This window comes from Capsicum annuum, chromosome 6 (assembly GCF_002878395.1).
Source record: "Capsicum annuum cultivar UCD-10X-F1 chromosome 6, UCD10Xv1.1, whole genome shotgun sequence".
Lineage (NCBI taxonomy): Eukaryota > Viridiplantae > Streptophyta > Magnoliopsida > Solanales > Solanaceae > Capsicum > Capsicum annuum.
Window position 1 is genome coordinate 132,468,760 of NC_061116.1, and position 63,802 is coordinate 132,532,561.

Consider the following 63,802-nt stretch of genomic DNA (forward strand, 5'->3'; position numbering starts at 1 on the left):
CAACCACTCTTGCAATTAGAATTATTAATTGAGAATCCAAAATAGTTCACAACCCTAGCTGCTTAAACATCTTGGCAACCATAACACTAGTTTGACTTCTCTTATTGAATTACTATTAGTAATTTAACCTACAATTGGATTACTTTCTATGACAAACATTTGAATATAATTGATAAATCAAAATCCCCCTCCATTCTGGAACCTTCGATTAACAGTCTAGTAACAACCACAATTCTTAGTGAATACAATATTCCTTATGGGATTCGACACCCAACCCAGTTGAGCTCTATATTTGACGACTAGTTGCACTCTTTAATCAGAGCTGTAAGTTGGGTGTATCAATCGTGAAAAATATGTCCAAAGTACCCTCAACTTATAAGCTAGAAAAGTGTCGCCAGTGACTATAGGTCAAATCAAAATTCATACTAACACCTTAGGACTCGTCACCATATGTTGTAGTTACGACAGTGTCAGGGGGCAGCGATACTATTAACCCTATGACTCATATTATATGACTTGATCGTAACCCTGTGACTCGTAGGGTCCAAGTTGTATCCAAGATAGAATCACTGGGTCCTTACACTAGTCACCCTACGATTTGTACCAAATGACTCATAACGAGTCCTCACAACTCACAGTAAACCACTCATACTCAGAGCAAAATTTAGCCGCACATACTATTTAGGCTACGATTTGAGTCCAACAACTCATCATGGGTCTTTGCGACTCGTGTCCCCAAGTTGTACTCAGGCCAGCGACTTAAGAACTACAAACTGGACACCTTACAACTAGGCTCATATAACCCATCAAGATACCCTATGACTCGTAGGGCTCGTAGTCAGTCCAGTGAGGATAAATTTTATAAAAATTTTATGGACAAAAATTTAGGGCATTACATACTAACTACATATATCTCCTTATGGTTATGTTTTTCATAATGTAGGTTCTATTATTCATCTTTCATAGTATTAATAGCCATTATCACCAACGCCTACATCCAACCAATTTATGAGTCCTACTATTTTGAGGGCCAAGTTATGTTTGCTTTTGGGTGCTTATTATTTCTAATCTGGATGTTATACCTTTAGTTTGAGTTAGTTAGGGTCTGTCTCAGTGGCTCCTTAATTTTAGTAAGAGGCTTATCAAGATTAGTTAGATTATTGTTTTCTTTTGGTGCCTCATGAGTTCAGTTGATGTTAAGTTTACAGTGTTTGTTTAAGATTATTTATCCATTGAACCGGGTTTATAATCTCTTTATTTTTATTTTTTGCTCATATTTTAACATTGTTTTATTATTATTTAATGTTGAGTAGATATCATGGGTTAAATTGGAATGACTATTAGTCCTAAGCACTGTGTAATGTCCATCGTATTGCCTCGGGGTGTTACATTCAGGCTAGGCTAGTCATAGATAAATTCCATATGTATTATGGTCTTGACAAATTTAGTATTTGATGTTTATTAATTATGTGATTTAAGACCATTATATGATATCTATGTGATTAAGGAGTTTGTAGAAACTTTCAGAAGTTAAATTAGGTTAGTAGAACTCCCAAAATAGTGTTTGACGTAAAAGGGTTAGTTGAGTTGTCAAAACCTAGAAATGTGTTGCAAAATTGGCAAAAATTAAAGGCTATTGGACTTTATACCTTGCCAATACTTCTATATTGAGGGGTAGACCACACCTATGAGCCCGCTATAGTGGAAAGTTTACTGCTATAGCAGAAGTCAAAGTTAGCCAATTCTGCCATAACAAATAGATCCCGCTATAGCGAGGCTGCTATAACGCATATCGTATCACTCTAGTAGGATGGACACATTTGAATGAAATATTTAAAGTTAACACATATTTTTCATTCAACATTCATTCAATACTACGAGAGGGAAAATTAGGGCAAAAATATCAGTTTCCACCCAAATGCCTTTGTATAGGTAAGTTAATCCACCCATTTAACGAGTTTTTTTTTATAATTAATCCTTATAACCACTAAATTTGGATCATGATTTAGGAACTAACTTAATCAAGGATGATTTTATAGTATAAAGTAGTGAAAATAAGGTGAAATTCTTGGGTTTTGATTAAGGGTGGATGGGTTTAATTTGCATGGATAGAATTTATTCTCGCAAACATAAATTTGATAGAATTAAAGTGGAATAAGGGTATAATAACCCTAGCATAAAGAAATGATTATGAAAAAAACCTTTTGATTTTGGAATTAGGTTGTAATCCTTGAAATTAGTAGAGAATTGTTTGATTAGTGTGTTGTTTGTGGTGCAATATGCTAAGTTTTTTAGTGATGGATTGTAAATACCTACTTCAAATTTTGATTATGATCTTCATCGAACCAGATATATGTTACTCTTATGAAATTATGGTTTGAAAAAGGCAATGAATGGGTAAACTAATGACTACAAAACCCATCTAATTCCAAACATACATACAATCCATAAGATAATAAGAATTTGATAGATATTGATTAGTTTTTTTTTAATATTTTGCCTTCATTTGTTTTCTTTCTTTTTTTAGTTGTATAATTTAACTAGTGTCTTTCCAACGGTTACCTTTCAAGACAGAAATATGTCTTTTCAATTAATGATATATAGTTCTTTCTTTATTTTGGTCAATTTTATCAATCTGATTAATGCGTCAGAAATAAATATTAAGTATTCATATATAAGACATGTAATGAACATATGTATAAGTTTTATTTTGATACAAATATATATCTACAATTTTTTCAACATCTTTTTGGTAGATTTTTCAAATGTATTAAAATGATATGAAATATAAAAATCTATCAACAACACAAATGTTTCAGCTACATATTTGTCTAAGATATATGTATCAAACACAAGAATAAATATATATCTAAATTTCATTCAAGTAGGTTACTAGAAATATTTAAAATTTGTGTATTATACTTTCTTTCAAATTTATCACAATAATGAATATACATATTATTTTTTATTAAAATATATTCGTACAATATTTTTAAATATTTCACCAAACATCTTATCTACATTTAAACATTCCAATAAAGATGTTGAACATCTCTTTAAATATAAATTTCTATAACCAAAAAAATATTAATGCTTGATACATATTACTGTTAAATGTCATTAATATATTATATTGACACATACCATTGTTAGAATACTATTAACATTAATAAATGTTAATTGTTAAAACTCGACACATAGTATGAAGAGAATTAGGATGCAAAAAAGTTTAATATCTCAATGGTAAAATATGATGAGAAATGAGATGATGTCAGAGTAATAAAGTATGAAAATTATTAGAACTTTTAACCTAAGATTCAAAAAAAAATTCATATATGCCATGAGAAGTAGCTGCAGATGTGTCTACTAGGACCTTCACGTCTACACTTCCTTCAATAATTTGATCTTGATGAAAGTGTTTCACTCATTTTCTTTGGTCTTCCGAGTTGTATTTGGTATTTTGATGGCAAAACTAATTCTTCTAAAATCTCTTATGGTACATGTCAATACTCTTTCTCAGGCGTTAAGACAAATCAGGATTTCATATTTCTTGAAAAATATTTCTCGCTTGAATCAATCAGAATAGTACTTTATATCCATTATATATTTGCTTTTCAACATAGTAATTACATGTGCACATGAAATCCCATTAAGCTAAAATATCTCATAGCTGTATGTTATATAATCTAATGGGATAATATATCGTCTGTTATTGTCCTATACCTATAGATGTAAATTAATAATGCCCTAACATTGATATTTATCATGATTAACTTAAATTAAGTATCAAATCTAATGGTAATCAATATACGATAAAAATAATATGTATCTTGAAGACATTCTGTACAATTTAGTTCATACAAATATATCTTTCCTATATTATGTCCAGTTTTGTCTAATGTAACTATAGATTACTTTCAAAATATATACATATATGTCATAATTTATATTCTCTTCATGATACATATAAGAACTATTCACTCAACTATAATAATAATTTTATTGATTATTCAATCATTTTAACTATTTCTGAAACTCAAGTTAATAAATGAAACAATAAAAAATATTTTAAATTGAACTTACCATGATACACAATGATTTTTTCTCATTCAATATAAGAATTTCTTAAAACTTACATCCTGTTATAATTTTTGTATAACTTAATTTGTATCTATATGTGCAGTTTCATGAACCAAATAAGATTCATACATGTTTCAAAAATTCTAAAATTGACAATTCACGTGTCTCCACAAGATGAGAATTGACACAACTAGCTATATTAGAAGACATCATCCTACCCCGTAGAGCATAAACTCTTGCTCACTTTTTTATCTTATCTCAACAAGATATTCCTTTATTCTCTGGTCAATATTATCCACTTTTGACATAAGATCATTAAAATCATCTTGAATATATACTTTAGCCGTAGCATAATATACATCACTCAGTTTATCCATACTTTTCATATAATTTGTACACACACCATTAAAGAGATGCCAAATACAATAAAAATATAGTATTCTATAATACATAATACTAACACTTTTAATTATGCTCTCATTGCAATTTGAGATAATATATATCTTCTCAGGCTTACTAAAAACACATTTAAATTGCTAAATGACTATTTCTATGAAGTATTATTTACTGAATCTACTACTCCATATGCAAGTGGCAAAATATGTCCTAAAATTAAAAAAAAAACAACTATTACTTTTAATGTATATCCTTACAATCATATCAAAATATATATTAATATGATCAATATCTGCTCTATCTAGTGTGCTAACTGAAATAAATGTCCCCATATATTCTTCACCCAAGTGACTCTTATCTATTATGATAATTAGTCTACAATACTCAAACACTCTCATTAATGAATACAGTGTTATAAATAGATACAAGAACACATTCTTTTGTGACTTATGCATCTTTATGTAAGAATTAGGGTATACAATATTCAATATTTGTATGTATTATACTTTTTTTTGTATCCATTAGCCAAGCCACCTCACAATAACTCAATAGCATGTTCTTGAGCATTTCATGTCTCCGTCTAGTTTATATCTAAATCAACCTCAAGTTTTACATTGTAATAACCTTTTCCATTGTTACAATATAGTATAGCCTACAAAAATTTGGGTTATGTTTCTCCTAGATAAAGTGTTAGAAATTTCAGGCTAGACTAGTCTTGGATGAATTCTAAGTGTATTATGGTCTAGATAAATTCAATAATGGATAATTTTTTCATTATTTAATTTGAGACCATAATATGATATTTAAGTGATTAATGAGTTTGAAGAAACTTTTAAAAGTGAAATTGGGTTAGTAGAACTCTAAATATAGTGTTTGACGTAAAGGGGTTAGTTTAAGATGTCAAACTCTATGTGTGTTCCAAAATTGGCAAAATTAGGGGTTGTTGGGATTTATACCTTTCCAAAGAAGATATAGTGAGAGGAAGTCCACTAATATGAGCCTGCTAAAATGAGATGTTTACTACTATTATGGATATCAAAGTTGGTCAGTTCTGCTATAGTAGGTAGATTCCGCGATCTGGGGCTGAGATAGCGCGAATCGAGTCTTTATAGTGGGCCGCACATATTTAAATAATGTTCTTAGATTTCATACATATTTTTTGTTCTACATATATTCAATACCAAGAGACGGAAACTTAGGAAAAAAATCATCAGTTTCCTCCCAAATTTATTTGTTTAAGTAATCTAATCCAACCATTTAACTAATTAATTCTTAGAATCACTATATTGTTTTCATGGTGGGGGAATTAACTTGACCAAGGCTGATTTTCTGGTATAAAGTAGTGAAAATTAGGTGAAATCCTTTGATTTTTGTTAAAGGCAGATGGGTTTAATTTGCATGGTTAGAATTCATTCTTCCTAACATGAATTCGATAAAATTAAAGTGAAATAAAGGTATAATAATCCTAGAATAAGGAAATGATCATGATATCAAAATTTGAATTTTGAGATTAGGTTGTAATATTTGAAATTAGTAGAGCATTATTTGATTAGTGCATTATCTATGGCGGATATGCTGCGTTTTAAATCTATGTAGTATAAATACCTACTTTAAATTTTGATTTTGTTCTTCATCGAATAAAATATATGCCATTATTATGGAATTATGATTTGAACGAGGCAATAAATGAGTATACTAGTGACTACAATACCCACCTAATCTAAAGCATACATACAATCCATAAGATAATAAGAATTTGATAGATATTGAGTAGTTATTTTTTTTTCGTAGTTTGCCTTCATGTGTTTTTTTCTTTTTTGTTGGATAATTTAACATGTGTTTCCCAATTATTACCTTTCAAGACAAAAATATGTCTTTTCAATTAATGAGATATAGTACTTCCTTTATTTTAGTAAATTTTATTAGATTGATTAATGTGTTAGAAATAAATATCAAGTATACATATATCAAACATGTAATAAGCATATGTATAAGTATAATTTTGATACAAATATTTTCTAGAAATTTTTCAACATCTTTCTGGTAGATTTTTCAAATGTATCAGGATGATGTGAAATAAAAATTGTAGCAACAACAAAAATATTGCACCTACATACATATCTTAAGATATATGTATCAAACTTAGGCATAAATATATGTATTTGAATTTAATTCAAGTAGGTAACAAGAAATATTTTAACTTGTTTATTATACTTTTTTCAAATTTACCATAATATTGAATATAGAAAATGTCTTTGATTAAAATATGTTCATGAAATATTTTTAATATATTCCACCAAATATCTTATCTACGTGTAAACATCAAATATATGTCCATGAAATATGTTGAACATCTTTTTAAATAGAAAAATTAATACTTGATACATATTATCGATATATATCATTAATATATAATATTTATACATATCACTTATAGAATATTGTTAACATCAATAAATGTTATGGGTTAAAACTCAAACACATACTATGAAGAGGATTCAGGTGCAAACAAATTCAATATATTAATGGTATAATATTATTGTGAAATTTCATGTAGTCGGAGTAATAAAAACATGAAAAATCTTAAAACTTTCAACTTGATTAAAAAAATTCAGATTTGCCTTGAGAATTAGTTGTCGGTGCATCTATTATATCCGTCGCATCTACACTTCCCCAATAATTTAAGCTTGACGAAAGTGTTTCACTCATTTTCTTGTGTCTTTATTTCTTCGGTCTTCTGAGTTTACATTTGTATTTTGGTTGCAATAATAATTCTTCTAAAAATTTTTGTGGTGCATGTCGATTCTTTTTGTCAGACATCAAACATATCGGAATTTCATAAATCTTTACAAGTGTTTCTAGCTTATAACAATCAGAATAGTATAACTTTATATGTTGTATATGTTTGTTTTTAATACAGTAATAACAAGCGAACCTGGCATCTCATCAAAGTCGAATCTCCCTCAGTTACATGTTCTATTATCTAGATAGATAATGTATCATCTTCCAATATCACAGATACTATACATGTGGTTTGATAATTACATAACCTTGATATTTATAAATGGTTTAATGAAATTAATTATCCAAGCCTTCAACAATGAATGTACAAAAAAATAATATGCATCATGAAGTCATTGTGTACTATTCAGTTCATATAAATATCAGCACTATTTTATGTTCAAGATAATTATGACTTGTTCTTGCTTACTGTAACTAAAAATTTCTATTAGAAAATATGCATATATGTCATAATTTATATTATCTTCATGATATGTATTTGAGCAATTCACTTTAGTACAATAACAGTTTTGTTGATACTTTCAATCATCATAAATGTTTGAGAAGCTCAATATTAAAAATAAAACAACAAAATATACTTTAAATAGAACTTACTGCGAAACACAATAATTTTGCCTCATTCAGTTCATGAATTTCATAAAATTTACATCCCAACAAAGTATTGTATGGCTTAATATGTCTCTATTTTTATAGTTCTAAAAAACAAATAAGATATTACTTGTTTTAAAAATTCTAAAATTGGCAGTTCATATGCCTCCACAAAATGAGAGTCGATACATTCAACTATATTAGAAGTCATTATCCTTTCCCCTTAGCATAAACTCTTGCTCACTTTTTAATCCTATCTTAACAAGATATTCCTTCATTTGTGGTCAATCACATCCACTTTTAACATAAGATCATTAAAATTATCTTGAATGTATGTTTTATCCATAGCATAATATACATCACTGAGTTTGTCCTTACTTTTTATATAGTTTGTGCACACATTATTCCAGAGATGCCAAATCCAAGAAAAATATAGTATTATGAGATACACTATACTAACACTCTTGATTATTCTCATTTTGATCTGAGACAACATACATCTTCTCATGCTTACCAAAAGCACATCTAAACTGCTAAGAAACTATGTCCATAAAGAATTATTTATTGAATCTACTGCCTCATATGTAAGTAAGAATATAAGTACTAATAAATAAAAAGAAAAAACCTTTATTTGTAATGTTTATCTAACCTTTCAAATATATCAAAAGAAATATTAATATGACCCATATTTACTCCATCCAATATGCTAATTGAAATAAATGTTCCATTATATGCTCCACCCAAGTGACTCATGTCTACTTTGATAACTGTTCTATAATACTCAAACACTCTAACTAATGGATACAGTGATATAAATATATACAAGAACACATTCTCTGGTGACTTATGCATCCTTGTGTAAGAATTAGGGTACAAAGAATTTAACATATATATGCATTAACATTTGTTTGTATCCATCATTCGACCCACCTATCAATAAATCAATAGAACATTCTTTAGTGTGTCATGTAGTCTTGTAGTTTATGTCATCATAAAATTAGGTTAGTATAACTCCAAACATAGCATTAGACGTAATGGGATTAGTTTGAGATGTCAAGATCTAAAAGTATGTTGCAAAATTTGGAAAATATTAGGGGTTGTTGGACTATATTCCTTGCCAAGGCTACTATATTGGGAGCCAAAACACTACCATAGGCCTGTTGTAGTGAAACTTTTTCTGCTATAGTAGAAGGCAAAGTCGATCAGTCCCTCCATTATCGGTAGATCCCGCTTTAGCGAGGCTGTTATAACATGAATTGGGCCACTATGATGACCCACACATATTTGAATGAAGATTTTAGAGTTATAACATATTTTTTGCTACATTCATTCAAGACCAAAAAGGGCAATTTTGGGTGAAACTCATCAATTTTCACCAAATTCCTTTGTTGAGGTTAGATAATCTGCCTATTTAACTAGTGTTTTGATTATTAATCCTTAGAATCATTAATATTTCATCATGGTGAAGGAATTAACTTGAGCTAGGATAATTTTCTAGTGTAAGGTAGTGATAATAAGGTAAAATCCTTGGATTTTTGTTAAGGTTGGATGGGTTTAATTTGCATGGTTAGAATTCATTCTTGCAAATATGAATTATATAGAATGAAAGTGGAATAAAGGTAGAAGAATCCTACAATAACAAAATGATCATGACTCAACCTTAGGGTAATGGGTTTATCTTGTAATCCTTGAAATTAGTAGAGCTTTCTTGATTATTGTTAACATAATTGTTTTTAGACCACAATCAAGTCGAGGTTGCAAGAAAAATCAATCTCAAGTTTGTTGTAGCTCCGAAGGTCTTGGTTGAGGTAGGTGATGGTCAAATTTTAGTTGAATACACAATTTTTATGCGTGCATGTTAACTGCCTATTTGTCTACCTATGGCAAGAAATGTCATTGAATATTAATTCTTAGATAATTTTACAAGTTGTTTGATCACCTAAAATAAAATAATGTAAAGTGAGATTGTTTTAAAGTTCAAATAAATTTAAATTATCTCATATTTTGATTGTACATGTTATGACATGGGTTGGTATTGTGAGATGAACCAATAAAGGTCATCGTTATAGAATTGGTAGATCTTAGGGAGTATTAGGATGGAAAAGTTTGAATAAAGAAGGTCTAATACTTGATTTGGGATAAGGATGGTAGACACTAGTTATCTAGTTATTTGGTATATGGATTGAACTCATCCCCTATAGGTCATGGCTAGTGGAGAAATATAAAACCCATATTATATGTATACATGATATTAGTGAGCTTGACGGTTCTATGAAGGGACCAAGTTATATTATGACTATTTTCTTGGTTCCATGAGTGAACGGAATCGGGTTATATTATTGTTGTTAATTTGACTCATGAGTAGTTCCAATTTTTGATATACTTGAACTGGGTTGATATTGTAGAAGTTCAATAAAGAGGTAATTGTGACAACGTTGAGTTAACTATTATGAGTCATGGTATTTGACTTGGTAGAGTATTTCTAATTGTTTTATGATTGTCTGTTTTACTTGGTTAATTGTTGAGGAAAGTCTAGTAGCATGTTTGGAAAAGCTTAGTTTCCCCCAAGAGTATTTATTTTTCTCAAAAGTGCTTATTTTGAAAAATTGAGATGTTTGTCCAAGCTTATCAAAGAAAATAAATCAATTTGTTCCCTAAATTATTTTTAATTTCAATTGATATGAAAAGTAAATGCAGAAAACAAATACAAGTAACTCCCCAAAACCTAGACTGAACTGGTACAAGACACTAGAGAAGTAGGAAAATCCATGATGCAGCATCCACATAGGATAAAGTGGTAAGAGCTACTACTAAGTGATCTACGTTGCTACTATAAAATTCCAACTGGCCTGCACCATTTCTATGCATCCGAGTGGAGGTATAGTAAGTGCAGCATCAGTACAACAAAACTTACCGGTAAACATCATCAGCCAACTAGATTTAGAAACAAATAACATCAATAATAAGTTCGAAAAAAATCATAACATTAGTAATAAATATGAAAAAATCCTAACATCGAGTAAGGTTTTTGGTTCTAAACCCCTAATTGAAGAGTCCACTACTTATCATCTTAACATCTCTGTGACCTATCTATCATTTAACATTTTGGTATATCTTTGTGGTATTACTTAATATTTTGTATATCTTTGTCCTTTCCTATATAGTACAACCTTTGCATTTCTTCCTTCAGATAGTCCCGTTCTTATGCTACCTATAATTCTGTAAGTTACACCCATCCAAGTTCTCTCGGTATATATAATCACAAGACACACAATACCATACTCCATAATTATCATAAGTTCCCCAGTAGTATTATCCAATACCTAGTCCTCTTAAGGGTCATCAGATCTTGCCCCTAACCTAGTCTACATAAGGGACCTAATGTATATTTGTAAACCCTCTTTTATCATTTACCATGATAGAAAACATGTATAAGATCATATATAAGATAGAATCACATTAAAATAATGAATCAATGCATGTATGAAAGAAGAGAGCATTATCTCTTAGCCTTCTCAATTTTGTCATCATATTCATAACGTTGTGGTACCCGACCCATATTATAATCATACCAGCATTAATCATAACAACATGGTACCCAACCTATATATCAATAATCATATCCATACCAGTGTGGTAACTAACCCATATCACAAAACATCGACATAAATCAGATGAAATAGAATGTCATCAAGTCATACTAGAAGGCAATCAAAGATGTCAAATCCACAATCAAGCACAAGCCAAGAAAGTCTAAGTTCTACAATAATTGTCTAACTTTTTTTATAATATCCCTAATATCTACGTATATACGTATCCCCAACCATCACGTGATAAACATCCTTATAGACTACAGCAGCCCAATGTTAAGACCCAATTAGATGTGAGTGGCACCCACTCATTCCTCGGTGAGAGAAACAATAATCCCAGAAACAATAACCAAAACTTAGAAAAAATTAGAAAAAAACTATCCTATTCAAAGTTTTAAGATTATTCTGTCTAAAAACTTAGGAATTGTGGAAATAATAATGTAATACCCCGTACTTCTACCTAACTTAAATTCTTCCTTAAAATATCAAAGACTTGTTTCAAAGATGAATCCACTTTTATACATGTGGTATTTTAAAGATTTTTACTTTTTGTCATGTGGAAAATTCAATAAGCTTTTCATCAATACCAAATTCTCCCAAACCCGACATCCGGGTGAAGAGTTTGAGCCATTTTAGTAAGACAGTGTCCCACCTGAGCCATCAGCACGTCGCGGAGCAAGTCAAAATAATAATCTTCAAAATCCAGTGAGCCTCCACATTAGGGCGCGTCACGCCAGGGCTCAAATTCAGAATCATCCTTTTTCCAGTGTCTCAACACGATTTCACCGCATCACGTCATCAACCCAATTCCTAGTTGGCAATTTCCAGTGACACAATGAGATAGCGCCGCGTCGCGCCAACCTGCCAAATTGGGAAATTTTTTCAAAAATAAAATACACATCCAAGGATTAAAATGGTCAATTTCTCAACCCTATATAAACCCAATAACACATGATTCAGCCATATTTTATCCAAAATATAGGGTTTCCCATAAATTTTTCTCAAGAACAAGCTAGGGTTTTCAATTGGGGATTCAAATCCAAGACCCAAATTCAAGAATCTCTCCGTCAATCTTTGTAGAATCAAGAACTAAGGTATGCACAGAATTGATTCATGGACTCCTTTCGTCCATGAAGCTTAAGAATCCTATTTTAAACTATATGTCATGATGTTCTTGTTTTGAATTGATTATGTTCATGTTGTTATTGTTGTATGATTACCAAGATTGCATCCTTATCATGTTTTCATGAAACTATGTTAGTATAGGGTTGAAATTCATGCAATTGAGTTAAATTGTGGAACCATGTTGAATTAAATTGATGATCATACCTATGTCCTAAGTGTGCATGTAAGTTGTTTGATAATATTCCCCAATGAATGAATGATGATCAAGTACTTAGTTTCCATGTGTCAAGATCATGTCATGCCTCTTAAGTTATGCTATACCTACTTGATTAAGATGATTCTCATGCAAAACCTATGCATTGTGATTTCTTGATGAGAGATTAGAAGTACAAAATTATGCCATGTTTATATGCATTACTATCTATTTAAAACATTATGATGATCATGTGCTTCATGAAATCCCCAACTATGAAATTACGAATTATTGATATTGGTTATGTGATCAAAAGTGTCAAGCCTTATCAGTTTTATTCTATCGAGTCATGGGGGTACTTGTACCCAATAATTTAGATGTGTGCCCAGCCATGTCATGTTTTTACGATAATCTTAATCAAGCCATGATCAATAGAATTTAGTCAGTTTCATGACTCAAGAAAACTCTATAAATTCTGTATTAGTCCAGTCTTGCTCAGTAATCATAGTAATCTCAGTCAATTATCAAATTTCAGTAGTATTCCGTCAGTCAACGAAATTTAGTAAACTCAATTTAGCTTCTCTAAGCAATACCTTTAGTATCAGTTTATTTCAGTTAATTAGTTTAGTCCCTATTCAGTTGGGAGTAGGATTCAGCACCACATTAACCTAAGGATGGGGACTCACTTGTTATTCAGAGGAAGGTGTTATCCTTAGAAGCAATCCTTACATTCCAGAACTACGTAGCCATTGTAGTTTAAGATGTACCCCTATGCGTAGGGCTACTAATACATCTCGTTTAGGGTTATTCCTACAAGAGGGTTGATGGAAGAGCTTCCTATCAGAGAGGGTTAGCTCACAGTTTGTCTTTATCCATGGCATGGTACTGACACCCTTCCAGTTGGGGTTACAGGTTGGACCCCACCAGTCAGTTCCGGGGCATATCAGTTAGATGATTACTTCCCACAGTCTCAATTTCAATCTCAGTAATAGAACTCAGATAGTTCTACAGATTTCAGGACTGCCACATACAATCACTCAGTACAAAACTCAGCTAGTTCTATCAGAATTTATACTGTCTGATACAGTCGCTCAGTATTAGTATACTAGTTATACAAAACTCATGTTATCAGTGTTCAGACTCAGGACTGTTAGATATAGTCAATCAGATTAGTTGTTCATAATCAGAACTATCAGAAACAAATATTGAGATATCCATATCAGTAAACTTAGTTGCCAACTTACCAGTAATACAGTTAATCTGTATTCTAGTAATAGTAAACTTAGATATCAGTAAATTCCTACTATCAGTAGACTCAGTAGTCAGAACTCAGTATTCAGTCCTATCACGATCTCAGTTACAGTTATGTATTCATGCATGTATTCTCACATTCATATTATTCAGTCAGTTAGTATTGTTCATACATATGAACCCTTTGCATTCTGCCTACCTCACTTGCATACCAGTATATTCAATGTACTGACGTATTTGTGCTATGGTGTTTTATACCATAGGTTTAGAAGCACGAGCTCCCGAGCATCCTTAATAGATCAAACGTTCAGCAGCCAGACTAGCAGTGAGTCCTCATCATTCGAGGATAGCATGATTATTTTATTACATTATTATTTTAGTACTTCAGAGTTAGTTGGGGAAATGTCCCATCAACTACATAGTTTTCACACAGTTTAGAGGCTTTCAAACTACAACATATTTCAGACAGTTGATTTCAGTTTGGGGTATTGTTATACCTCATTATAGACATTGCTTTATATTCAGTAATAGTTCAGTTTTGAACCTTATGGCCTTATATATTTTACATATTCTGCATAATTTTAGTATATTATTCAGTGCTCAATTATAGATACCAGTCATGGGTTAGCTTATGGTCCTTCGGGGTCATAGGAACAATGTAGCATTTCGGGTACCAAATTTTGTAATGTCTTAAATCTAGAACCTGGAATGCGACACGGTGCCAATCACCCCAAAGGACCACAAGTTAACCCATGACTGATATCTATAGCTGACCACTGAATAATATACTGAAATTATGCAAAATACGTAAAAACTGTAAGGCCATAGGGTTCAAAACTGAACTAATACTGAATATAAAACAATGTCTATAATGAGGTATAACAATACCCAAAACTAAAATAAACTTTCTGAAATATATTGTAGTCTGAAAGCCTCTAAATTATGTGAAGATTATGGAGTTGATGGGACATGTCCCCAACAAACTCCGAAGTACTAAAATAATAAGGTAATAAAATAATTATGCTATCCTCGAATGATAAGGACTCATTACTAGTCTGGTTGTTGAACGTCTGATCTACTAAGGATGCTCGGGATCTTGTGCTTTTAAACCTATAGTATAAAACACCATAGCGGAAATGCATCAATACTTTGAATATACTAGTATGCAAGTGAGGTAGGCTAAATACAAAGGGTTCATATGTATGAACAATACTAACTAACTGTATAATATGAATGTGTGAATACATACATGAATACATAACTATAACTGAGATCATGATATAACTGAATACTGAGTTTGGACTACTGAGCCTACTGATAACAGGGATTTACTGATATCTGAGTTTACTATTACTAAAATAAAGATTAACTGTATTACTGGTAAGCTGACAACTGAGTTTACTGATATGGATATCTGAATATTTATTTTTGATTATTCTAATTATGCAAAACTGATCTGATTGACTATATCTGATAGTCCTGAGTCTGAATACTAATAACATGAGTTTTGTATAACTGGTATACTAACACTGAGCGACTGTATCTGATAGACTAAGTTCTGATGGAACTAGCTGAGTTCCATACTATACTAAGTAACTATATCTAACAGTTCAAAAATCTGTAGAACTATCTGAATTCTATTACTGAGACTAAAACTGAGACTGTGGGAGGTAATCGTCTAACCGACATGCCCTGGAACTGACTGGTGAGGTCCAACCTATAACCCTAGCTGGAAGAGTCTCAGTACCATGCCACGGGTAAAGATAAGCTATGAGGTAACCCTCTCTGATAGGAATCTCTTCCATCAACTCTCCTATTAGAAGAACCACAAATGAGATGTATTAGTAGCCCTCCGCATAGTGGTACATTTTAACCTACGTTGGCTATGTAGTTCTGGAATGCAAGGATTACTTCTAAGGATCACGTCCTCCTCTGAATAACAGGTGAGTCCCCATTCTTGGGTTCACTCGGTGCTAAATTCTACTCCCAACTGAATAGACACTGAACTGATTAACTGAACTGAACTGATACTAAAGGTATTGTTAGTGGAGCTAAATTGAGTTTACTAAATTTCGTTGACTGACGGAGTACTACTGAAATCTGATAACTAACTGAGATTACTTAGATTACTAAGATTACTGAGTAAGACTAGACTAATACTGAATTTATTGAGTTTTCCTGAGTCATGAGATTGACTAATTCTACTGATCATGGCTTGACTGAGATTATCATGAAAACATGACATGGTTCTATCCATACAGCTAAATTATTGGATACAAGTACCCCTAGGACTCGATAGAATGAAACTAACAAGGCTTGACACTTTTGATTACATAAACAATATCAACAATTCATAATTTCATAGTTAGGGATTTCATGAAGTGCATGATCATCATAATGTTGTACATGGATAGTAATATGTATAAACATGGCATAATTTCGTACTTCTAATCTTATGAATATCTCATCAAGCAATCACAATGTATAGGTTTTGCATGGTAATCATCTTAATTAAGTAGGTATAGCATAACTTAAGAGGCATGACTTGTCTTGACACATGGAAACTAAGTACTTAATCATCATTCATTCATTGGGGCATAGTATCAAACACCTTGCATGCACACTTAGGGCATAGGATGATCATCAATTTAATTCAACATGGTTCTACAATTTAACTCAATTGCATGAATTTCAACCCTATACTAACATAGTTTCATGAAAACATGATAAGGATGCAATCTTGGCAATCATACAACAATTACAACATGAACATAATTAATTCAAAACAAGAACATCATGAAATATAGTTTAAAATAGGGTTCTTGATCTTCATGGATGAAAAGAGTCCATGAATAAACACTGTGCATACCTTATTTCTTGATTCTACGAAGATTGAATGAGAGATTCTTGAATTTGGGTCTTGGATTTTAAACCCCAATTGAAAACCCTAGCTTATTCTTGAGAGAAACCCTATATTTTGGATAAAATATGGTTGAATCACATGTTATTAGGTTTATATATGATTGATAAATTAATCCTTTTAACCCTTGGATGTATATTTTATTTTTGACAAAATTTCCCAATTTGGCAGGCTAGCGCGATATGGCGCTATCACATCGTGTCACTGGAAATTGCCAACTGGGAACTGGGCTGACAGCAGATGCAGTGAAATCGCACTGAGATACTAAAAAATAATTCTAAAGTTGAGCCTTAGCGCGACACGCCATATTCGCAGAGACTCACTACAATTTGACGATTGCCATTTTGACCTACTCCGTGACGGAGTACTACACTGTCTTACTAAAATGGCTCTAACTCTTCACCCAGGTGTCGGGTTCGGGAAAATTTTGTATCGATGGAAAGCTTATTGAATTTCTCACATGAAAAAAAAGTGAAAATCTTAAAAATACCACATGTATAAATGTGGATTCATCTTTTAAACAAGTCTTTAATATTTTTGGGATGAATTTAAGCCAGGTAGATCGAAAAAAGCCTCTTTACTTCTCTGGAGGTAGAGGTATGGACTGCGTACACTCTACCCTCCCCAGGCCCCACTTGATGGGAATACACTGGGTTTGTTAGAAGTACGGGGTATTATAATATCTCCCACTTGGGAATATTCATCCTCGAATGAGACTGACTGAGATGAGAGAAATGATAAGCTGAAGTACATTCTGAACATGAACAACTAAAATATGACTACATGACTGACATTCTGAGATTTATACTGAGCATGCATATCTGATACATGATTTTATAATTGAGCCGATGCATGATTCCATGACTGGGATTACAAATAAACTGATCACGCATATCTAATGCATGAATACATGACTGAACCGACTCATGAACATACGACTGAACATGTAAGGGTAAAGATACCAAGTTTGAAATGAAACCTCAGCATCGAACTGAATACCATATTTGTAACTGAAATCTAAAATGAAACTGGATAAGCTTAAGAAAAGTTATTACCTTGGGCTAAGCTTGAGCTTAATTACTATATATGCATAAGAAGAAACATAAGAACGTAACTAGGTTTGGAACGTGATACATGAGCTGAATATCATGATCTGAACTGAGTACTTTAAACATATGGCATCCGATGAAGATTGGAGCTAGAAGGTCAACCTATGGGTACCCACTACTCCAACCTAGATTCGTTGTGTGAAGAAAGAATGGGATGTTTTTGTCATGAATATTTGGGGGTTCATAGTGTATCTCCCCCTAGGGATACTATGTCCCTAAAAGAATACTGACTTGACTGAGGTATTGAGGAAAACTAAGATGATGCATAGGGCACCTATAAACTGAATTGTGACTGAACATCTGAGATTTGAAACTAAGGTATAATACATGAACTGAGCTGATCTCACAACTACTGGGACTTTTTATCTTAGAATAGTTACATTTATAAGATTTTTGATAGTAGGACTAGGTGGAAAAATGGGAAACCACACCATATAAACTTGATACCTGACTTCTAAATTGGATTACTGGTTGATCGATTTAACTCATACTGAAAACTTATACTTAACTGGAGCACTTCTTATTTACCTGAGACTACTAAAAATATTTCATGAGAGCTAAGCACGAATGCTTAAGCATACTAACTTATCTAATTAACTAAATAACTTATAGATAAATGCTGACATATAAGACTGAACTGTACTTAATCTGAATGACTAGCCTGAGGCTGTAGAGTATTATGAATATGAGGTAAGGACTGACTGAGTGACATGAGGTGACTTGGCATGGATTTATGAAAATTGTGTTACATGAAATTGCGAAACCAAGTATATGACATGATTCAGAAATATTCTGTAACTGAGGTACTAAAATACAAATAATTGAGTAACTGGTAGCTATATGCTATGGTCGGGTAATCTTGAAAGCAAACTAACTTTTTGATCTGGTTGAACTAGGGCTGGGATTGAGATTATAGCTAAGACGATAATCGAGACTAAACATTGATTTCTAATAACTGAGGTTTATACTACTGCTGAAGTATTTGATTCTGGGACTGAATGCTGATTACTAAAACTTAACACTAAAACTTTAACTGAGTTATGATAATTTCTTATGGACAATAGACATACGCCAAGGATATATCGAATTTGACACTTAATTGAAGCCTGAGGAATAGAATACCAAAATCATGGATTTATCAAGGGCTTTAAGCTGAGGGTTTAAATGACACTACTGAGTTTGGATTCTCAGTAGAAGTAAAACGTGAGTTATATGGGCTAAGCATGCTATAAAGCTTGACATGAGTACATGAGTTATGAGCTGCATGACCTGAGTATGGAATTTCTATGTTTCATGGGACATGATTCGTGACACTAAGTGAACCAGAATTCCTATACTAGGAACTTAGACACACACTATTCTGTGAGAAGCATATGGTTATAAGTTGTATTCATAGAACTGAGATGGGTAGCATGCGTAAATATCATGATGACTATAGTATGAAACTTTACACGAAGACAGAAAAGGGTTGGGAATCATCTTCCCTTACTGGTTATCTACACATACTGGAACTATAACTAGAATATAAAGGCTTGACTTTCTGACCCCAAAGTTTAACTGCTAGGCAAGGTCTCAAAAGAAAAGAAACTCATGAATATGAAGAAGTGTGAATATGTAAATAAGAGATCTGTAACATACCAGTAACTACATCAGGAGGACTTTCCTGATTCGGTTGGGACTGAAGTGCATAAAGTCTGTTTAGGAGTTACCCACTGATAGTACTGGAATGGGTGCCCTGCCATTATGGGCAACCGAACTGAGCTGAAAAATGACCACAATGACTTCGAGGACTGGGTTTAGGATAGTCTCAAACCTTGTGATCTGACACACCACATCCAAAACACACATTACTATTGGCTCTTTGCAAAGCAAATGAGTAAAAACCCTGCTCTAACTACCCTAGGCCTTAGAGCCTGATGCCCCATCCCTACGGTCATTTCTGAACTTTGGTATTGGTGCACTAGCTGAAGAGTGAACTGGGACTGAACATTTTTGACACAACTGAAAATGATTACCACCCTGCCACCCTGACTGAGCAAAACTATAACTGCCTATTCTGTCCCTCTTATTTTCTCTCTCCTTCTTCTTAAGTTTTTACTCCTCAATCTGCTGAGCATAGACCATAATCCTAGATATTTCTATCTCCCTAATCAACATCACAATTTTGAACTCCTTAACCACTCTACCTGATATCCCAGACATAAACTTATTCATTTTGGATCTACTGTCTGCTACTACATGGGGAGCGTACCTGACTAACTGAGTAAACTTGAGGGAATACTCTTTTACGCTCATGCTACCTTGTATGAGGTTTATAAACTCTAACACTTTGGCTTCTTTCTTCTCTAGGGGAAAGAATCTATCTAAGAAGGTTGTAGCAAACTCTTACCATTTTATCGACTCTGTATTTGTACCCCTGTCTACCTTCTACTGTTTAAACTATGTATGGGCTACATCTTGTAGCTAATAAGTGGTTAAATCTGCACTCTACTAGAAGTCACACCCATGATGTCTTTGACTTTCTAAACTTGATTGAAGAACTCCTGTAGATCCTCATCAGACTTAGAACCTAAGAATAGAGAAGGATTCATTCGGGTGAAGTCCCAAGTCCTGGCTACAGCAGAATTTGCCACTAAGGTTTGCTGGAACAGTAGCTGGCCATTCATTTGGAGCTGTGAATCACCTAGCAACAGTGGTAAATACAGTCCTAAATTCCGCATGAGAGACATGCTCATCCAGAGAATCTGGCTGGATGGGCTGAGGTACTGACTAATTTTTGGTTCCCCTTTTGTTAGTCCTTTTGGGAGGCATGTTCTATAAATAAAAAGAAGAAGCGGATTAAACTAAGAGTTCAACTTTGAGCCTATGCTCACTGGCACAACATAAATACTGAAAGAAGGGAAACTACTCATAAAACATCTCATAGCCTTCTGCACATAAGTGTGGTGCAAAACACACCCATGTACAAGACTCTACTAGATGTGGCTTTTCAAACTTCCTAGGACACTGCTGAACCTTAGGCTCTGATACCAAGTTTGTAACACCCTGAATCTAGTACCCAAAATGGTACACGGTGCCTATGACCCCGAAGGACCACAAGCCAACCCATGACTAATATATGTAACTGAGCACTAAATAATATACTAAAATTATGCAAAATATGTAAAAGCTGTAAGGCCATAAGGTTCAAAATTGAACTAATAATGAATATAAAACAATGTCTATAATGAGGTATAACAATACTCAAAACTGAAATAAACTTTTTGAAACATATTGTAGTCTGAAAGCCTCTAAACTGTGTGAAAACTGTGGAGTTGATGGGACATGTCCCCAGAAAACTCTAAAGTAATGAAATAATAAAGTAATAAAATAATCATGTTATCCTTGGATGATGAGGACTCACTGCTAGTCTGGCTGCTGAATGTCTGATCTACTAAGGATGCTCGGGAACTCGTGCTTATAAACCTATGGTATAAAACACCATAGCGCAAATACGTCAATACTTTAAATATACTGGTATGCAAGTCAGGTAGGCTAAATTCAAAGGGATCATATGCTTGAACAATACTAACTGACTAGATAATATGAATGTTAGAATACATGCATGAATACATAATTATAACTAAGATCATGATAGGACTAAATACTGATTCTACTAATAACAGGGATTTACTAATATCTGAGTTTACTATTACTGGAATACAGATTAATTGTATTATTGGTAAGCTGACAACTAAGTTTACTAATGTGGATATCTGAATATTTGTTTCTGATAGTTCTGATTATGAAGAACTGATATGATTGATTGTATCTGACAGTCCTGAGTCTGAATACTGATAACATCAGTTTCGCATAACTAGTATACTAATACTGAGCAACTATACCTAATAGTATAAGTTCTGATGGAACTAGTTGAGTTTCGTACTATACTGAGTGATTGTATCTTACAGTCCTAAAATCTGTAGAACTATCTAAGTTCTATTACTGAGACTGAGACTAAAACTGAGACTATAGGAGGTAATCATCTAACTGACATGTCCTGGAACTGATTAGTGGGGTCCAAATTATAACCCCAGCAGGAAGGGTGTGAGTACCATACCATGAGTAAAGATAGCTATGAGGTAACCCTTTCTAATAGGAAGCTCTTCTGTCAACCCTCCTAAAGGAATAACCCCAAACGAGATGTATTAATAGCCATACGTATAGAGGTATATCTCAAACTATGTAGGCTATGTAGTTCTGGAATGCAAGGATTGCTTCTAAGGATCACACCCTCCTCTGAATGATAGGTGAGTCCCCATCCTTTGGTTCACTCGGTGCTGAATCCTACTCCAACCTGAATAGACACTGAACTGATTAACTGAACTAATACTAAAGGTAATGTTTAGTGGAGCTAAACTAAGTTCACTAAATTTCATTGATTGATGGAATACTTCTGAAATCTGATAACTGACTGAGATTACTAAAATTACTGAGTAAGACTGAACTAATACTGAATTTACTGAGTTTTCCTGAGTTATAAGACTAACTAAATTCTACTGATCATGGCTTGACAGAGATTATCATGAAAGCATGACATGGCTCTATTCTCACAGCTAAATTATCGGGTACAAGTACCCCCAGGACTCGATAGAATGAAACCGACAAGGCATGACACTTTTGATCACATGACCAATATCAACAATTCATAATTTCATAGTTGAAGATTTCATGAAGCACATGATTATCATAATGTTGTACATGGATAGTAATGCGTATAAACATGGTATAATTTCATACTTCTAATCTTATGATCATCTCATCAAGCAATAACAATACATAGGTTTTGCATGGGAATCATCTTAATCAAGTAGGTATAGCATAACTTAAAAGGCATAACATGATCTTGACACATGGAAACTAAGTACTTAATTATCATTCATTCATTGGGGCATATTATCAAACACCTTGCATGCACACTTAGGGCATATGTATGATCATCAATTTAATTCAACATGGTTCCACAATTTAACTCAATTGCATGAATTTCAACCCTATACTAACATAGTTTCATGAAAACATGATAAGGATGCAATCTTGGCAATCATACAACAATAACAGCATGAACATAATTAATTCAAAATAAGAACATCATGACATATAGTTTAAAATAGGGTTCTTGAGCTTGATTGACGAAAGGAGTCCATGAATCAATACTATGCATACCTTAGTTCTTGATCCTACAAAGATTGATGGAGAGATTCTTGAATTTGGGTCTTGGATTTGAATCCCAAATTGAAAACCCTAGCTTGTTCTTAAGAGAAACTTGAGAGAAACCCTATATTTTGGATAAAATATGGCTGAATCATGTGTTATTAGGTTTATATAGGGTTGAGAAATTGACTCTTTTAATCCCTGGACACGTATTTTATTTTTTAGAAAGTTTCCCAATTTGGCAGGCTGGCGCGACGCGGCGCTTTTACACCATGTCACTGGAAATTACCAACTGGGAATTGGACTGATGGCGCGACATGGTGAAATTGTATTTAGACTCTAGAAAAAGGATGATTCTGAATTTGAGCCCTGGTGTGACGTGCCATAATTGTGGAGGCTCACTGGATTTTGACGATTGCCATTTTGGTCTGCTCTGCAATGCGCTGATGGCTCAGGTGGGACACTGTCTTTCTAAAATGCTCTGGGCCCAGACCCTCACGTCTTTAAAATGCGTCACTAGGGAATAAGGCTCTCTTACTTATATACCTATTATCCCTCTTGTGTTTTGTCAATGAGGGACTGCTTCCTAAGTTGGGGTGTTACATTCACCCCCTTATGGGCTCAGCATCCTCGCTGATGTTTGCCCCATCTAATGGGATTCGCCTACACTTAGGACTGAGGTTTTCCCCTTATCAGGATTTGCCTACACTCAATTTGAACTCTAGCCCACACCGACAGAGCTGACACAGGAGCGGCTCTGATACCATTCTGTCATGGACCAACCTGGGGACCTGGCCACGATGGGCATCCCAAACCACACAGGCCCGAGATACCCCTGTCACGTCCCAATCTACTAGTGATATTGTCTGCTCTGGGCACAGGCCCTCACGGATTTAAAATGTGTCACTAGGGATTAAGGCTCTCTTACTTATATACCCAGTATCCCTCCTATGTTTTGCCGATGTGGGACTCCTTCCTAAGTTTGGGTGTTACAAATAACCACAATAAAAATAACTCCAAAAGTTGGTATCCCAAAATATACTACTAATATAAAGAAGGGTATTGAAACCCAAAAACCAAAGCAAAGTGCACAATGTCCAAGAAAAGGACCATATCATAAAGAAAAGATTCCATGGTAGCTGAATAAGCCGCACGTCCATAAAAATTGAATCATATGCTAGAATCACAGTTGAGGTCCTTCAAGAGCCACTGGAATATGTGCTACACTTAATAAAAGTAAGAGTAGGTATAGTATCAACACACAAGAACAATAGTCTACTGCGTAAGAATATAAACATTTAAGAAAAATATAGTGCAACAAATTAATCCATTCTCACTGTAGCCTATACCTAGCAATCAATTATCAAATTTCCAGTTTAGGATTCTCAAGAACAAGTCAAACCATTTTTAACAAATTCAAGTAAGTCAAACCAACTCAAAGAAAGTCATGACAAGTTAAGAAATAACTTAACATAGCATTAGACATATTCTCTAATTCACTCATGAAATAGTTAAGCTCACCTAAACCTCATACATACATGCTACAGGTATTATAACCACCTTCTTGTCATGATGTATAGTGGAAAAATTTTGTCTACGTACCAAAACCTAGACTCAAGCGTCTGCCAACCTTATTCCACCCATAAGACAATAGAATGTTCAAATACCTATGATTTCCTTATTTAAACATAAGGTAGGTAAAAATCATACAAAAAGATAAAATCAATGAATTGACCACACCTAACAACATGTACTAACAAGCTATACTAAGAAAAAGTCAACATGAACATATAACACAAATTATATTAAACTACAATACCATCACCTAGCTCGTACCAAGCTTGCACAACTTCACCAATTTAGAGCCTTTCCCTTTCATACAATTCCATATGATCTCGATCAAGAAAATGCATATAAATACATATTTAATTAAATAACCCACCACATTGGGGATTATAACTCCATGGACTATGAAACTAGCAATTCTAAAGCTAGATTATTAATTTACTAGTTAATAAGGATAAAATACTTTCCTTAGAGGAGAAGGATAGTAAAAAACTAACGATTTTCACTCAAAATCACCTCTTCCTTGTCCCAAAATGAGTTTTAGAGAAATAAATCATTTTGTGGAATATTTAATATTAATAGTGATTTTCACCATTGTAGCAACATACATGGCTATAGCAGCATTACTATAATCATGCACGTTTCTTTAGAGATAATGATTGGGTGTTATAGAAAGAATTATTCTAGTTTTGTCCTTGTCTCTATAGAGAAATGTATGTTTCTATAGCTATATATATTTTTATAGCTACATGGGTGAGGCAGAATGCCTGGTTTTGATCAGAATTCTCCTTTTTCAAAATACACCTTAATTACAAGGCATACCAAACATTGCTCTTTATGCTATAACTAATTCCAAGAGTTCTAATTACCCACATGGCATATTTAAGACCACACGATTGAAGGACATTTTGGGACATATCTTTAATTTAACACCACAAGATTCAAAATTCCTCTTTATTTTCTTAAACTCTGTGCCAAGTCAAATTAGGTCTTTTTTTTAAACGGAGGAAGTATAGTATATATGAATATTTTTATATGATTTTTGAATGGTTTTGGACTAATTTTATTATGGTATTATACTATCCCTTCTCTAAGTTAATGCTAGTGCTCATCCCACTAACCATCCCCAGACGTTACATCATATCATGATGTAGGGTCCTATAGGTCCTTTGGTTACTTTGTGAAGAGTTAGGTGGTTAGGGTTTATCCATTGGTCAGCTTGAAGTGGTGAGTCTCCATATTTTAGAAGGCCAAAAATTTCACTATTTTTTATGTTTCTTAGGAATCCCATCATTTTATTTAATACTTTTGGATTTTCTTTTGGCCATGGTTAGGGGTATGTCCTGACCTAACATAGTATTTCAGTTTAGAGGATTTTTTGGACAAAGTGTGGGTGGTGACTGTTATTGACTCTTAGTTCCTATTGAGTTATCTATCTATATTTTACATTATTTTTGGGTTGCTTTCACTATTATATTTAAAGTTTTTTCTAAAGACATTTTTTATTCTTTCAAAAATAGATATGGATGCCTATGTATTAATCTGTGCAACCCTAGGAGACATTTTCCTCTTACACTTATAAGATTGGTGAACTAGGTTGCTCTGACACCAATTAATGACGGCCCAAAAACTAGGTCATGACAGCATCTATAACGGCCTAGCCTTGATAAGTAAGCTAATCACCCAAACTAATAGGATAATACAAATATCAACAAAAATGAGACTAAAGAATGACTTCTCAAAGGAATTCAGACCTATACTAGTATAATAGTAGCATAAAATTAAAATAAATGTCATAATAAACCTAAAAAGTGGTGTCATATGTCAAGAGTATCTAATACAACCTAAGATATTACTGAAGATACATCTCTGTATCTAAAAGTAAGTAAAGACATTAAGGAAATAAGATGAAGTTTGAAAGTCAGACCCAAACTCTACAGCACATCAGTACCTTGAAGATCCACCCAATCTCATATAAACTCAAATGTCATGTGTCATACTCAGACCTAGATCTGCATCAAAAAGGAATAGTAGGGATAAGTATGGGTCCACTTATGCTCAGTAGGTATCATAGGATGACTGAGCAAAGTAGGAAATAAGACAAGTAAAATATACTATAAGGACATTACCTATAAGAAAAAAAGACCCAAATAATAGCTCACATTATAAACATGTAAACATATATAAGTTAGCTCAAAAATCAACTCAATATATCCATAATTCATAATTATTAACTCAATGTCTGGCATCATCAGAATAAATATGCATGAAAAATATCATTTATGTCATATCAAAACCAAACTCGGGTATAACTATCATGATAAAGTTAACTAATTCTCAAATAAGGCCTATATTATCAAATTAAGCCTCTGCGCAGGCATTAGATCTAGAATAAAGGCATCTAGATGCACACAGAAGGCCAATGATGTCAAATAAATCCCTTACACAGGCAACACAAAATACCAGATATCACAAGTCAACAACAACAACATATAAACTCCCACACAAGCAACCAACAGTAAAATAAATCTCAAAATATAAACTCCATAGTTACTTTCCCTACCCCATAGCATGTTTTACTTATATATCAACTACTCAGCTCAATCTTAAAGAAGTTAAGCCATAATTTACCTAACAATAATGAAAACCTAGTCTAGGGTACTTTAAAATAGAGTCTTCCCTTAAGGAACGGCCTCAGAATCAACTACAACATTCAAATATAGCATTTACATATTAAAAGAAAGTTAATGATACTCATATTACCCATATTTGGGCTATGCTCAAGACGAGTTTGAAAAATAAGTTCAAAAATAAAAGAGGTAAAACTAGAATTTTATTTCAAAAACACATTTTCCAAGGTTATAAAAGTCTACTGGAGAACACCCATGCAAAAATAGGTAAAAAGTGAGGTCTAAAATGAAGAAAATCCCTGTTTAAACTTTACCAGTTCCAAAATCATGATTTAAATATGTTTTTAAAGATATAATCAATGGGAAATAGAGGGATTATGAGTTTATAAGTTACCTACCTAAAAATCAATGTTGAAACCCTCAAAAATTATCTTTTCCAAATCATGTATGATGGAGTATAATTGTGAAAAAAAAGGCTTTTATATTGTTCAGTGAATAGTATCTAACAATTGCAGGCCCCGACCTAGTGATCGCGCGGGTCAACATTGATCGATAATGAAGTTGGTCATCATGATCGCCTAGTTAGGCATCATAATGAGTCAACCTAGCCCAGTTGAACTGAATGCTCGTCCTGATCAATGGTAAAACTATCACATGATTGTAATAAAGAGAGTTATTAAGGCTGACGATCGCAATAAAAGTCCTGATGCAGAAGAAATTATTGCACCAACAGTAAAAAACAAGTTAAAAATATCCCTAAGAAGACCCTCGAGATTCATTTGAGACCCGGAAAAAGAAAATTATATATACCACTAGGCTAATTTTTTCATTGTTTAAGACTCAATGGCAATGTTGGATTTTCAAAAAGTTTATTATCAATAAATGAACCTTAAGACCCTATTTCACTACTTTCTAAATTGTAATATCCCTTAAAATCCTAGATGTTTTTTAGCTCTTAGTTTTATGTTTAAGGGGTCCAAGGCATGAATTTTACCCTAAGTACCAAAGGACTTAACTATTTTAATACCTCTAGATTTCAAGGATTTCATTCTTGGCCTTCTCGAATACAAAATATTGATTTTTTAAGTTGAATCATGTTTAGGGATGTTAAAGGGGTGTCCCAAAAGAGTTTCAAAATATTTGGAAGAAGTTTAGGTAATTTTGGAGCTTAGAGGTAGCAAGCCTCCATGATATTGGCATGTCACAGAGGTTATCCTCTACAATAACCTCCATGACACAGAGGATAGACCTCCTAAGGTCTGTGACACAGAGGTTAGTATCTATGATAACCTCCGTGCCACGGAGGCTGTATTTTCCTACAATGTTAGTTAAAGTTTAACGGGGCATTTTGATCTTTCCCTCTAATATCAAGTACCCAAGTGATGAAATAAAACCCTAATAGGGGCATCAATTTCCCCGATACCATCAATTTTTATACATATAAACCCTTCCCCTTTCCCCAAGAACAAAATTTAAGTTCTCTTTCCAAGACTTCAAGCATTCAAGATTTCAAGTTTTTCTTCAATAACTCAACCAATTGAGGTATATAGGGTACTCATTAATGGGTTCCTTCCACCCATTGAGTCCCAAAATTCCCGTTTGTTTAGGTATGAATTTTACTCACTTTTATGATCAAATTCAATGTTAATTATGAAATTTATCCATGTTTTCTTAGTATTTTTACATTCAATCCATGATAATAATCTTTCAAATGTGAATGATGCTCCTATAAGATTTACATTCCAAACACCCATGTCATGTTTAGTCAATACCATGTCAGTTTATTATGTTATGATTTAAACTTATGTGAACATGTTATCCTCCTAAGTTTAACACCTCTCCTTGTTCAAATTCATGAATCTCAGTCATTCATTAAAATACATTATCTTTTGGGTCTCTAAATTATGGCTTTTACCAATGTTTTAAGTATTGTTATCATATTTTAGTATCATTTAGTGTTGCAGGGTTATGAACACCCAATACCTATGTGTTTACTCATATTTGAAATTTCCAAGTACTAAGTCAGTTAAATCATAAATTCCATTATCATAGTAATCAATACCAGTGTCAGTTCAGCTGGGGTAGGATTTAGCACCGAGCAAACCTAAGGATGAAGTCCCACCTGCCAATAGAGGACTGAGACTTTTAGTAGAAAACCCTAAGTTCTAGAACTACATAGCCAACATAGGTTATGAGATATCATCCACCAATAGAGGACTGATATTCTCTTAGAGGTCACCCGCCAGTAGAGGACTGAATCCCTAGTCCTTTGGGATACCAGTTTAGTGGATCTACACAGCCAATGTTAGTACTCATGGCAAGGTAATGAGACCCTTCCCATTGGGGTTATAGGTTGGACCCCGATTAGCTCAGATTAAGGTATGTCGGTTACATGATAGCTCTCATAGTTTTAGTTAGTACTCAGTTTATATAATTTCAGGTTTGCTTGACCAAGTAATCAAATAACCAGTTATATAGTCAGTAAATTTTATAGATTATTTTAGTACATGCTTCACTTGGTCTTGCATTCTTAGTTTTACAAGTTCATTCATTCATGTCCAATATCCCTATGTATTTTAGTTAGTCCCATCCCATGTACCAATATATTTAAAGTACTGATCACATATTTTTCTCTTGCACTCTGTTGTCTTATAACATAGGTTTGGATGATTGGTTTCTCAACTGCTGTTAGTTAGCTCGGTATCACATAGCATTAATTATAGAGATTCCTCATCCATCAAGGACAATATGATTTAGGAAAGCTTCCCTTCTTTTAGTATTTATGTCGTGTAAAGAGCATGAGCTCCATTGAATCCCTTTTTATAACTTGTCCTTCATTCCATTTACAGACAATGCCATTCAAAAGAAATAATAAGAGAAAAAATAAGGATCAGCCCAAGCCATAACCTGTTCAGGAAGATCCCCTGAATGACCATGTTTCCCACGTCAATTTAAGAGTTGCTTTTATAGCCTTGGCCTATTTTTTAGCCACTCAAAATAACTAGAAGGTTGTTTTACAGTCAATCTAGAGTTGAATATGGCTGTATCCAGGATTAGAGACTTTACTCGGATGAATCCCCCTTTTTTTTCTGGATTCAAGTTTGAGGAGGATCTACATGAGTTTCGGGATAGGGTGCAAAAGGTGAAAGACATCATGGGTTTCACTTTGAGTAGAAGTGCAAACTTAGCTGCTTACCAGTTATAGGAAATAGCTCATACCTAGTTCACGCAATGGAAGAAAGACAAGGGTGTTGAGGCAGGACCTATAGAGTGGGAGGAGTTTGCCATGACTTTCTTACATAGGTTCTACCCACTAAGGTTGAGGGAGTCTAAGGTGTAAGAGTTCGTACATACAAATAAAGGTAACTTGAGTGTGAGGGAATACTTACTCAAGTTTACTCAGATGGTAAGGTATACTCTAACTATGATGGTCGACTCTAGGTCTAGGATGAGCTAGTTAGTATCTGGTGTATCTGATAACATAGTAAAAGAGTGTAGGATAGCTATGTTGATTAAGGAGATAGAAATTTCTAGGTTGATGGTCATGATCAATAGATTGAGGAGAAGAAGCTCAAGGAAAAGGAAAAAGACAATAAAAGGGCCAGGATAAGTAGCTTTAACTTTTCTCAGACACGATTGAAAGTCTGTAATCGTTCTCAAGTTTTCCAGAAATTTTCAGCTCCAGACTCATCTTCAACTAGTGCATCAGTGCCTAAGTTCAGGCAGGATACTCGAGATAGAGTTCCATGCTTTAAGTCCCAGGGTAGTGTAAATAGTGGTCATACCAATTTGATTTGTAGGAAGTATGGTAAGAATCATCAAAGAGAGTGCAAGATAGGTAGTGATGCGTGTTTTGGATATGGCAAGCCAGGACACAAGACCAAAGATTATCCAGTGGTTGCCCAGAGGGGAAAGGATTTGCGCCAATAGGGCTAGTCCAACTTTTTATCAGCTTCATCAGGTCGCCTGATTCAATAGAGTGCCACCTCTAGTGCCACCAGTGGGTAGTGAAGAATAGACTTTACACCTTCCAGACTCGACATGATTAGGATAGTTCTCCTAATGTGGTTATGGGTATGTTACAAGTCTTCCATATTTGGATTTATGCATTGTTAGAACTTGGAGCTTTACTTTTATTTATGCCTCCTTATATAGCTTTAGATTTTGGTATCAGTCTCAAAATGCTAGCAGAGCCTTTATCAGTGTCTACCCTAGTGGGTAAGTCTATTGTATCCAGATGGGTATATAGAAATTGCCCAATCATAGTGTCTTAAAAAGTTACTTCAATTGATGTTATGGAGTTAGAGATGACTAATTTTGATGTCATTCTTGGCATGGATTGGCTTCACTAGTCATATACCTCAGTTGATTGTAGAAATAGAATTGTCCAGTTCCAGTTTCCTAATGAGCCAGTTATTCAATGAAGGGGTAGTACTTCAAAGCTTAAGCCTCAGTTTGTTTCCTATCTTAAGGCAAAAAGATGATATCCAAGGGATGTATTTACCATCTTGTCCTAGTCAAGGACTCAAATTCTAAAAATATGAGTCTTGAGTCAGTTCCAGTAGTAAATGAATTTCCAGATGTGTTTCCTGAAGATCTTCCCAGAATTTCTCCAGAAACCAAAAGGAAAATTAACTTCAAAATAAATCTTCTTCCAGATACCCTTCCTATCTTAATTCCACCTTATAAAATGGGTTCAGTTGAGCTTAAGAAATTAAAGAAACAGTTGAAAGATCTCTTACGTAAAGGTTTTATCAGGCCTAGCATTTCTTCATGGGGTGCCCCAATTCATTTTGTGTGCAAGAAGGACAGTTCTAGAAGAATATGCAATGACTATCATCAGTTGAGCAAAGTCACAATCAAAAATATGTATCCTCTTCCTAGAATTGATGACTTGTTTGACCAACTTTAGGGTGCAAGTTATTTCTCTAAGATAGACCTCAGCTCCAACTATCATCAGCTTAGAGTTAGAGAATATGACATTCTAAAGATAGTTTTTAGGACTCGATATGGTCATATTGAATTCCAAATTATGTCTTTTGAACTAATGAATGCTTCTGTAGCTTTTATGGACTTGATGAACAGAGTGTTCAAGTAGTACTTGGACATGTCTGTCATAGTCTTATTGATGACATCCTTGTTTATTTCCATAGTGAGAGTGATCGTGAAGACCATTTGAGGGTTGTATTACAGACCCTTAAGGATCACTAGTTATTTTCTATGTTTAGTAAGTGTGAATTCTTGTTGAGATCTCTATCTTTCCTTGGTTACATCATTTCCAGTGATGGTATCTGAATTGATCCTCAAAAGATTAAAGTATTGAGAAACTGACCTAGACTTATCTCTCCATCAGACATCAGGAGTTTCTTGGGTTTAAATGGCTATTATAGATGGTTTATTGAAGGGTTTTCTTATATAGATTCTCCCATTTCTATACAAGCTCAAAGGAAAGTCAAATTTTAGTGGTCAGATTCTTATGAGAAGAGTGTTTAGGAGTTGAAGACTCAACTCACTTTCGCTTCAGTCATGACTTTGCCAAATGGCATAGATGAGTTTGTAGTTTACTATGATGCTTTTAGAGTTGGTATTCATTGTGTGTTAGTGCAGAGAGGTAAGGTCATAGCCTTTGCCTCTAGGCAGTTTAAGCCCCATGACAAGAATTAGCCGCCCTATGACAAGAATTAGACAACCCATGACCTTGAGTTGGCAATAGTTGTCTTTACCTTAAAGATTTAGAGGTATTACCTTTATGGGGTTCATATTGATGTGTTCACGGATCATAAGAGTTTACAATATGTGTTCACATAGAAAAATCTTAATCTCTGTCGTAGAGGGTGGCTGGAATTGTTGAAAAACTATATATGAGTGTGTTGTACAGCCCGAGTAAGGCCAATGTAGTAGTTAATTCCCTTAGTAGATTGTCTATGAGTAGTGTTGCTCATATTGAGGAAGATAAGAAGGAGTTAGTCCATGAGGTTCATCATCTTTCTAGGTTAGGTACTTGGTTGGTTGATCCAGTCAATGGTAGCATATGGGTTCAGAATGGTTCAGAATCTTCACTAGTTGCCAAAGTAAAAGAAAAACAAAATAGGGATCCTATTTTGGTCAAGTTGAAAAAGGAAGTCAGGGATCAAAAGGTTAAGGTTTTCTCCCAAGGGGGAGATGGTGTGCTTTATTACCAAGGCAGGTTATATGTTCTGTGATTTGATGGTTTAAGACATCAAATATTAACTAACGCACATGGTGCATGGTATTTTATTCACCCGGGAGCCACTTAGATGTACCATGATTTTTGGGAAATCTATTAGTGGAGTGGTATGAAGAAGAATATTGCAGAATTTGTGGCTAAGTGTTTGAATTGTCAGCAGGTTAAGGTTGAGCACCAAAAGCCTAGTGGATGCTTCAGGATTTTAGCATCCCTACCTAGAAGTGGGAAGTAGTGAACATGGATTTTGTGACAAGGTTTCCTCGTATGTGTCGTCAGCATGATTTGATATGGCTCATTGTACGTCGAATGACCAAATTTGCTTATTTTTTTCCAGTTCATACTTCGCATTCAGTTGAGGATTATGCTTGACTATATCTCAGGGAGTTGGTAGAGTTTCATACGATTTCATTGACAATCATTTCATATAGAGGTACTCAGTTTACCTCTCACTTTTGTAAGGCTTTTTAGAAGGGTCTCGGTACCCAAGTTCATCTTAGTACAACTTTTCATCCTCAGACAGATGGTCAGGCAGAGCGGATAATTTAGACCTTAAAGAACATGTTGAGATCTTGTGTTTTTTACTTTAAGGGTAGTTGGAATAACCATTTACCTTTGATTGAGTTTGCCTATATCAATAGCTATAACTCTTGTATTCAGATAGCTCTCTTTTAGACTTTCTATGGAAGGAGGTGTAGATCTTTTATTGGTTAGTTTGAAATAGGTGAGGCTATTTTAATAGGGCCAAATTCAGTGTTTGAGACAATAGAGAAAGTTTTATTGATCCGTGAAAGGCTAAGGATAGCCAAAAGTTGTCAGAAATATTACGCAGATGTGAGGAGAAGAGATCTTGAGTTTGATGTTGGTGACTTAGGTTATTTAAAAATTTCACCCATGAAAGGGGTAAAGAGATTTTGCAATAAAAGGAAGCTTATTCATTGCTATGTTGGCCCATATAGGATTTTTAGCTGTTATGGGAAGGTAGCTTATGAGTTAAAGTTGCCTGCAGATTTGGCATTAGTGCATCCGGTGTTTCATGTCTACTTCCAAAGAAAATGTATTAGAGACTTAGCTTCTTTTGTTCCTTTAGATAGTGTGGATATGAAAGATAGTCTTTCCTACCAGTTGGATCCTTTATTGTTAGATTTGTAGATAGTGTGGATATGAAAAAAAATGTCAAGGTTCTATGGCAAAATCAGGTCGTTGAGGGAGCCACTTTGAAAGCAAAAGCAGATATGTGAGCCAAGTATATGTTGTCCTCCTATATTTAAATTTTAATAATGAAAAACTAATGAGTGGATCTTTCCAGGATACTAGAAGATCGCTAATGATGGAAGGATATCTCGCATAAAGATATGGGGATCAGAGAAAGCTAATTCAAAAAGAAAGCAAGAGAGTCGACTCCAAAAATAGAAGAACATCAAATCATGGAGATCTACATCATCTAAGGATTATGGCAAGCGAATAAATAAAAACAAGAACAAAAAAAAGAAAGATCATAGTCCCGGGATCATGGCGAATCAAATCAATCAAGACTAAAATCAAAAGGAAATAAGGGCACATGTACATATCTGATATGGACAAGTGTAGCTGTGGAAGTTACACCACGTATGGATATATCTGTTATGGACATACCTTATGGTACCATACCTTAATCAAGGAATCAATTCAAATCCTTGATTGAGAAGAAATCTCTTGGGTTTCCTTACAAAGAATAAAGACCAAAGAAGCTGGAGACTATAAAAGAAAAAGACTAAAGGTTAAATCACCCACGCAACTTCAAAGAGAAATCTCAAAGTGTCTCAATGTTAGTCTCACAAAGCTTTGTAATCCTTAGTTTACAATTGTTATATAATGATTGAGTCAACTTTTTAATACAAATTGAAGTTGTGTCATAAGATCTGAAGAACAAAATAAGTCTTCACAACTTGTTTCTCATCATTGTACTCGAGCCCAACATTGAACGATCTAAGGAAACATTGAAACCCAAGAGGACTGGAAGTAGGCACCACACTAGTGTTCCAAACCAGGAAAAATCTTTGTGTCTTTACTTTTAATTCAATTATTTACTTGCTTGTTTATTTCAAATCTAATTTGTTTTATGAAGTGTACTCATCTACAGGCAAGTCGATTGTGAGGGGTCAATTGTCGACTAATAAAAATTTTCAATTCGCCCTCCTCTTGAATTTCAATTACTAACAGAGCACGTCTTACAAACAGTGTTGCTTAACCACACGTAAGAAAAGATCAAATGGCAAACTATCAAATTCCTGGTGCTCTTCTTCGAGATGGTCACTTCTACACAAGACCGACATATTTTAATGGACAGCACTACTCTTACTGGAAGAATAGATTCATAATCTTTGTCTAATCAAATGATTTCCAAGCTTGGGTTGTCATTAAGAAGGGACCAAAGCTGATTCTAGGACTTAAAAATAAGCAAAATGAAAAATACAAAGAATCAAGCGGTACTAATGTAGAAGACCTTGAAAGCTTTGAGGTCATCAAAGAACAACAAAAGGTAATCTAAACTAATGCACAAGTTATAAGTTTACTTCTTTGTGTAGTTAGTGGAGAAGAATATGACAAGTTATCAACCTGGGAGACTATAAAAGAGATGTCAGACAAACCAGAGATAACCTAAGAAGGAACCACCAAGGTCAAAGAATCAAAAATTATAGCCTTGGTCAATGAATACGAGCTGTTTAAGATGGAAGAGAATGGGAACATTGTAATAATGTTTTCCAGATTCAGCAAGATCATATGTAAAATAAAATCACTTAAGATGATCTATCCACATAGCCTTCAAGTCCAGAAGTTGTTCTAGAGTCTCCTAGAATTTAAGGAAACCAAGGATTCTATCCTAGAAGATGGGGATCTTCACAACATGGCATACGATGGGCTATGAGGTAATCTCATTGCATATGAACGTAATTATATAAACAAGCACCATAAAAATGAAAAGAAGAAACCAGTTGCCTTCAATGCTGCACCAAATAAAGAAGATGGTCCTATGGAGGAATCCAATAGCAAAGGAATGGCTCTCAAAAATTGTGGAGTAAGGCAGATCATGAGATAGAGACAGCAAAGATCCTAAGGAGTCAAGATTAGTGATTCTACTAAAATTGATGATCGTTGTTATCACTATAGAAGGCCTAGCCACTTTAAATAAAATAGTCCAAAATTAAGAAGAAGACTATCTAGAAAGAACAAAAATTTTGCAGCATGGAGTGATGAAGATGAAACTAAAGAAGAAACAGAAGCTGCCAATATCTGCTTCATGGAAAAAGGTGAATCTAGCTAGGTAAGACCACACGACTATCATAACTATAATATCCTTGAATATAATCTAGATACAATAACCAACAAGCTTCAAAAATTTAGAAATGAATATAATAAACTCGTTTAAGAGAAGAAAAGTTATGCAGCTCAATTTAAATAAAAACTCAAAGAGAAATGAAGAAACTGTTAAATAAAAATCGAAGCATGTCAAATTGAAATTGACTTACTTCACAAAGATCTTGATGAAGTAAAAATGCAATTGAATAACATTAAGAAATCACCAAGTCACATTTTTGTGAGATCAAACTCTTTTAAAAATTACTCAAGCTCCTTATTAGAATCGTTTAATTCATACAAGACCTTTTTCTCCTCTCGAGGTCCTATCTACTTTATCTATGCACGGAAAGGGCAAAAATCCTATAGCTGCAGGCATAAGCCTAAAAGTGTATGGGTTTGGAAGACTAAAGAGAGCACATTTAACCAACAAAAACCCAAGACCACTTGGGTACCTAAATAAAATTAATTTTTTTATTATGCAGGAATATGCCTACAAGAGCTATAAGAAGGGAATGTGGGTCATTGATAGCGAATGTTCTAAACAGATGATCAAAAAGAAAGAAAATTTATGTGCCCTAAAGAAAATAGATAGAGGATCAATTAGATTAGGTGACAATGCTAGAGGAAACGTCATCTAAATCGGCTCAGTAAAGCTCAGCTCCTTATACGAATTTACTAAAGTGTATCTAGTAAATGGACTCAAACATAACTTGCTCAGCATCAGTCAACTGTGTGATGCTAGACTCGGAGTCTCCTTCAAAGCTAAAAATGACAAAAGAGTCATTTTTCTCATTGGTGAACGCATTGATAATATTTATGTCTTAAATAGTCCTGACTTTTCTGCCTTAACCTACCTCACTGTGAAAACCAATAATATTTGATGGTGGCACAGAAAGCTTGGTCATGCTACTATGCATATCATTGAGAAACTATCTAGACTAGAACTGGTGAAAGGTCTGGCAAAACTCAAGTTTGAAAAAAGATCATATCTGTGATGCCTGCCAATTGGGCAAACAGATCCGGACACCATTCAAAGTCAAAGACATTGTCTCTACCACCAAACCTCTTCAAACAATCCACATAGATCTGATTGGCCCTACCAAAACTGCAAGTATTGGTGGAAAAAGATACATTTTCATTGTAGTTGATGATTACTCATGCTTTAGTTAGGTGATGTTTCTTGCTTATAAACATGAGGCTTTTACAAACTTTGAGACCTTTTGTAAAAAAAAAGTACAAAAAGGAATTGGACACTTTATCACCTATGTTCACAGTGATTATGGAAGAGAATTTAAAAACAAGGCATTTAAGCAATATTGTGCTCAGAACGGATACTCTCAGAACTTCTCATCACCTCGGTCTCCTCAGAAAAATATTGTGATGGAGCAAAAGAATAAGTCACTCTAAGAAACTAGAAGGACTATGATATTATAACATAATCTAGATCACTTTTGGGCAGAAGCAAAAAGCACAACATGTCATATCATCAACAGATGCATAATCAGACCTATTTTAAAGAAGATGCCATATGAACTTTGGAAAGGAAAGAAGCCCAACATTAGCTATTTCTATCCTTTTAGATGTAAATGCTTTATCCACAATAATAGTAAGAATAACTTGGGAAAATTTGATCCACGGAGTGACGAAGGTATTTTTCTTGGGTATTCTCCCACTAGTCGTGCTTACAGGGCTTATAATAAAAGAACCTTATATGTTGAAGAATCTATGCATAATGTATTTGATGAATCTAATCACCCTCCTATGAGTTTGAGTATTAATGAAGAACAGGTGAGTGATCTACAATTTGGAGCCAATGCTAACACAACCTTTGAGCCATCACAATACGAGTCGACTATGCCCTCTCAAGAGCTGACTTCAATAGCAGAACTAGTCAAACCAAGCATTCCAAAAGAATAGAAACACAATTGCTAGCTATCCAAATGAATTTATTATCAAAAATCCAGATGATAGGGTAAAAATAAGAGCATCATTGAAAAAGCAAGCATATGTTGCCCTTGTATCTTAAATTGAACCAAAGAAGATCGATGAGGCCCTTAAAGATAAATCATGGGTCGAAGCTATGAAGGAAGAATTGGACAAGTTTGAACAAAATGAAGTTTGGACTCTGGTTGAAAGACCCAAAAACTGCTCAGTAATTGGAACTAGATGGGTCTACAAGAAACAAACTGAGGGGAGAAGGTAAGGTTATCAGAAACAAAGCCAGTCTTGTAGCTCAAGGCTACTCCCAATAAGAAGGTATTAATTATGATGAAACCTTTGATCCTGTGGCAAGGTTAGAATCAATTCAAATTTTATTAGCTTTTGCTGCTTCCAAATGTTTTAAGTTTATTAATTGGACGTCATAAATGCCTTTTTTAATGGTTTTATTCATGAGGAAGTTTTTTTAAAATAACCCCCCGGGTATGAAAACCCATCTTATCCAAATCATATTTTCAAATTGTCAAAATCTCTCTACGGTCTCAAACAAGCTCCAAAGGCTTGGTATAAGAGATTGAGTACTTTTTTACTAAATAACAACTTTCAAATAGGCAAAACTGATACAACTTTGTTCATACATAAGCTTGTTTCAAATCTTTTTACTGTGCAAATTTATGTTAATGATATCATTTTTGGTAATCCTAACATCTCTCTGTGTGAGATTTTTGCAAATCTGATAAAAGGTGAATTTGAAATGAGTCTTATAGGAGAGCTTACATTCTTCTTGGGATTACAAATCAAACAAACTCCCAAAGGTAACTTCATCACTCAAGCTAAGTATATAAAGTAACTCATCAAAAAATATGATATGGAAAAAGAAAAGGCCTATAGAACTCCTATGTGTCCATCCACAAGTCTTGATTCAGACTTATCTAGAAAGTATATTGATGAAAAAATATACAAGGGAATGATTGGATCACTGCTCATTTGACCGTCAGTTGACCAAATATTATGTTCAGTGTATACAAGTATGCCAGGTTCTAGTTGATCCCAAAGAGTCTTATCTGACTGTCATCAAAAGGATCATCTAATACCTCATAGAAACTCAAGACATTAGACTATGGTATCCTTGTTCCTTCCATTTTGATTTAATTGGATATTCGGACGCTAACTTTGTCGATGATAGAAGTGATAGAAAAAACAATAGTGGTGCATGTCAAATTCTTGGTGATGCCCTGATTTTATGGCTGCAAAAACAAAACTTCAGTTACCCTTTCAACAACTTAAGTGAGTACATAGCCATTGGAAGTTATAGTACTCATTCTATGGATTATGCATCAACTAGTTGATTTTAATTTGTCTTTTGAATCTATTCCCATAATGTGTGATAACACCACTGCTATTAGTTTGTCTAAATACACTGTGCATCATTATAGGGCTAAACAAATTGATATTAAGCATCATTTTATCCGACATCATGTAGAATATGGCGATTTTTCATTAACTTTTGTTGACTCCAAAAATCAACTGACAGATATTTTGAATCCCTTGTAAGAAAATAGATTTGTTACCTTAGAAAAAGACTTGTCATTCTCAGTATTAATGATTTATAAGTTTATTTTTAGATAAAAATCTTTTTTTACTTGTTTTAATTTTCTCATCGGTTTTTAACCAAAAATCGATTATCAAAAGAGAAGTCATCATTATTTCACACCGATACTCATTCCACCTCTGCCAGCTCTGCAACCCTTTACCTTCCCAACAACCCCCTTCTACCACCTTTAACTTCCAACAGTTGCCTTTTTACTTCAGACGTCTTCATCTTCCCTTCATTATCTTTTTAGATAGATACCTATTTTTCCCTCTCCTCCTTAGTCCTCTTAACTGTACACTTATCTCCCTCTGTGTCCCTTTAAAATTTATCTACCTTCTTCTTTCATGGCCAAAAGTATTTCCATAGAAAATATGTCCAAATTTCTTCCCAAGCCCCTCTCCAACACCCATGTTCTCCTCTCCAAGTCCTCTAAAGAATCCTTGTTGGACTCTCAGTTAACTCTCATCAAAAGATGTTATCCTACTTCCTGTCCAACCCCATCCACCAAGAAACCTCATACAAACTCTCTAAACTCCCTCCCTCTAGAAGACATGCACAAATTTTGGACATGCACTCACAAAGATAAATTCTCTACCTTTAAAAGTTGCTCCGATGTACCCGATCGCATTATCAATCTCTATCAATTGAAAGATATTTTCTAAAATGTTATTCACTTCTTTAATTTTCAATATTTGTCCTAGGTTTTTTGTCTCTGTAGACTTCTGGTTTATGAGGATCTAGTTCGCCTATTTTATGCTAATCTCCACCTCTCTCCTAATAGTAGTGAACTTGAGACTCTTGTGTTTGGAACAAGAATCATCTTAAATGATTTTCTATTTGAAAAAGGTTTTGATACAAAGTTATCTAGTACAATATGTTTTATAAATAGTAACTAACCCAAAGATTAGAAGGTTAGCTTTAATAAAGCCAAAAGGGTTTTGTCTGACCCTGACTCTGTTTGGACTAGTTTTGGCCATCTATCCCTATGTTTTAAGTTTTGAATCCTATCCCATATAATTTCTACCACATTGATTCCTCAAAAAGGATCTCTCAACTATATTACGTGTCGTGATGTCTTTGTATTTTATTACCTGTTTAAGAAACTCAAAATTAATTGGGCAACCTAGATTCATGAGTACATGCTTAAGAGTGCAGCAGACATTCATGTCTCTGCTAGTTTACCATATGGCTTGCTTATTACTCAAAATCTTCAGTACTACTCAATTGATCTCTCTGCTTACCTCCCCCTAAGTGGAATTTATTACTACATATGTCTCTAAGACTTTTTGCCAGTATGGCCTATGTTTTGGTTGAAGAAGAATGGTGCAAGAAGAATTCTGCTCGGGCAAAGTCAGAACTCCGCAAGGTAAGCAAGTCTGTTTCTAACCCCATTATTAGTGTCTTGAAAAAACTCAAGGAAATTCAGGATAGCTTCAAAGATATTGAGGAAGGTGTCATACTACTGCATGAGTCGACTTCCAAACTTTTAGACCTTGGGAAGAGCACCAGAATAGTCATAGGCATGGTCCGGTTGGCTCATGATGAATTCAAACATGAGGGTATCAAGTTTTTACTCAAGTGTTCAACTGCATGGATTCCCTCGAGTCCTAATTTCACTCTTCCAATGATGATCTAGTTATTTGCATTTAGAACTCCTACTCCTCCATTAAAAATATTAAAAAATCATATGATACATTTTTTCATAATATGCATAATACCCTGACATACTTCCTAAAAAAGCGGTGAATGATGACACTTTTCTTCAAAAGGGGGTCATGTGCCTTGTTTTTGTTGGGTTGTAAGATGTTTTTTAACACACTATCTGCCACACTCTCTATTTTACCTACTACTTGTTAGTTAATAGATTGCTTTTCTACTATATGTCTATTGCTCTTTTGCTTCTCTGTTGTTGTTTTTTATTATGCCAAGAGGGGGAGAAAGACAGGAACATCAGAAGTACCTACAAGTCGGGGGGGGAGGGGGCAAGTCAACTGACATTGAATAAGAATTGACTAATTAAGGAATATCAGAAGTGACTACAAGTCAGAGGGAGCAATCCGACTACCATGATAGACAAGGAAGTCAACTAATGTTTAAATTATTATTTGACATTATCAAAAGGAGGAAATTATTGGCCTCCTATATTTAAGTTTTAATAATGACAAACTAATGAGTGGATCTTTGTAGGATATTGGAAGATCTCTAATGATGGAAGTATATCTCGCACAAAGATATGGGGATCAGAGAAAGCTAATTCAGAAAGGAAGCAAGAGAGTTGGCTCTAAACATGGAAGAACTTTGAATCATAGAGATCTATGGAATCTAAGAATTATGGAAAGTGAATTAATCAAAAATAAGAACAAAAGAAAGAAAGATAATAGTCCTGGGATCAGGGGAAATCAAATTAATCAAGACTAAAAGCAAAAGGAAAGAAGGCCACATGGACATATCTGATATGGACATGTATAGCAGTGAAAGTTGCACCACGTATGGACATATCTGATATGGACATACCTTATGGTTCTATCCCTCAATCAAGGAATCAATCCAAATCCTTTATTGAGAAGAAATATCTTGGGTTTCCTTACAAAGCGCAAATACCAAAGAAGCTAGAGAATGTAAAAGAAAAGGACTAAAGGATAAAGCACCCACGCAACTTCAAGGAGAAATCTCAAGGTGTCTCAATATTAGTCACACAAAGCATTGTAATCCTTAGTTTACAATTGTTACATAAAGAATAGGATCGAGTCAACTTTGTAATACAAACTGAAGGTGTGTCACGAGATCTGAAGAACAAAATAAGTCTTCGAAACTTGTTTCTCATCATTGTACTCGAGCCGAACATTGAAAGATTTAAGGAAACAATGCAACCAAAGGGGACTGGAAGTAGGCACAACATTAGTGTTCTAAACTAGGATAAATCTTCATGTCTTTACTTTAAATTCAATTAATTACTTGCTCATTTATTTCAAATCTAATCTGTTTCGTGAAGTGTACTGATTTGCAGGCAAGTCGACTGTGAGGGGTTAAAAGTCGAATCACAAAAATTTTTAATCCACCCCTCCTGAATTTTAGTATCTCCATCTTTTCTCTATAAATTCATATTCATCTTGAGGTAATGTTTCTCTTAAATTGACTCTCTCACACTTTATTTTATCTATATAACCATCCACGAGTCATTGCATTTATTTATGAATTTATTTCAGTTCCCGTATCATATTTCAGACTCGATGATTTAATCATGATTTAGATCATAAGCATTCATTTCAATTTTCTTAGTATCTCATCTTAGACAGCTTTATTCGAGGCTGAGTGATCCTAAGAGGAAGAAATTATAATACCCCATAAAATTCTAGATGTATTTCAGCAATTAGTTTCATGTTTAAGGGGTCCAAGGCATGAATTTTACCCTAAGTACAAAGGGAAATAACTATTTTAAGACCCAAATATTTCAAGGATTTTATTTTTTTCTTTCCTAAATATGAAATAATGATTTTAAGTTGAGTCATGTTTAGGGATGTTAAAGGGTGTCCTGAATGAGTTTTAGAATTTTTGGAAGAGGTTCGAGATGATTTTGGACCTCGAAGGCAGCAAGCCTCCGTGATATTCGCATGTCACAAAGGTTAGCCTCCGCGATAAACTCTATGACATGGAGGCTAGACCTTCGCGATAAGGTCTATGACACAAAGGTTAGTCTCTACGATAACCTCTGTGCGACGGAGACTGTGTTTTCCTGCAATTTTAGTTAAAGTTCAAGGGGGAATTTTAGTCTTTCCTCTAATATCAAGCACCAAAGTGATGAATTAAAACCTTAATAGGGGTACCAATTGACCCAATACCATCTATTTTCATACGTACAAACGTTTCCCCTTCTCCAGGAACAAAATTCATCATTTCTTTCCAAGAATTCAAGTATTCAAATTCCAATTTCAAGTTTTTCTTAAATAATTCAACCAATTGAGGTATATAGGGTATTCATCAATGGGTTTCCTTCCACCCATTGAGTCCCAAAATCCCTTTTTATTCAAGTATGAATTTTATTCTCTTTTATAATCAAATTCAATGTTAAATATAAAATTTATCCATGTTTCCTTAGTAGTTTTACATTCAAGCCATTATAATAATCATTCCCATGTGAATGATGCTCCTATATGATTTATGTCCCAAACTCCCATGTCATGTTTAGCCAATACCATGTTAGTTTATTAAGTTATGAATTAAACCATGTGAACATATTATCCTCCCAAGTATAACACCTCCCCATAATCAAATTCATGTATCTCAGTCGTTCGTTGAAATGTATTATATTTTGGGTCTCTAAATTATGAATTTCTTCCAATGTTTTAAGTGATGTTGTCATATTTTAGTATCGTTCATTGCTGGAGGTTAATGAACACCCGATACCTATGTGTTTACTCATGTTTCAGATTTTCAAATACTAAGTCAGTTAAATCATGAATTCCAATATCATACTCAGTTGTATTATGACCATGTTGAGCACTATCTATTATGATTTTAGTTAACAGTAATCAATACCAGTATCAGTTCAATTGGGAGTAAGATTTAGAACCGAGCAAACCTAGGGATGAAGTTTCACCCACTAGTACAGTACTGAGACCTTTAGTAATAATCCCTCTGTTCAAAAACTACATTGCCAGCATAGGTTATGAGATGCCAACCGCTAGTAGAGGACTGACATTATCTTAGGATTCACCCGCCAATAGAGGACTGACTTCCTAGTCCTTTCGGACACCAGTTTAGTGGATCCACATAGCCAGTGTCCGTACCCGTGGCAAGGTACTAACACCCTTTCAACTAGGGTTACAGTTGGACCCCGATTAGCTCAAATTAGGGCTTGTTAATTACATAATAGATCCCATAATTTTATTCAGTACTCAGTTTATTTCAATTCAGTTTTGCTTGACCAAGTAATCAGATTAGTAGTTATATAGTCAGTTAGTTTTACAGATTATTTTGGTACATTCTTCACTCGATCTTACATTCTCAGTTTTACATGTTGATGCATTCATGTTCAGTATTCCTATGTATTTCAGTTAGTCCCTATCCTATGTACCAATACATTCAAAGTACTGATCACATACTCTTCTTTTGTGCTATGTTATCTTATAACATAGGTTTGGATGCTCAATTTTTCGACCGCTCTTAGTCAGCTCAGCATCACGTAACAGCAGTTGTGGTTTTTTCTCATCCATCGAGGATGATATGATTCAGTTATTAAAAGTATTTTCTTTCATGTCAGTCAGTTTGAGTTACTTGGAGACTTGTCCTATCAACTCCTCATGTCTTAGAGACTTTCAGACATTCAGACTTGTATTTTAGTTTCTTTATCAGTAATGTGGACATATTGTATTTTTTTAGTATTCTATCTTACCTGTAGGTTATCAGTTTATCTTCCACATATAATCTTTTAATGTTATTTTATTTTATGCTCTTATCAGGTACCAGATCATGGGTTTACTTGAGGTCACTTATGGCCTTGAGCACCGTGTCACAACTAGGGGATAACCTTGGGTTGTGACATAAATGAAGGGTTGAAATGAGACATAAATATCCCAAAATTAAACCAACCCCACTACTAACCCAAATTTCATAATTCAGAATAGCTAGCATGGTATGTTTTGCCATTTGACAACTACAACAACAAATGTTGATCGAATTTAATTATATGGATTCTCAAGCCTCTAAAACCCACAAACCAGATAAATCATTTCCAATCACATTAAAAATCGCATCAACTATCTTCAAACCTTTAAACCAATATGTAGCAACTATGAAAAAGGGAAAAATAGTCAAAACACATAAAAATAAAAAATTCTCAAATTCAGGTCATTACACAGTCAAGCTTTATAAAAGGAAGGAGCATCATTAAAAAATGTCTTGCTGACCTAGGAGATTATCTTAGATATTAGATATATGGAAAAAACAGGTAATGTTGTTCAAAAGTTGGATATGTCTAAGTCTTATGATAGAGTTTCATGTTTATACTTGACTAGGGTGATGATTTATGAGAAAAATGGGTTTTGTAGAAACTTTTATTGATTTGATATGGAGGGTGGTAGAAAATAATTGGTACTCTATATTATTAATGGGTATTCCTATAGTTTATGTCGCTCTACTAAATCTTGAAATAAGGTGATCCCTTGTCACTTGTACTTTTCATACTTACTACTGAAGTTTTATCTAGAGCCCTAAATGCATTGTTTAAAGATGGAATGTATAAAGGTTATTGGTTGAACAAATGGAGTAAGAACTTGAATCATATTGCTTATAAAGATGATACAATTAGCTTTACTTCTGCTGATAAACTTTCTTTAGATCTAGTCATAAAAGTGTTGAATAATTATCAGGAGATCTCAGGGAAAATAATATATAGACACAATAGATAATTCTGCGTGTATAGAAAGGTGGTTGGTTCATTGATGAATGTGGTAAATAGCATAATTGATTATAAGTAGGCTCATTTTTATTTTCAGTATTTAGGTTTCCCAATTACATATATAAGAAAAAGAAAGGCCTACTATAATCACTTGATTAGAAAGATGAAAAGACAGACTTCAGAATTAGAAGGAAAAGCTATTATCTTTTGTGGGGAGGTTGTATTAATTAATAGTGTGCTATAGATTATTCCTCTCTACTTGTTTTCAGCAGTGGTGGAACCTAAGTTCATCTTGTATGAACTTCCTAAAATCTTCAATGGGTTTTTGTGGAGTACCAAAGAGCAAGGAAAAAGTAAACACTAGGTAGCATGGGACAATACATGTTTTCCAAAAGAAGAAGATGGGGTGGGGTTTAGAGATCTCTTTGGCATATCTAAAGCTATTTTTACAAAGTTATGGTAGTTTTTTAGAATATCTGGATCATTATAGACTGATTATATATGGATTAAGTATTGTAAGAAACTTATTCAAATAGTGGTGCAGTGTAAAACTGTGTCTCGAGCATGGAGGAAGATTGTAGAAGCTAGATATTTTATTGAGTAAAAATAATGGTGGAAATCAATTGTGGGATCCTTAAGCATATGGCTTGATAATGAGACAAGATTAGGGGCTTTGAATCATATGGTGGAACCTGACTTTAAGATCAATAAGAAGATGGAGATATAAATTCATTTATGATAGAGAACAGATGGGATGCTCAGAAAATGCAAGGTGTTTTAACTGGAGACATTAAACAATAAACTGTAGAAAACATCAACATTAGTAAGAAGGCGTCACCTTAGGATATACTTTGGTGGATGCCCACCACAAATAGTAAGTTTATAGTATCAAGTGTCTATCAATTGATCAGACATAGAAGAAATATTGAAGAGCATTGGAAATACACATGGATTAAAGATATGCCTTTCAAAATTAATTTTTTTCTTAGGGAAATTGTGGAAATTAAAATCCATGTTGATGATATTTTGCAAAGGTGTGGGATTAAGTTAGTTTCTAGATGTAAATATTATTCATGTCCTCTTCTAGAAACTGTCCATCACCTTTTTATCTCTAGTGAAGCTGCAGCTAGGGTTTGGAATTATTATGCAGTAGGTGCAGAGGTTAAGGGTTCTTTTGTATAGTGTTTATTAGACACATCAAAGTTGTTGAATATAGAGGTAACTAGAAGAATTAAGCAAATTTTTCAGGCTATTCCAGGACCGGTGTGTTGGCAACTATGGAAGATGAGGAATAGAATAAACCATGGTGGTGTAACACCAATCAGTAGGGTTATTCATAAAATAAATATGAATCTGCATCATATAACTATAAACAGGTATCCTTGGTTGACGGAAGTACTAACTAGTTGGCCAATTTTGGTGGAATTTTTGCAGAATTACATGGCTCAATTGAAGACTATCTTAGTAGTGTGGAAGAGGCCAAATCAAGGCAGGTAGAATTGCACCTCTAATGGTACAATAGGGAACCCAGGGATTTGTTCAATCGCATTTTGTGTAAGAATGGGGATTGTGATATAAAGTATGCATCATGTAAACAAATTCAAAAAGTTAAAACTATATTTGTAGAAGCAATGCCAATGAAAGAAGGTTATGGGTATTGTGTGGAACGTCAGCTTCTACCTTTAGTCCTAGAAACTGATTCGATGGCTCTAACTAAACTGGTGAAAGGGGAATAAAAAAGTCCTTATAATATTGTTATGATTATTAAAAGACTAAGAGAGTTAGTTGGAGGAGGCATGATTCAAATCAAACACATCTATAGAGAAGAGAACACATTAGCAGATTTTTTAACTAACTATTGTTTTATTTTTCAGGTACAAAAAGCTTTAACACTTTCTTGGAGCTACCTAGGAAAGCAAAGAGCATTGTAATTCTAGATAAGCAGCAGATGCCACATATGAGGATCAGAAGACAAAAGAGAAAAGCACCATATTAAGGGTAATTTCATGAAGGAAATATAAGCAACCACTCCTACAAGCAGACAGGGTATCATATATGGGAGGCTCAAAATACAACCCAGAGTTAAATTTCGTTTAATTCCATAAATGTGCAGTCTATTATTGGCATTAATTTAATTGTAAGCATATTAATAGGCCACAAATTTTTAAACTAATATGAAGGTGGTATTAATATCAATGAGATTTAGCCCTTTGTAGAGGAATAAACATGATAATCATATTAGTATCTTACAATTAGGGAAAATTTCATATTTGACCTAAACATGAGCAAAGTTTATATCGAGTGCTTGAATTTTGACTCTATTGGTAACAACTACACAACACGTGGTGAGGGTTTTAGGAGACTTGAGATGTAATTCAATTGAAGCTCTCTTGATCTTATTCATAGCTCAAAATATGTGAATCTGATACATATTCAAGCACAACAACGTCTAGATAACAAAGAAACATACCTTAGTGAAGTAGTGTAAATTAGATGCTTCTTTGATTTTGATGATAAAGGCTTATCGAAGATTTGTTTAAGCTCATCGCTGCCAGCAGACCTCTTACCTTCCTAATCTTTCATTTTCCTTTATTGTTTTTTACTTTCTAGAATAGTCTTTATTGTTTTCTTTTGATGTCTTTATTTTCTCGGTTTAGGCCATCTCCTTGGGCCAGAGCATTTTTTGTACATATTCTTTATTAATAAAAGGCCCTTGGCCAGATTTATTAATAGAATAAAACACCATAAAAATATATCAACTGTACACATACGAAATCCCACAAGTTAAAATATATCAAAATAATGTATTAAAGGTAAACATACAAAATGTATCACAAAATTAAATTAAATTATTATGTATCAAATGAAAATATCCATGGATTTTACCTGATTTTGGGGGTCATTATGTTTATTCCCTGCTTATTCTCAGTTCTTAAATCATAATCTTCTTGAATCTTTTTTATCATTATAGGGTCATTGTGGCGTTTCGATCCATATTCGTGAAAATCATTAGAAGTGTGATGAGTGGTGAATTTACCACTCATTTACATCCAAAAGTTGTGCACACTACTATGATTTAAAGGTATGAATGAGACAACTTTATTAGTTGAATGAACTAATTTTCACACTTTGCAGGTATATAGGTGATGGAAAAGAAAGATGTGGAATTGAGGTTAAAAGGGATCAAAAAGAGAAAAGAAGTGCAGATGGAGACCCTGAGCAGGAAATGGTCTTAGTTACCGTGATCGCGGTCTGAGGGCCGTGATCATAGCTACTCAATCTAGGTCAAAGCCAGTAATCGCAGTGATTAAAGGTTATCGCGGTATTCATAATTACGAGCAAGTGCAGCAATCACGACAATGCGGGTTTATGCTCAGGGGCAATTTTATAAATTTATGCAGCTGACCCGAATCCTTTAAAAGGCTAAAACCCTTTCCCATTTGGAATTCACCAACTTTGAAATTGAAATTGGAGACTTTGTAAACCCTACCAAATTGGGGAAATTTAGTATGGTTAATTTTTCAATTAGTTTTGGTTGCAATTGAAGTTGGATATTGGATTACTATTGATTTTTAGACCGATACTTCCCACCATCTAAAATGCTACAATTGCATGATGAAATCACAAACTTTCATCAATTGAATGGAGAGCCTATATACAAGGTATGGGACAGGTTTAATAGTAAGCTCATCCAATGTCCTAACCATGAGGTCCCAGAGAAGGTGTTTCTCCAAATCTTCTACCGGGCTTTGGATCAACTAAAAAAACCGTGGTGGATAATGCTGTGGGGGGCTCACTTGTAAATTTGTCTTATAATGGGTTACAAACTTTCTTGAGAAAGTCACAAGAAAAATTAGAGATGGAAAACTCAAGATACCAAGGTTGCTAAAGGGTCTCCTACCACCTCCTATGTAGATAAAGAGAAAAGAAAAAGAGATGAAGAGAGGGAGGAGAACATTGAAAAAATGATGATGCAAGTGGAGTCGCTAATGAAACATGTGATGAGTACGCCCATAAAAATGGTGAATGCCATGGAATCTAAGGTCTATGATGAAAAAGATCCCAAGAAGCTTGATGAGGAGGTTCGATATATGGCTAACTATCCGGTGTGTTCTCGCCCGGCCTATCAAAGGATAGGTAGGAACCAAGGTTAGACGGATTGTGAAAGAGAGCGGGATTAGCATGATCGTGATAGAGATAATGATCGGAGAGACTAGGAAAGAGAATATGACCGATCTATGCCTCTCCATGATTGATCAAAGGGTAAAGAATCCAACTCCATTGATCCTAAAATATCCAAGACCGAAGATGTATTAGCAAGGAATTTGATGAGGGTGGAGGGAACAAACAAAATAGATCATGAATTGAAAGGAGAATTTTTGTAAATCAACCAAACTGTGGTATCACACTCTACCTCGATCAGTCAATTGGAGACTTAAATTGGGAAAATCTCCACTTAAATTAATGCTAGATAAAAAGGAGGTCTTCCTAGTGACACCGTTGTGAATCCAAAAAAATAATGCCCAGTGTTTGCTATTGTCACTAGGAGTGGTAAGACCCTCGATGATCTTATGGTAGATGTTGAAAAAGAGACTAATGTTAAACATACAAATATGAAGAAAAAGAATTTGAATAATTTGAATGAGGAGGCTCTGAAGTCTCAAAAAGGGAATAACAAAAACCGGTGTTAAATGAAGAAGTGGATGATGAAGAGAAAGACCCAAAGGTAGTTAATAATGATGAAGTGCAAAGTGATCCAATGCCTACCATGAAGGTTCCCCCCCCCCCCCCCCCCCCCCATTCCCTCAAAGACTTAAAAAGAAAGAAAGAGGATAATTCTAAATTCAAAATATTCCTTGCTAAGCTTAGCAATCTATTAATTAATATCCCATTGCTAAAGGCAACTCAAGAGAGCCCGGGGAAAGCTAAGCTTATGAAAAAGTTGATGTCCAAAAAGATTCTTGTTGATGGTGTAGCCATATAAATTACTCGTGGGTATAGCTCTATCATGACTAGCACTATAACGGAGAAAAAAAGAGGATCCTGGGGCCTTTACAATCCCTTGCACCATAGGGTCACACAATTTTAAAAAGCCTTATGTGACCTTGGTGCAAGAATCAATCTCATGCCCTATGCAATCTATTGGAAACTTGGGTTGGGCACTCTTACTACAACAACAATGAGTCTATTGATGGAAGACCGGTCTATCAAAAGATCGGTTTGGGTCTTGTTTGATGTTTTAGTAAAGGTGGACCACTTTATTCTTTTGGTGGATTTCTTGGTACTTGATTGTGAAATTGACCAAGAGGTCTCTATTATCTTTGGCCGACCTTTCCTTGCAACTAGAAGATCCACCATGGATATGGAGCAAGGAGAAATGAGATTTTGGGTCAATGATGATGAAGTATTCTTTTGAGTATGCAAAATAAATAAACAACCCATGGAGTTACAAGTAGTATCTGTCATTGATGTTAAGGACATGGGGGTGAATGATGGGTCCATTAAGGATCTAACTTGAAAAGATGAAGGACGTGGTACCACACCGATAAATAAGGCGCTAAGTGGGAGGCAACCCAAAAATTCCATGAAAGTGGCCCGTATCCTTTGTTTATTATTTAATAGAGTAGATTTTAATTTTGTTACTGATTAATCGATGCATTTATGGAACTATGGGGTGTGAATGAGGCTGGTGTGGAATTTCTATGCAGTGGACTGAATAGGAGAAAACAAAGGACAAAAAATGACCTCAGTTACCACGATCATGGAACCCGAGCCACTGCAATCGCGGTAGCTGCATTTGCATGAACATTAGATCTTCTTGGAGGTATGATCTGAACGATGAGCAAACAAAAATCAGAAGAATCCAAGACCTTAGACTCTATAGCTCGAAAATAAGACAACAAGAAAGAGAAATATTCCTAAATGTCTCATAGCCTTTTTCTTTTAAGTGTGGCGTGCTACACACAAATAAAAGAGACTCTACTTGACACGGCTTTGTAGACACCCAATTGACCATGAACCTGACTCTGATACCAACTTTGTCATAACTCAAACCAGGGCCTAGCCATAACAGTTATCTTAAGTTCCATATGGACTCGAGATCACCCCATCCACCTAACCTAACCAATATATTAACCACAAGTGTCAGATAAATCCCAATCATATAACAAAATTGAGCAAACTAAGGCTAATAATACCTCAAGAAATGTTTAACAATTCATCACTACAACATACAAAACCAATACACCCAAGTCCACAGTAATCCACAAATCCTCTATAATCCAAAGTCAATAAACCTTCGGGACATGCCCCCGACAATAGCCAAAATCCATGTCTAACAAAGTCTATAACATAGGGTAAAAAGACTATGAAATAAATAACTTTCAAACTATGGAAGCTCACCACTTTTATGTCAACTCATGAACCACTCGAACACCTAGTTCAATGTCAACTCATGAGCCACTCGAACACCTAGTTCAATGTCAGCTCATGAGCCACTCGAACACCTAGTCATTGCACAAGAAAAGAAGAAGAAGCTCTGGTCCCTGTATCACGTGAGATACAACATTTGAAGATGGTTAGTGTTTGGAATGCTTGCATGTAACTCAAGGATAAGGATAAGATAATGCCATTATGTAAAATCAAGTAAAAATCTTATGTGCAATCATATGTATACATATATATATGTATATATGTAGTGCCAAGAAAAGGAAACAAGGCTTAGCATGAACTTTAAAAAAAGGTAAATTGGGCTGTGTAGCATAACCGTCATATAACAAGGCACCCATGGGCTATATGAGCCCAGCTCTTCCTTAGCTGGAAGAGCCCCAGTGCATGTATCTACATAAACCAGAGAATATCCATATCCATATATGCCATTATACGGGAATTGAACCTTCCATCATAATCAAAGTGGCGTAGCACCAATATATATAATGTGGGGCACTCAAACCTCCCATTCATATATCCATTCGGGAGACTGGAACCTCCCAGTCTTATAGACACCCGCATCAGCTAGCGCAATTTCCAGTGTTAGTCCTTCGAACTCCACTTTCATGGCCCGACTACACATCCTTCTTTAAAGCCCAATTTAAAACATCATTTACACATACACATAACCATTAGTCTACTTACTTACCAAAGGCATCCCATTGGTATCATCATACCAACCCCACTTGCAAATATACAACATGCCATAACCATTATCATTCAACATTCGAGACTCAAACCCATAGTCTATACAAAGACCTCAATTTGATTCAACATTTAGGGACTCAAACCCATTTAGATAATTAAACAACCAAGTTACAATTCAAAACCATTTGTGACCCACAAAGTCTTTATAAAACCATTTTCCAACCATTTACATTATTAAGACAATGCCTTAGTTCAAATCACAATTCAATTCAATTTGTCGTCACCAAGACCTTCATAAAATAATTCATCTCTCATTAGCATTCTTATACCAATCATTAGTTTAAAATATAATTCATCATATGACAAGATCCTTCTCATGGACATTTTCACAAACAAGTTGAGGGCATTCCATTACCAAGCCATTATTCAAGTCAAAAACCACCAAGTTAGGGTTAATCATAACCCTTTGTTTAAATCACAATTTCCAAGCACCCACATGTGCAAAAACATTATTAAATCATACATAAACACAAGTTAATACATGAGAGAACAATACTCAACAATATGCATTAAAACCTTCAACCATGGATTTTAAAACCATCATTTATGATTCAAGAACAATGTTTAAAACACATATTTTTTATGAACTAACAATGAAGAAAGAGTCACATGCCTGAATTACAAAGACTAAGGAAGAGATTTTGATCTTTAAGCCTCGAGGTGACCACCTTGATGAAACCCTAACCCAATCTCCTTGAGAGGTTTTTAGATTATTTATGAGAGTGTTTTGATCTTCCCAAGTGAGTAATGAGGGATCAAATAGTGTTATAAGATGTGGGATATTAAGGGATTAGGGTGGGAAATGTCTAAAATACCCTAAGATTAAAAGTTGTAAAAGACTCGCAGGAGGGTACGGTTTGGCCTCTATAGTCGTACCCACATCATAAAAGTGGTATCCTCCACTCGTATGTTGATCAAAATATTGGACATCACATTTTGTATAACTTACGAATTATTAGCCTAAATTGTACCCTTCCATACGACTAGTACCCTTAAATCGTACCCAAAGCAGAATGTCAAGGCTAGACACCAGACAATATATGGTTTGGCACTATACTTCTCTTATGATGTACATACGACTTGTATGATGCCTTTTCGTGCCAAGAATGGAACTTGGCCAATGTGACACTGACCAACATATGACTGGGGTCCTCAACTCATAGACACATCATACGAGTAGTATGATGTAAGTTGTATGACGCACAGAAAGTTTTAAGACTCAGGCAATTTTGCAAGGGTCCAAGTTTGGGGTATTTCATAACAACTCTAGGTCATAAGTTGGGTAATTCTTCTTATGCACCTTCAATTTCCTTGAAGCATAGTCCACTACCCTGTCGTGTTGCATCAACACACAACCAAGTCCTACATAAAATGCATCGTAATATACCACGAATCCATTACTACCCTCGGGTAAGGTCAAAACTGGAGCTGAAGTCAACTTATCTTTCAGCTTCTCAAAACTACCCTCACAAGTATCAGACCACAAGAACTTCACCTTTTTTGGGTCAAATTAGTCAACGGGGCAGCTATAGTTGAGAAACATTTGACAACCTCTTATAGTAACCAGCTAAACGTAAGAAGCTCCAAATATCAATTGGAGTCGTAGGCCTAGGCCACTTCTCAACCACTGCAACTTTATGCGTGTCCACCATGATCCCTTCACTAGAAATCACATGACCCAAAAAAATAACAACGTTCAGCTAGAATTCACATTTAAAAAATTTGGCGTACAACTATTAATCTTTCAGAGTCGGCAATACAATGCAAAGGTGATTGGCATGATCCACCTTACTCTTAGAGTACACTAGAATATCATCTATGAATATAATGATGAACAAATCCAGAAACTGAGAAAGACCCTATTCATCAAATTCATGAATGTCGCTGAGGCATTAGTCAAACCAAAAGATATAAATAAGATCTCGAAATGCCTATATCAGGTATAGAAGGCAGTCTTAGGGACATCCGCCTCCCTAATCTTTAATTGATGATACCCGGAGCAAAGATCGATAGTTGAGAAAAACTTAGCACTTTGAAGCTGATAAAAAAATCATCTATCCTTGGAAGAGGGTACTTATAATCATACACCTCCGAAAAAAACCATCCTTCTTGCGTGCGAATAAAACAGGTGCATCCCAAGGGGACACACTTAGATGGATAAAACCCTTGCCTAAAAGATCCTTTAGTTGCTCCTTTGACTCAGCTGGAGCCATTCTATATGGGGGAATAGAGATAGGACGAGTGTCCGGAACAGGATTAATCCCAAAATCAATCTCCCTATTGGGAGGGACACCAAGAAGGTCATCAGGGAAGACCTCAGGAAATTCATTCACCACCAAAACAGAATGTAAAGAAGGACTCTCCGAATTAGAATCTTTAACCTGGACCAAATGATAAAGACACACCTTGGAGATTAATCTCTGAGTTCTAAGATAGGATATAAACCTTCTCTTAAGCACTAGAAAAATGCTTTCCCACTCAATAACCATCTCATTATTAAAGATGACCTTATGGGTTTAACAGTCTAAAGAAACATAGCACGAGTACAACCAATCGATCCCCAATATGACATTAAAATCTACCATGTCTAACTGTACCAGATCCATAAAAGTCTCTCTCCCTCCTAATGATACCACACAATCCCTATAGACTCTTCTAGCAACCATAGAGTCACCCATCGAGGTAGAAATAAAAAAAGGGTTCGAAATACACTCCAAACCTAAACCAAAATGTACAGCCACAAATGGGGTCACATAAGAATGAGTGAACCCCAAATCAAGTTAACATTACATATTATGGGAAAAGAGTTTCAACATACCAGTAATGACATCAGGTGATACCGCAAACTCTTAATGGATAGTGAGAGCATAAAAATGATTCTAACTAGTGTTAGAGCCAGATGGGACATTTTTTAATATCGGAGCTAATGAAGAGGCAACAGGAATCTTGTTTTCCCCAGAAGTAACCTTACCCACAAGAAAGTTTCTAAGCATATGCCCTAGCTGACTATAGTTGAAGTACTTGATGCTTCCCTCATCACAGAAACCTCGATGCAACCAACCACAAAAAATACAGGTAGATATGATGGAGTTGATTGGGCCTCACTAGCCTGAGTTGGGCACCTTGTTCCCTAGAACCATCACAACCGTAAAAACGTCTATCACCAGACGGCTTTGGGTAAAGAGCACTAGTCATCGAGTAGCACCCAGAATTGCCTTACTTCCTATTGGACCCACTTTTCACCATCCCTGCTACTCTGTTGTTGACCTCTACCTTGATCAGAAAATCTAGACTTTTTACTTTGCCTCTCTCCTATCTTTGTCTTCTTCTCTTCCTTCACCTGCTGTATGTACACGATTAACCTGGAGATATTCATGTCCTTATTTAACAAGATAGCCTTACTCTCTAAAATCAAGTCTTGGGAGAACCCCAAAACAAACTTTCTCATTCTAGTCCCCATGCTAGACATTAACTCCAGAGTATACCGAGATAACTGGTGAAACTTCAAGGCATACTCCATGACTGACATTTTGCCTTGCTTCAGGATAACAAACTCTTCTGCCTTCGCCTTCTTTAGCTCTTAAAGAAAGAAGCAGTCTAGGAAAGCACTAGAAAAATCATCCCACAGGGCTTAATCAGCATCATCACCCCTTAACTGGTACCATTCAATGTACCACTGATATGTCTTATCTTTTAGTTGGAAGGTAGTGAACTCCACACCCTTCACATTAGTCGCATGCATCACATGAAAGATTTTTTCCATTTCATCAAGGAAATTTTAGGGATCTCCTCAACCTTAACACCAGTAAAGTTTGAAGGACTTAACCTCAGAAATTGGATGACCATTGTGGCCTCAGAAAATAGAGTAAAAGAAGCACCACACCCAGTCTAAGAAGCTACGAAAAGAACCAACATATGAATAGACTGATGGAATTTTGCATTTTTCATATCAGACTAAGGAGCTTGAGAAGTACTAGAGAGGACTGGTGGAACTTTAGAAGGGCAATCAGGAATTGGATCCTTAGACCAGGTTTGGACCCCATAAGCAGGGAAAGTCCCATCAACGGTGTCCTCAACTAGGACAAGGGAGTTTTTAAGAGCTTCAGATCATCTGGGAGGCATGATCTGAAAAGCGAGCAAATGATAATTAGAGAAGATTTTAGGACCTTAGATTCTACAGCCAAAAAACAGAACACACAAAAGAAAAATATTTCTAAATGTCTCATAGCCCCTTCCTTATAAGTGTGGTGCGCTACACACCCATAAAAGAGACTTTACTTGAGATGCCTTTATGCATACCCAATTGACCATGAACCTAGCGCTCTGATACTATCCTAACATGACTCAAACCATGGCCTGGCCACATCGGGTATCTCAAGTCCAACCAGGACCGTAGACCACCCCCACTACCTTAACTATATGACTACTTTATACCCCATGTCAAATGAATTTTAAATATATAATAATATAAGAGAATATCAAATTAAAGACATTATACTAAGTTTATGACCAAAACTAACCATCCACAACCAAATAACCAACCAACACTAATGCCAATACCAATACCAATATCGAAACTAATATCGCCACCGCCCATACCTATAGTATTCTGACAAAGCCTCTAATCAAAACCAAAGAATATCCAGTCGGGACATTTCCCCGGCCATAGCCAAACCAATATCAAAAGGAATATAAGGACATAAAGAAATTTATAGCATGAAATGGAGTCTTTCGGAGTAAGGAGGCTCACCACTTTAGTCTGACTCAAAAGTTATCCCCGAATCACCACATCACTGAGCAAGAGGAGTGAGAGTATGGCAGGTTTCGCATTAAATGGGGATACAATATTTGAAAATGGTTATCGAGGTGAACGCTAGCATGTAACTTAGGGACAAGGATATAGTAATGCCATCAATCCAAAACCAAGACAAACTAATACATATAAACATATGCAAATATATATATATATATATATGTACTATGCTTGGATAGGGAACAAGGTTTAGCATGAACTTTAAAATATTTAACCTCGATTGTGTAGCTTTACCATTGTAAGTCCAACCATGGGCTATATGGGTCCAGTATTATTCCCTGAATGGGCCGCAGTATGTGTTAGTCGCACAAACCAGAGATATCATACATAGCCTGGGATTCCCTAGTACCCCTCATCCTATATGATACATTACCCAACCACTAATTTCAGGAGTCAATTATTAAGGAATTATTAGGTGGTATCGTCATACCGACTATATCTTGCAAGAAATGTCATTAACCAACACTTAGGGGATTCCTATGTACCTCGCAGTATCCATTATTAAAGTCACTAGAGGGATTCTCATGTACCCCACAAGGTTTTCATAATAAAATCACTTGGTGGATTCTCGTGTACCCCGTAAGGTCAAAATCATCCTTAACCATTTAACTGTTTATACCATGCATTAGTTTCAAGAAATAAGTCAATCCAAGTAATAATGTATAGACCAAAATTCAATTATGCAAGTGGGTTGAGATTATTACTAATTTCCATACCAAACAATTTGATTTGGGGATTCATTTGTACCTCTATTTCCATCCACCATTCCCATGCACCCCAATGCATTTACTAACTATCAAAGTAAACACAATAACTTCATAAACATCATAGAACAAGTATTTAAACAATTTATATTAAAAACCCTCAACCTAAAGTTCAAAACCAAACATCAATATCTCATGAACAAAACTTTAAATCATATGTTTTTACAAAATTGACAATGAGGGAAGAGTAACATGCCTCAAACACCAAAAAGTACGAAGAGAAATCACCCTTAGAAGCCCCAATTGATTAATCTCTTAAAAACCCTAAGTGTTCTTGACCTCGAGGATTAGAGAGTGTTTGAAAAGTTATTTGATGTGTTTTTGATAGCTAATGATGCCCTAAAAAAGTTATAAGACGTGGATTTCTATTTTGCCAAAAGAGGAAATGTCCATAATGACATTAACTTAAAAGTGGAAAAAGCCGCCTTTGGTTACGAGTCAACCCCTTGACTCGTACCCATACCCTATGACTCATGACCACAAGTCGTAACCAAGACAGTGACTAGGACCCCATACACTGCCCACCTTACGACTCCACCAACCCACCCGTAATAAGATCTTACGACTCGTAAGGTCTAATCGTGAGCTATACAGAACCCAAATAGGTTAGACACTGGACATCCTATGATTTCACATAATGACTCGTAACATATCCTCATGGCTCTTAGTGAGTTACTCATACTCAGAGTAGAATCAAGCCACAAGCTTACTTGTTTGGTTAAGGATCGTCCTAAGGACTCGTCATGTGTCCTTATGACTCATTTCCCTAAGTCATAACTAGGATAGAATATCAAACATCATTTACTGGATACCTTACAGCTAGGGTTACCTAATCCTTCAAGGCACCATACGACTCATGAGGTGAGTCATAATCAGGCAGTGAGCTCAAAGCTTAAGAAATTTTCAAAGGCCAAAATCCGGGATATTTCATAAATGTACCTCACTACTTTGAAAACTTGACTAAATATATCCTTCGTAATATTTTAGGGTCATATTTACCCTTATTGTCATACTTTAAGGCCAAATTTACCCTCGCTATTAAGAAACTTTTCAATTGTACCTTTTCTTTAATTGAAAAGGCCCAAAATAATGTTAAATGTCCCATTTTTTTAAAACACACCCTAATCCAACCCACCCTACCCGATCCGACCACCTAAACAACACAAACAAATATACCTCTCCTTAATTCTGTTGGTCAAATTTTCCTTGCGATATTAGGCTGCTGGATATTTATCGGGGCATAGCTCATGAAAAATGTATCTGCATCAATACAGACACAAACAAATATATACTTCACTCAGTTTAAGGATATGCATCAGTGCAGAACTTATGAAAATAAATGCTTAACATTAATAAATATTCAATGGCCTAGTCTCGATAAAAAAAATTGACCAGTAGAACTGAAAAGGGATATATTTATTTGTGTCTTTTTTGCGGGGCTAGTTAGATTATGGTGTGTTTTATTTTTCTATAATGGATCATTTAACGTTGATATGGGTTTTTTCAATTAAAGAAAGGGTACACATGAAAAGTTTCTTACCAGCAAGAGTAATTTGACCTCAAAGTATGACAATAAGAGTAAATTTATTCCTAAAATATGATGAAGCATATAGTTAATCAATTTTTTAAAGTAAAAAAATAAATTTGACCCTTTTTATCTTTAAGAAAATATGTATAACCACTCAAAAAAATTGTGCTTACAAGTTGGTGAATGTTCCTAACGTTTAACATCAATGGCCACAAAATTGAGTTGATCCATTGCAACCACTCGAATTGTGCATATATGATCGGTAAGCAAAGCCTTTGATATCCATTCAGAAATGGAAATAAAAAAATAAAAAAAGGCCATCTAATCAGAGCCATAAAAAGACTACCCAAAATACAGAGTTTTGCAAGTCGACATAGGAATATGCATCAAAACATCTAATTCACCAGCTAAAACAAAAATCAATTGGGTCATTCCAAAATCCTAGACATTTTCCATATAATTTTTTTCTCTTTTTTGTGGTGCAGTACAACTAACAAGTACTGTACTAATATTTCTATTTCTAGTTTCTACGATAACTAGATATCTACGTCGCATGTCAATGTTATTTTTTTATTTTGTGGCACAAATAAAATTTAGATAATCATGAAATAATTCAAGTTTTTTAATTATTATGATTTATAATAATTTTTCTTCTATTCCAATTTAAGTAACACTGATATAATTTCAAAAATCAGGAAAATATTTTATATCTTTTGAATTTTTAAAATTGTTAATTATGTGATTTATAATATTTTTTACATAATTTTTCAATAAGATATGAATACGCTTTCCGTCCGAGTTTATTTGACACAGATAAAATTTTGATGATCAATCAAATTTTTTAAAGATTATATATATGTTGTTTATCTCATTTTAAATAATATATGTTACTTTATATCTTCATTTGTCTCATCTCAAATTATGTGACACTAATGTAATTTTGATAGTCAATCAATTTTTTCTGTTGACATATCATTTTGTGTCTATTTTATCTTCTTTATGTGATATTATTAATTTTTTAATATTTTTTATGACAATAATAATTAATTAGGGGTGATATAGTAAATCATGATTGAAACAGCGAAGCAGACATGTCTTCAATGACTTATAACAAATAACTAAAAGTGATACAACAAAATTACTATAAAAAATACTTGTGAAAAAAAATTAAATGGGTCTCATATAAGACGTCAAGTTAATTTAAAACATTAACAGTTAATTTATTATTTTATATCTATTTACTTGTTTTATTAAATGCTATTAATTTTCTTAATACTTAGATAACTTATAATAATAAATTAGAAGTGATATATTATTTTTTAATACATAAATGACTTATAATAATTAATTAAGGGTGATACAGTAAAATCATAATTGAAGAAGTTAAAAGGCGGCAAGCGGGCAGGATGACCCTGAGCAGATTCCCACAGCTCTTCTATATATTAAAACTAGATACCGACGGCTCGTGCTAGCACGGGCTCAATATATATTATTTTTATCATAATTTATGTGACACAAGTAGAATTTAGATATAATTTCGCGAGTCAAGCAAATATTTTATATCTTTCAATTTTTTGATTCGTTAATTATGTGATTTGTAATGCTTTTTACATAATTTTTTGATAAGATATGAATACTCTCTCTGTTTCAATTTATGTGGATAGATAAAATTTTGACAATCAATGAAATTTTTTTAATATTATTTATTTATATTTTAAGTTCTTAATTATTGTGATTTACACTACTTTTTATCTCATTTTCAAATAATATATGTTATTTTATGTCCTCCTCTGTCTCATCTCAAACTATATGGCACTAACATAATTTCGATAATCGGTCAAATTTCTTATGTTGATATATAATTTTATGTCTATTTTACCTTTTAATGAAATATTATTAATTTTTTAATACTTAGATGACCATAATAATTAATTAGGGTGATATAGTTAAATCACGATTAAAGCAGCGAAGCAGACATGTCTTAAATGACTTATAATAACTAATTAGAAGTGATATAGCACGATTACTATAAATAATACTTATGAAAAATATTTAAGTAGGCTTAAAGTGATATAACAAAACTAATATAAGAAATTCTTGTGAAAAAAATTAAACTAGCCTCATATAACACGTCAAGTTAATTTATTATTTTATGTCTATTTTATCTTTTTTATTAAATATTATTAAGTTTTTAATACTTAAATGACTTATAATAATTAATTAAAACTGATATATTAATTTTTAATACATAAATGACTTATAATAATTAATTAGTGTTGATACAGTAAAATCACGATTGAAGCAGGTGAAAGGAGGCAAACTGGCAGGACGACCCTAACCAGTTTACCTTTATTCTTCTAAATATTATTAGATTAGAATATAGAAATGTGAGTTGGAGGACAATCAAAAGATGTATATATCATTTCACATCTAAATAATTTAATCAATAGTCAATAGTCATATCAACAAAAAATTTTATTGGCTATTTCTTTTTTTTTTAGTTTACGTGCTTATATTTTCTTATTGGACCTATTATGCGGCTAACATTTTTACTCCCAACTTATTCAATCACATTGTTTACGAA

General features: G+C 34.3%; 1 long non-coding RNA gene and 1 other non-coding gene across 2 annotated transcripts; both read right to left on the minus strand.

Annotated features, from left to right (window-relative positions):
* Nucleotides 1–26,548: 26,548 nt before the first annotated feature.
* Nucleotides 26,549–49,560, minus strand: LOC124899712. The gene is made up of 2 exons (XR_007057179.1): nt 49,387–49,560; nt 26,549–26,825 (listed from the first exon to the last, which is right to left on the minus strand). It is a non-coding gene; the product is annotated as an uncharacterized LOC124899712 (long non-coding RNA).
* Nucleotides 49,561–50,522: 962 nt separating this feature from the next.
* LOC124899849 lies at nt 50,523–50,628 on the minus strand. The gene has a single exon (XR_007057412.1). It is a non-coding gene; the product is annotated as a small nucleolar RNA R71 (small nucleolar RNA).
* Nucleotides 50,629–63,802: the final 13,174 nt, after the last annotated feature.